This window comes from Epinephelus fuscoguttatus, linkage group LG9 (genome assembly GCF_011397635.1).
Source record: "Epinephelus fuscoguttatus linkage group LG9, E.fuscoguttatus.final_Chr_v1".
Lineage (NCBI taxonomy): Eukaryota > Metazoa > Chordata > Actinopteri > Perciformes > Serranidae > Epinephelus > Epinephelus fuscoguttatus.
This window is the reverse complement of record NC_064760.1, coordinates 40,237,344-40,309,432: the sequence shown is the minus strand read 5'-3', so window position 1 is coordinate 40,309,432 and position 72,089 is coordinate 40,237,344. Positions and strand designations below refer to the sequence as shown.

The window sequence follows — 72,089 nt, the reverse complement described above, 5'->3', positions numbered from 1 at the left end:
GTGTAAAGCATTCATGTTTTCACAGACATGGATGTAAACTGGAGGTGCAACTTGAATGGTTCATGAAAGCATAATTCTAGTTTTAATGAATTTTGGATTTTCTCCTCATTTTTGTATTCATCCTCTTTTGTTGTTGTCGATTTCTTTGTTTGTCTGCCCTCATTCCTTTTCTGTATATGAATCTCTTCAGTAATTATTGGAAATTAGATTCTTTGTTGTCTTCTTCCAAATCCAAATGCAGCTATTTTAAAGATTTTTATAGAATAATGTCCTTGATACTTTAAGCTGATCTGATCATATTTTAGTAACTTGTGAAAGGAATGTGCTTTGCAACTTAACATGGGGGAATTTTATAAAGGTTACACTGCCTGTTTTTTTTCCCTGCATAAAGAGTAATTATCCAAGTAAAATCTGCCCTTTCTTTAAAACATCTAAGGTGATGAGGCCGAGTAATTTATGTTCAGGTTTTGATCCAAAAACAACCTGCTTTAAAACCATCACAGACAGCATTTACTGTTGCAGACATATGAGGTGTAAAATACCCAATTTTAATTTCTCTAAAAACTGTGAACATTGATCAACAGAATGATATTAAGTGAAATGAACATTGGCTATGCAAGTCATTTATTTTCTCCACCCATCTTATTACTTTTCAGCTGTGTTAAACACATCCCATTAGTTTTATTCTTTAAACAGCAATGGGAACAGCACATTTGTGTCATGAGGGGGAGAGCAGAGAAGCTGAATTTACTCATTCTTGTCCTTAAAAGAAGATGAACAATCTGGCTGAAGGAACTTATGTACTTTTACTGTAACAACTCCCACTCAGTCAGTCAGACACCACCAACTGCAAAAAGTCAGAAAACACATTAGATTACAGCCTGTAAATTACAGTGTAACTATTTTTTACATATGGGGTACCAATGATAAACTTACTGTGTACCACCTGGTAGGTACAAGGGACATCAGGTACAGGGAAGTGGGTAACAAATTATGCTACAGAAAATGATACTGTGTGTATTTTATTTTATTTTATTTTATTTTTTTCCCATGAAATAAATACTTACAGGGTACAGAAATGGTGGAGGGCTTAGAATATGCTGGATATCTTTCAATAATCATTATAACATGAAAAACAATATATTAAAAAAAAAAACTGGGAAAAGGTCAACAATCTTTTTTTATTGACTACTATTTCTGGTATGTGATGAGGTCGGAGTGAGAATGTGTTGATATAGTCTGAATTTTGCTCTTTTTTAAGGCATGCATCAGGAAAAATTAAAATCGACATCTCATTTGTTGTATTTATGGATAGCACACTATTCTATACACTATAAATTGTCCAGTAAATCTTAATTTAAATAAAAACTATTAGCCATAGCTAAAGGCACACTTTCCCAGGCCTATCCTTATGTGTTACTCCCCAGCGACAGCCATAATGCACTATTATAATAATAAGTGCACCATATTTGGAAAGCTACTTCTTTTGTAAGTATATCAGAATTTTAAATGCATCAAACAATACCATAAATAATCTAATTCATTTATCAACTCCGTCAATTTTTTCTGCCTTGTTATCCAGTAATTTATTAAAGAGGTTTGTAATGCCATAATGACTTACAGTGTTATTTATAAGACTCTCAAAGGTGTCACCCCCCTTTTCCAACATTTTGTCTTCTTCCATTCTACTTACATTACCTTATAAAGTATTTATTTTTACCCCATATATTCCACATAATGACACTGTCATCTGTGGGGTGTAATCTTATGAATATATAATAAAATCACAATTTTAAGAGCAGAACAAGGTACAGCCTTTAAAATGACCATAAAGGTGAATTAACACCTTACTAAAACACTTTCAATACAACTTCCATGAAGGGAAGATTTACTGCAGGGGTGTTGTATTAGACTGTTGCACCTAATAAACTGGAGACTGACCAAAAAAACCTACATGTTTTGTTCTTGCAAAAGGTTTCACTCTATTAATTATTTAATAATTAATTCCAGGATCTGTCATAACAGACATTAAATATTTGTCTGTGTTTGTCGGACCCACTTAGCACACCTCCCTCCCAACCAACACGGTCTTTCGCCGCATGTACTTTTGTTGTTACTGCGTTTCCCCTGATGGCAACGAGTGCTGTTTAACTATAATGGTGACCATCCACATATCACCTTTTTAAATATGCAGACCTTACTTTCTTGAACTGGATTTGAAATTAGTATGCTAAATTTATCATATTAAAAGTTTATGTGTAAATTTAGTTGAAGTAGGGATCACAGGAATTGTTTCAAATAAAATGATCAAACCAGTGGACATCAGGATCAGAGTTATAACAAGGTTGCTGATGGCATCATTAATCTAAATGTTTAGCACTCAAGTCATGAAACATGTTTGTTTTACAACATAGTCATTTTGGATGATGTGCTAATATTAATGTCATCCAGTTAATTCTGAGATATATCACTTCTAAAGGCCATTAAACCATTATAGCCTACTAGGAAAGGCTGACAGACTTTTAATGTGAAAACACCTGTTGAAGAGTTTTTAGACATTAACATAGACTAGTCCATACCCATTGGTAGCTTTGTGACCGTCTACCTATGCCAATCCTCAATGCCTATGTGCAGTTTCACATAGATTGACCACGTCAGTGAGTAGAAAAACGTGGGACAGACAGAATGACTGACTGACAGAATGACACACTGACAGTTTCCATGATTATGTACAGTATACCATACCATGACTTAGTCATACCAAAAATTAGAAAAGAACAACAACATTCGGCCACAGGGGGAGCCACAGCGATCGGTTGCATTTTAGACATTTTTAAGCATTTTTGTGTTGTTATAGCGCCACCCAGTTGCCAATTAGAGTTAAATTTCTCCAGTCACCTTGAGGCGTCCTGTTCTACATATCTACCAAGTACAAGCAACAGAAAATAGCAACAGAAAATGGTTCCTGAATTAAAAGTACAACCTTTGTTGTTTTTTTGTTTCAGTATCATATGTCACAAAGTGCTTCACAATAATTGACCTAATGAGGACAGTCTCCCAATGGCAGGAAGTGAGGCAGAGGGACCATGGGGTGTGCTAGCTGGCTAATTCTTGTCTCATTTACTGTCTGATAAACAGTAAATTCATCAAATTCAGAGCCCCATGTATCTGTTTTTCAAGCTACTGTAGCTGTCATATTTCATGGGACCCATGTAAGTGCTACCTCCATAGGGCCTTCGTTATACAGGTACAGGCATGGTGCCACCTAAAGTAAGTTGGAAAAACTATAGACTCGAAGTGGGCTATTTGCATTGTTTTTTTTAAACGTTTAGCTTAACATCTGACCACCTCGCTTAGAGGTGTCAGATGAGTTAGATTTACATTTACGTTCAACATGTCGATACAGGTTCAATATTTAGATTTAGATTCAACTGTTAGATTCAGTAGTTAGATTTAATAATTGATACTTGGATTTAACAATTAGATTTACATCTAATATTTAGACAACATTAGGATTTAACATTATTTTTTAAAATTTTGATTTAAATGTCATATTAAGGTTAACATTTAAAATTAAGATATAAAGTCTGACTTAAAATTAAACATTTAAATTTCAAATTAATATTTAATTTACAAAAAAAATATAGATTTAGATTCAATATTTAAATTTACATTTACATTTGACCCTTTTTTTTTTCCTTTTTTTTTTTTTTTACATATAAACATATTGTCAAAACTTACATGTAACATGTTCTCTTACATGAGTTTCTGGCTTAAATGTGAGGAAAATGACCTAAATGTGAGAAAAGTGAGTGTAATATTGGCTAGAAAATTGTTCCCGAACTTTTACATTCGGTGGCACATATGGGATGACTCCGTTGTTGTATTGTATAATTAAGTGAATTTCTTAGGACAGGAAAAGAGGAAAATAATCAAAGTACTGTTGAGTTTGTATTCATCAAGGAAGAGGGAGAACTTAAAATAAAGGGCTATCTCTATAATGGGTTATAACACATTGAGTTAAATGTGTCACTGACATAAAAAAAACTAATTACCATGCAATCACAAATCTTGGCGAAATGCTTTTGCAAAAATGTAGCTGTACTGCATAAACCCTTCACAATTTATCTCCTACACATAACCATTCTCTGGAAGTCAGTGCCTTTTAAATGAGGAATGTAAAGAAACAGAGATGAATTTTGCTAGCTACAGCGTAAACCCTACAATAACACAGCACACCAGGTTGAGACCTGCCTAATTTGCAGTAACAGTAAATGGATCTTGTTAACATCCAGGCTCCATAAAAACCCAATGTGTTCCTCTCTACGGTGTAAGGTTGAGTGTTTTTTTTAGCTGCTTATTTCCACACCATTTCTTCCTGCAGCAGCAACCCCCCCCCACCCACCCCCCCCACACACACACACACCCTCCCCACACACACACACACACACTGCCTTCAACTCTGGCCAAATGCTTTCCCAACTGTTGAACCATATGGCGGTCAGTCCTGAGGAATGACTGTGAATATGTGTGTGTGTGTGCGCATGTAAGAATTGTTTGTTTGCAAAGGCCTACTGACAAACTTGTTAGCAATTAGATGCTGTTTCTTCGCAGGCATGTAACTGCATGCATGCCTGCATGTGTGTATGCATAGGGGGGTCTGTGTTTGTGTTGAGCTGAGGAGGAGAGCACACTGTGACTGATGACAACTCATCAGATCGTCTGTTATCAGAGAAAGAACGGAGGGAGGCAGTAACGGCTGATGGAAGCCAGACTCTATGGCATGAAATGAAGAAAGACAGCGAGATGGGAATGAGATGGAGTTACAGATGGAGAGGACAGAGTGTTCTCAGGTGAAGGACACCTTGCTGAGCTGTGAATCGTTGCTGAGATTTTTCTCGTGGAAAAGTCTTCTGCAACTTTAAAGATAATATAATGACATTAAACAGTTTTTTTTGCCACAGTGTGCTTTAAAAACCCTCTGCTGTATGCAAATGCTGCACGACACAGATTGCTGACACACTGAATATACCTTTTACACACACGCACCTTATTATGTCATTCACTTTCACTAAAAGTCAAGAAGGTCAGACCTTTGACATTTGTCTAACATGTCAATCCTCAATCAGATGCCATCAGAATAACAGGCCCACAGCTCGTTCGATAAAAAACAACCAGCTTTTGCTAGAGCTTTCAGCGGTACAGTACATGATGCATTTGTAAAGCGCTTTTAACCAAAGTGCTTTACAATTTTTGTCTCTCATTCACCCCATCACACACACACACACTCACACAAACCAGTGGCAGCACAGCAATGGTAGCAGGCTACCATGCAAGGTCACTGGCTAACCAGCTAACCATCAGAAAGAAATCGGGGTTCAGTGCTTTGCCCAAGGACACTTAGACTTGTGCGATGGTCAGCCCACAGACCTTATAAAATAATGGATGAAGCCACCGTAACATCACCCTCTGGCTTGTGGTCTCCCTCTCTGAAGCTTTAAGTTTGGCATTTTAGGTAGGTTACCAAGGAGGAAGTAGCTATATTTTCCTATATATTCCTATAATGGCTTTTTGGGTGATAGGTGGGTATAAAGTAAACAACTAGAAAGAGAGCTGGGTATACCTATAAACTTGCGTATATCCTCCACTACACCACCAGGTGGAACTAACCCTAATGCTTACTGCTACCTTAGTTAGCATGGTGCATTTACAACTGTGGGTAATTGCAATAATGCTAATGTCAATGCTCATTTTCGCTAGCAAAATATAGGCTTTAAACCACTGAAACAAAATGGCCTTACCAGAAAAACTGAATATCCCATTCCGATAGCTTTCATGAACTGAAAACACACTGAAATAGTAACAGGTACAGCTATGCCTACATTTTATGGATCTGGGGTTACACCATAGCAGGCTGATATTATGCGCCATTCATGCATATCTACAAAAAGTAATGCACCACAATTTGATATAATCAACTTAACCACAAGCCAGTAATTCCTATATAACCCACGCAATTGAGAAGGCTGCATTCACGTGACCAATGTGCTGATGGGAGTAAAGAAGGAAGAAATATGAAGACAGCCTCCACAATGCATCACACCACCATCTCCAGGTAAGTATCATGTAGCTAATTCCTCCTTTTAACTTTGTGAATCAGCCATTCCTCATCCACTGCAGCACTTTCAACACAAGCAAAGAATAAAAACAGAGATGGAGTGTCTGACAAAAGTTCAGCTCAAAACAGCATGCCATGTCACTCACAAGCAGTTAGGACAGCAGGAGAAAACAATGTAATCAAACTGATTTAGTCGCTAATGCTCGCTAGCATCACATCCAGTTAGGACAGGGTGTAAGCTTTAATATAATGTAAATGAGTGGGTTGTATAAACATTCAGCTACGGTACAGTTGTTGTGAATGTTGAAATTGACTACAGAACTCCAGTATTTTGTGCCAGGCTGCAATCATGCTTATTTCTGTGTAAAGGTGGGCAAGGTGGTCTAAGGGGACTGGCTCGCTCTTGGAGCCAGCCTCAAGTGGCCATTAGAGGAACTGCAGTTTTTGGCACTTCCACATTGACTTTTATGTGTTTATGTTTTTAGACCTGCGGGCTGGCGTTTCACTCTACCCCCTGATCAACAGCTGACTATGTAAGTTCCTCCTTTGAAGATGGAGGTTGGATTGTAGAGGAGACATTGTGTGGAAGTCCTATCAGCTTCAGCCCACAACTACCAATACATAAAACATACCAGACCATGAAAGGCAATCAAAACCTCTGGGAGAAAATATTAAGTAGTTCTTGAATTATAACTTTTGTGTCAAACTGCTGAAAGTGAATAGTAAGTCATACTAAGTTAATAAGTCATGAGAAACTGTTTATGGGCCAAATTATATTTGCTGAGAAAATTCATGTCAGATGAGTCTGTAAAATATGTTTTTGTGTGTTTAATTCCCTCACACTGTGGAGCAAGGGAGCAGAAAACCTAAAAAAAAATACTAGAATCACAAGCTCTTAACTTTCACGCATTATGACTGTGCAATATGAATGAAGCAAAAATAAGTAACATACACAATATGAGCAAAAAGGAGTTAAATGAATTACAACCTAATACCTTGTCATGTTTAACCCTTACATGAGTTCAGTTTTTAATGTACTCTGTTTTTCTTTTTTGTATTTACGTAGTTTTGAATGCAATTAAATCTACCTACTCAATTGTGTTCATTTATTTATTGGAAGGGGGGAGGCACCAACCCCCAGGGGCTTTCTGCTCTCCAGCTTCAGAGTGTGTGAACAGTATGAGCAAGTCAAACACAGGTTAACTGTGTTTATTGTGTGGTGCCAAACACAGGCTTGTGTGTGAAAGTTGTATAAGAGTGATCTCTTGCACCCAAAGAGCTGATTTCTTGGCAAACTGCGGTTATCCTGCAGCAATTTGTGAACACATAAAAAAAGATAATTATAATGCTGTCAAATGAAAATGTAGCTTATCTAAGTTTGATCATTTTCAGAAAAAAAACCCTTCCTTTTCAGATCCCCATTAGATAGTCTCAAAAATGCATTGTCATGAAGCTTATGATCATCAAGATTGGTTTTCTTTAGCCCTTTTTAGATAGGAATTGCGCACATTTCCAGGAAAGCCCAATCAGTCTTTTTTCAGCATTGGCAGTATAAAAATAAAATCGGGGAGTGCAGCAAAATGCTGCCTATCTACTTTTGTTTATAGAGAATGTGCCTTTTTCGGGGCAATGGGGGGCATGAGTAACTAACAAAACGTGTAGCTCAACGTGTGAGGTAACCAGTGACGTGGGAGGGAAACCGCGGGTAGTCAGGCGGCGATTCACTCGTAAGTAAGCCCGTTCTCCACCATCCCTGTCATCTGATGGTTAATGGCCTCTTCGTTTGCGAGGGCAAGGAGGGCGCGCAATTCCTTGTCTCCCCAGTTGCTCATCTTTACAGTGTCTGTCAGGTTTGTGTTTCCCTCTTGCTACTAGCTGCTCGCTAATTCCTGCTATCAGCTGTTTCCTGTTTATCCACCGCCAGTGGCTCGCGCGTGCAGCGTCATCAACAGCTCCTCCCACAAGTCATCAACAGCCCACCTTTTAGCCCTAATTTAATATAAATAGGTGAGTTATACAAAAATTCACCCCCTGTGCAGTTATCATGAAGATTAGCTACAGAGACCAAAACAGTTTTTTGTCCCAGGCTGGAAACATGTTTATTTCTGCTGTAAAGTTGGACATTTTAACATGAGGGTATATGGGGGATTGACTGGCTTCTGAAGGCAGCCTCAAGTGGATATTAGAGGAACTGCAGTTTTTGATACTGAAGCCCTGGCTTCATTTTTCAGCCCTGAAGGTTGCCACTTGGTAGACATGGGTCGTAGACTCCAAATGTATGCCCTGCATGTGATGAGATGCAGGTTCAATGTGGAACAATGGAATTAAGCTGGACATGTAAACATACACATCATACACATATCCATGCAAAATTAAAAGAATACATCACAGGAACAGCATATTATTGTAAACATGGGGCTTTTAGGGGCCGTGGCACATGGGGGTCTGTCCATTCTAACCAAGGACTCTAAACTGAGGTAAAGGGTCCTCTTTCACCTTGAAAGTATCTGGATCTGGTGAGAATCTTTAAGAAATTAAAAATGAACCTACAATTAAGAATAAAGTAATAAGTAATAACTGCTAATAAAATCAGGTAGAAAGTTCAAGACAGAATATCCAAATGACTTTTTGTTGACTGTTGAATTGTCTTCTAGGGACTCACTGTAGTTCATCCATGAATACACACAGTCTGAAACTCTTATCTGTATAAAACAGAATATAAAAATAAACCCTGCTAAAGCCCAAACTGAACAAACTCAGTTGAAACTCAACAATATAAAGTTGCCCTCTGACTGATGTATTTGTCTCTGTATAAATGTGTGTGTCTGTGTGTCTGTGTGTTATCACTGTGACACTAAGCAGTCTCCATCCTTGGTGGCTCTGCTCCCCCGACCCCCTGCCCTCCCACCACACTCTCCTCCCTGAGGGCAAGTTGGCTGGAGCCAGTGCAGACCGTGCAAGTCGGGGCAGCAGAGAACACATGGGGTCAGTGGAGAGAGTGTGTGGAAGTGTGTGTGTGTTTTCTTTTAAGTTGGTTGGGGGGTAGGGGGTAGGGTGGTGGTGGGAATGATCCACAGATAATATCAGCGCCTCGGGCTACAACTGCTGTGGTCATCTGTTACTGATTGGTGTGTGTGTGTGTGTGTGTGTGTGTGGCACAAGCATTGGCAGTTTCACAGCCCCTCCTTTGTAACTATTTTAAGTGTTTTTTAGATGGCAGTGGATAAATTATATATATATATATATATATATATATATATATATATATATATATATATATATATTTCACAGCTTTCTCAAAACTTTTCATTGAACACTCAATTCAATTAAAGTTTGTCATCCCCGAGGGAAACTTTGCACAATGATGCATAAAAAACAGCACAATAAGGCATATAATAAAAAATCACCACTGTACAAACAGTATGTATGGAGGAAAAAATATGCCAATAAGACTTTTTCAGATGTTAATTCTAGTTGATTATTTAATTTATTAAGTTGAAAAAAAAATCACAGGAATTATACCAATTGAAACAACATAAAACACATTTGTGAAACATTAGTTCACATAAAGATATGATTATATGTGATGTAATTTACATATATTTGCCACATATTGGGAAAATGTTTATGTTAATATTGTCATGTTTATTTATAAAGCCACAAAGACCTTAGATAAATGGTTGATTATATTCTAATTGAATTCATGTAAAATAAAAAATAATATAGTTAGTGTATGTGCACAGAAAAAATATATATCCACAACAAATACAAGAGTACTGATATTATATTCAGTATTATGATATTATAGTATTTATAAAACAAAACATAAAATGATGAATAAAATAATCAAAAATTGATTTCAAAATAATGAATTTATCCATCACTTTGAACCTGACCAAAAACGAGTAATTGTGCTGTGTTTTCATTATAAGTAGTAAAAAGTGTTTGTAATGTAATGCTAATTGTTAATAATGATAACCTAATTAATTATTGCAGTGGCACAAGCCAGCCTCCATGCAAAAAGACAGCAAAAACACCAAAGTCATAACTTTTAATTGCTTCAGCTCACTGAATGTGATTAATAATTTATTTCTCCTATAGTGGAACAATACAGACTCAATACTGACTACATCATCAGTGGGCATCATTAACACTCAGAAAGGTGTTATTGCCTTTTAACACAGGTTTAACACACTGACGACTGTGACTGTCGGCTGATTTGCTGTGAACAAACACACCTGCACTAGAGCTTAACAAAGAGCTGCAACACAAATCTGGCAGCATTTTCTGGATCTGTCATATTAGTCAAGTGCTTGAGTATAAAAGAACAATTTCAAGACACATGGCAAAAAACAAAAAGTGCTCACCAGAGGTTAGGGGGTAGAGGACAACTCATTAACATTACACTGTCAGTAAAATGAATAGTTTCTTCAGCCTGCTGTGTCACAGTGTATTAGGTTGCCATGGGCAGCAAACATATTTATCATGAACCTACCAACTCTTCTATATTTTACCAACTAGTCCATACCCATTGGTAGCTTTGTCACCTTCTACCTATGCCAATCCTCAATGCCTATGTGCAGTTTCACATAAATTAACCACGTCAGTGAGTAGAACAGACAGAATGACTGACTGACAGAATGACACACTGACAGTTTCCGTGATTATGTACAGCACACCATACCATGACTTAGTCATACCAAAAATTAGAAAAGAACAACAACATTGGGCCACAGGGGGAGCCACAGTGATCAGTCACATTTTAGCCATTTTGAAGCATTTTTCTGTTGTTATAGTGCCACCCAGTTGCCAATTAGAGTTAAATTTCTCCAGTCACCTTGAGGCATCCTGTTCTACATATCTACCAAGTTTAGTAAAAATCGATATGGCAGTTAGGCCTAGATAAGAAATTAGCTCTCTAGCGCCCCCATTTTGTTTGATGGGGTCAATAATGGAGGGGTCTCCTCAGATTATGTGTGGTCATATGCCTACAAAGTTGCGTGGTGATCGGTGAAACCCTTGAGATGTTATACACCTTTATGTGATGAGCCACGCCCTCCACAATATTCATTGCCTTATAGAAGCTCAGTTTTAGTAAGTTTTCCAACTTTTGCCAAGAGGGAACTTTAGATATTGGTCCCTAGATTATGTTCACCGAGTTTCATGCAGATTGGTCAAACTTCCTAGGAAGAGATCGATTTTAACTGTTTCAAAAAATTCAAAATGGCGGAAAATCAATATAACCGAAAGTTATGGGTTCTTGAGGCAAATTTGTTCCTCATGAGGAGAGGCATCTCTGTGCAAAGTTTCATGTCTCTATGACATACGGGGCATGAGATATGCCCATTCAAAGTTTGCAAATTCAGTCAGTTGCTATAGCGCCCCCCTTTGGCAAATAGATATAATACTGCTTCATTTGCATCCTCCCATGACCCTCTACCACTGTGCCAAATTTCACATGGATTGACCAAGTCAGTGAGGAGAAAAACGTGGAACAGAGACACACACACACACACACCTACAGACAGAAAGAGTTTTCGTCATTATATAGTAAGATACAAAACTTCACTGAAGCTCCCCTCAGACATGCATCCCTTAATGTTAATGTGATTTTAACATGGCAGTCTCATGTCTGAATAGTGACTCTGATCTCTACTATTAAAAAAATAAAAAACTTGTGCAACCACAGTAATGATTTGACCACAGCTCTCTCCCATATATTTTCTATGTCCCTTCATGCCGACGACATGGATGAATCAACTGAATATCTTGGGCAATGCTTTACATATAGCATGAGAGCTAAAAAAGAATATGCAAGACGTCATGGCACATTGCATTCTGGGAGGTAGCATTCATACTTTAGGACAAACCTCCTAAACAGAGACACAAAACAAGAATGGATCGGTTATTTGAGCTGAAGAAGGAAGCAAAGGAGCGCTACTTTGCAAAATCAAAGGAAATAAACTGCCCTGTAAGAACAAGTGATGTGGTCGGAGTGGTTTGTGTAAGCTTGTTAGAAAATATCTCAGTTTTCAGGCAGATAGGTCCTCAAGTCATAGAGCAGTGTTCTGCGTAAGATATCAATAATTTGAGAGCTGTGCAATAATCCAACTTCGACCTTCTCTTCCCCTCTTTGGTCTCTCACACAGCAAGCAGCTTTTTTCATCAGTGTTGCTGTGCTCATGTTTTCCATTATTCATCTTTTGACCAGGAAAATCTGTAAAAATCTGACATATTCAAATCTCTCTGGTTCTAATGTCCAGTATAAATATTTCCCTCTGCTAATATGTTGGCCTAATGCTGTGTCTTAACAGTGAGCAAGTGCCTCTCTGTCCACAGTGAATCTGTTAAATATGCACTTCTGTAACACCATGTAAAGAAACCACTGTACCGATCAGCTGAGCACCCATGGGTGAGTACTTGCTGTCTTCCTACATTTGTCCTTTTCAATTAGGAAACACATTTAATATTGTGATATTTATTAGAAATTACATACAACATAACCATCAGCAAGAGGTTGTTATTAGCGATGGTCATTACTTTCAGCTCCAGTTTGCAGATTTGGTTTGGGTTCAGGTCATTGATGAATGCATATGTTTACGGGGCGGGTGGAGAGTGGTTATGACAGTTGATGTTCCAGCAAACATTAAACATTCCACCCTGTTTTCAAGCTGAATAAAGGCAGATTTATCATTGTGCATCAGCTCTATGCAGAGCTATACTCTATGCACACTGTAGCCTCTGCACATGGCCTACAATGTTGTGACCTCTTATACTGTGACCCACGGCGGTGGGGATGATTCAAAATGAATCTAAAACACACAGTAAAAGTGGCTTAAAATAGCAACAGTAATAAACACGAGTACACAAATTGCCTTCATTATAACTCGCAAGAGTCACAGACAAAACACTTGTCTTTAGCTGGACACAACAAATACAACATGCTATAAATTAGCCTAGCGGCAAACAGAATAGACCCCTAATAATATGAAGCCAGGGACAACAGCAGCATTTAACAAAAGTAGCGTTGAAAAATTCCGCCTCAAAAACAATTTACAAGGTTCACCCCAAAACAACTGTCTTGACCTAGGTGTGTTTTCCCCACACATACAACATGCTAATATTATTAGCCTATGACATTTTAGATTGTATAAATTAAGCTAGTGACCAGCAGAGTCTTCCTCTATGAACCCAGGTTAAATCACATAAGGAACATAAAATGCCATTGTGTGGGGGCTTTATTGTCTTCACAATTTATTGTTTCTGATCTGTGAAATACAAGTAAATGAAAAGCTTCATTTCCACTGTGGGAAATTGTTTCAGCTTACAAAAAACAAACAGGAGGTCTGCGTCATCGTGGCGGGCAGGCACATTTCTGGGGAGGTGCAGGTCAGGTACAGCGTCAATTCTAAGCAGACGCATCCCCCTTAAAGGGATAGTGCACCCAAAAATTAAAATTCAGCCATTATCTACTCACCCAAATGCCGAGGGAGGCTTAAGTGAAGTTTTATAGTCCTCACATCCCTTGCAGAGATCCAAGGGGGGAGCGGGTAACAGCCCAACTCCACCTAATGGAGACTTACGGCGCCCCAGATTCAAACGTCCAAAAACACATAATTGAAACCACAAAATATCTCCATGCTGTTCGTCCGTAGTGATCCAAGTGTCCTGAAGCCCCGACATAAAAAGTTGAAGTCATTTGAACTCTGTTTTTAGCCTCATTGTAGCCTGCAGCTCTAACTGCTTCTCTGTGCACCGCCCTCAAGTGTGCACATTTGCATGAGACCGTGAGACATGGGCACCACGTTCATGTGTGTTCACATGCTTTGACTGGTCTCGCGCACAAGTAAGTGGCTGAATTTTCATTTTTGGGTGCACTGTCCCTTTAAGATACTTGGTCTCTACCATAGGTTTTGTGTCCTAAAGTCCCACAATGCTTTGTGTTGCTCACTAATGTTCATGTCATGATCCTATTCTCTATTGGAATTAAACAGGAGCTCCACTCTAACACGCTGTCATTCGATGTTTGTGCACAGTCTCAAATTAAAAAACAGGCAGCATAATCTTAAACAAACATTAAATAACTAAAACAAGGTGAAAATTACAGCAAAAAAGGTTGAAAATCCATCTGCAGCCAGTGAGAGGGCTGAAAACCTCATTATCCTACTCGTCAATGCTTGATCTGTCTCTGCTGCACCAGGTGAAAAATATCAAGCAAACAATGACCTGTCATGTCTGAATGAAGCCAAAAGGACCATTAACGTAGAATACACCTACTGTAAGTCTGAGTGACATAAAGCCAATACTGTAACAGAAAGATAAAGCCAGCAATGTTACATATTCTGTGTCTGAAATGAAGTCTTTAGGAACTGTTAGTTCTGAGCCAGAAATAACTGCCAGCTGCTACATGTTTCTCACTAATGACATGACCGTCCAAGCTGTAAAATATTTGTGCTGAGGATCATTACAAATCTGCAACACATTAAGCAATATAAATAAAGAACGATGAGGAAAGTAGAACACATTTTTCACTCTGGCCCCACCATGTAACATCTCTTTCATTCTGCTTTTATTTTAGGCTCATCTGTTTATAAATGCCACTGACACTGTCTCTCTCTCTCACACACACACATACACACTCACACTGAGGAGCACAGTAGTGTCTAGAGGCCTAAAGCTGAACACGTCCTCAGAGACATGTTCGACAGCTCCCCCGAGCAGCACCATCCCACCCCTCCCTGATCCCAGCGCTGGAAGGGGGGGGCAGAGGGAGAGCTGTCCTGTGCAGCGTCACCCTCCTCTTGCAACCCAGGTGATAAGAGCCCAGCCGACAGCAGGACATGAAGGAGAGAGGAGAGTATGTGAGGATGGGTCTGGGAGAATGTGTCATGAGAAAGACTTCAATTTTGTGAATTCTTTTTTATCTTTTATAGGCCACATAATTCTTTTGGAAGGGATATAGAAGCTGTTTCACATTATTTTGAAAGAAAAAAAAAGGTTTTGTTAAAGGCCTGTCTGTCATAAAATTGTTTGACTGCTCCAACATTTTATATATTTTAAAATACACATGAAGGGAAAGAGCAAACACAGGTAATGACACCACTTTTTTCACTTTTGGTCATGTGGGGTGATCACAGATGTGGGTGATGACCTGTAAAGAGGGTGTAGTGGGCAGGTAGGATGGGGCTGGGCTATAGGGCACTGGGTCCTCTGGTGAGCACGTGGTAGGATTCACTTGGTGCTTTCATTTCTCTGGAAGATGCTCTTTTTCCTTATTCTGTTCGACAAATGTTGCATTAGGATCATTTTCTTTTGCACTTCTGAACATCCTGCTTATGCCTCTGCAAAATTAAAAAAAAGAATATTACCATGGTAATAGTGTCTGTGTGTGTGTGTGTGTGTGTTTAACCTTAGCATAGAAGTGACAATGGAGAGTAGCAGGTGGTTTCTACTGTGTTTAGTAAAGTCCTGTCTCTCTTAACCTGTGTAGAGAAGCTGTCTGCTAAGCTCTGTTTCACATACTTGCTGTAAACTTTAGCTGGCACTAAAGACACTGTAATTATGGAGAGCTACAAAAATGAATGTGTGAATCTTGGTATACCATGAAGCAGCAATCAGAGTTTAAGTTTGCACGTAATTAAAAAAAATTGAAAATAATTTAAGTCAGCACCATTTTTCTGATACCTATTTTCAACCAAAATTAGCGCATGTTACTGGATTACAGAGAATAGGCCATTGAGTGCTTTTCATTGCCAGTAGACTAGTAGACCTTTCTGTTTTTCACTGGTGTGTGATATCTGCCATCAAGGAAAAACCAGCTAGTGGCTAACAGCTAACAGGGCCAACTCCATAAACAGCACTAAATAGCGGCGACAGTGCTGACAAAGTTAACAGTGTTTACCAGAGGGGAACCAGTACGCAAAATGCCGTCTCGCTATCAGCAGTAATCGCTGCATGAGTGCATTGCAGAGCAGCAGTGATGAGCTAGCCACCTAGTCATTTGCACGTGCACTAACATGCACCCACAGCCAGACCGGCTTACCACAACAAACCACAAAGAAGCTGGGATTACAACACACACTGAGGTAGCATGACTCAACGTTACGCCACTAGATCTTCACCAAGGTTGAAAATGGTTAACCGTCAATTAAGAGTATTTTTAATGGTTATCAATGTTGGTCTGTGCATTAATTCTGACACCGCATACTACTCAGGCGTGGTGGCAGCTAACGTTAGCTAGCAACATCGCGCATTTGACGATTACTGCTTGTAACACGTTCCTGACCTAACAGTGTTGCTATCGAAATGTTGGGCTCTCCTGGTGTTCCCCCCAGGTCACCCCAGTGAATAACCCCCTTTAGCATTAATGATTACTGTTAGGTCTGTTAGTGCTGTTAGCACTGTCAGCACTGTAATTGGTGCTAACATAGTTAACAATGCTAACAAGGTTTTATAGCTCAAGATTAAGCTGCTTACTCACTTAGGTGACCTATGGAGATCAGAGGGTGGTCAACATGTACTGCAACAATTCCTTTCCATCACGGGACGGTGTTACTAGCAATAACCACCGAATGAGTGGCAAGCTATGAGCGAGCTAACTTCCACCCAACCCTGACGGTGCGCAGTGCAAAGGCTAATGTTAACTTACCAGTGGAGAATGGAGTGTGGGCCATGGGTGCTGTGTTTCTGAATGCTAATGCGACTAGCAGCTGTCTGTCAACAAAGCCAACAGCAAACTCTCTAAATGTACAGTGCTTTGAAATGTGATACTGAAGCTCACTGAGTCAATGGAGCACTGGACTAAAATAAATGGCCTCTTGTATAGTACATCATTTTACTTTTTTTTTTCTTAGAAATTAACTAGTTAGTTACTGGTTAATGGGTGACACTGACATCACTAATCTTCATATAGCAAAAAGGGATTTGCTACATTAATGTTCTAAATGTCGCATACAGAACTTTTAAGAAACCCAAAATGGCAGCATAAGACAGTTTGCTCTATAAGTTTCCTGTCCTGTCTCTCTTTCTGAGATTTGTTCAAAGTCCATCACTCAGTCATCCACATCTGAAGGGCCCATAATCAACCTTCACACACACCATCCACACCCGCCTGCGGCTTTATTTCCCCCCGCACTGACCAGCGGGGAATTCAAGCACCAATTCACCGTGATGACGCTTTTTTTGTGTGTCTGGTGGCATCTGCAAAAGAGGAGCGCTCTGACATGAAAAGTTCAGCCTCCTATAATCCGCTTTGCCTTTGTGAAGTGAGTGACTTTGAAACTCGCTATCACAATTACCCCCACCACACCCCTCCTCCTCCTCCGCTCTCCCTCCACCAGCTCACCGGAAATAGAAAGAGAGACGTTGCTCTCTCTATTTCACCGTCCGTCTCTCTTCAAATCCTCCCATTTGTTTGGGGAATTGTAAGTCTCTCCTTTTTTTTGTTCTTAAATTATCTTTCATTATACTCTATTGGTTTTTCTCATTTGGAGCCTGGTGTGCATAAACGCACATGGAAATTAAAACTTTTTGGTTTGTGACAGAGATTAGCGTCGAGTGGAGGTCAAACATAATAGCTTCCATTTAACAAGAAAATAGATATGATTATACTGCGCTTGCTCCCCGTTCAACTTTTGTCCTCAATCTAAACGGTGCTGCTCCGATAGCTCTGCCCTCATTACGCAGCGACAAAAGGGCCCGGGCCGATGGTTCACACCGCCGCTCCTTGCTATTTGTCATCCTATATTTAACATCAGAATGGGATTCTGAAGCCAGAAAAGAGAAAGACGGAGACATTTCATCTGTGCTTTTTTACCCCTCCTCTCTGTTTGCTTGTAATATTTATAGTGCACACCAACAAAAGGCTTTTGTTGGCATCAGATGAACAAATCGATGAATATTCAGGGTGTACCGGAAGATTGAGCAGGACTACAGATGATTTAGGATGTGTATCTGAACTCTACCGCATTATTGGTTCATCACCATCTGCAGATACCATAATCTACCTCGGATTACAGCCGCAACATCTACTTCAGACAGATAAAAACACACAACAAGATCTCCTAAATCTACATGGCTGGTGTAAAAAGGAATGAGTGGATTACAGAATGTGTGTTGCCTCGTCAGAGGAGACGGCAAAGGGCGATAAAAGATTATTTTTTCTTCTTGATTTGTAACTCAACATACGGAACATATTGAGGTCATGTTCGCCTATTATCACATGTTTTGGGGAAGTAATCACAAGTGTTCATTTCATGCTCAGATTAGTGTGCTGCAAGGCTTTAATCACTCAGCTCAATCAATACACTGTGGTAGCACTGATAGAAAGAATCAAGTGTTTTTATTTTTGCTACCTTGTACGGAAAGCCAAAAAGCTCTTAAACCTGCTGCTTGACTGGAAGGCTCCAAATAAAATATCAATTTGTACAAGGTTTACAGCATTGAAAACCTCCGCCGTATAACCCAAACGACAAGTCTGGGCCTGTAATAAAAGTGCCATATGTCTGTCTCTCTGGTGTGGTAAATGTTGCAGAGCACTGCGATATCATCTGCCAAAGAGCCAGCGCTTCACCCAGCACCAAAACTGATTTGTCTTGCACATATGTCACCTCATATCTACCAAACTGTACTTATTCATTTCATATCGAGACTGCACCAGCTTGGTGACAGGAATTAAAAACATGACCTCATGGGTTCAAAAAATACATTTTTCAAATTAGAAGATTGTTTCTCGTTATGCTGAGGTGCTGAGACTTTTCAGACATGAATCAAATCTAACCAGGCACGGTAAATATTAATTAAGTGCCCTTGAGCAGCCGCAGCTTTAAAATGCTGCTTACATGCAACGCACACCTCTCATAACACGTATGTACTTTGGCTTTTGTCACATATTGAAATCAGAACTTTTACTTGAATATGTCTGCGTACATCTTCCACCACTACTACTGTTTTAACAATGCATTATGTTTTATAAGCTCATATGCTTTGTTTGTATAATCTGGATTTAAGATGGTAGAAAAATACAAAGTACGATAGAATGGAAATAAACAAGTGAAGTAAGCATTGCACAGAAACTAGTAAGTAAATACTTGCGCTCAATATCTATATCCAATATCCACTATTTATGGATGCACTTTTGAAGTCTGTCCTCACAACCAGCCCGAATTCAATTTTTGAAAACTGTAAACTGTATTGAACCTAAAAATAGCCCACAACATGACCATATGTTTCAAATCTCTTCATTTGGTCATGTGCAAAGAGTATAATATAACAATAACTTTTGCCATATTTGCTGAAACTGTCACTAGATCTACATAGTAGTACATGGGACGGATAATCTTTGGGAAAAAGTGGTCCTCTGCCCTTCTAATAGCCCTTCTAATGGTATTTTCTAGAATCCACCACAACTTACAGAAAACAACCAATCAGAGCTGAGGAGTCTCTAACACAGCTGTCCATTATGTCAGTCTCTGCTCATGAACTGCAGTCAAGCTGTCAAAATAGGCAGCGCTTTTCTCTCCCCTCAAATGTTTTCAAAAACATATTTTAGTGTACGGTTTGAGGAAGTTTGAGGCCTATGTTGAAAACAGCAAGCCAAAACGAAGCTCAGCACACCGGCCCGTGAAAGACATTCTCATTTTACAGCTTAACAGTACACTTTGAAAGCAGAGGTGCCACAACAAAGCAAATGGAAGGATACAATTAATAAGATCTAAGATCTAAATGGAGATGATACACCACAGCATTAGGAAGCTATTTGATGCAAGATGGAAGAGAATGTAAAAAACAGGTATATTACAAAAGTGATAAGGTAGGGGGGAATGAAGGGAGGACGATGTAAGAATGTATGTATGTATGCAATATTATTAATATTACAGACATTTCTACTATATTATTAATTTTGTTTGTTTGTTTTGTTTGTTTTTGTTATTTGAGATGTGGGGATCGTGGGGTGGGAGGGATATACAGTAGCTATGTAAAGACTGACACTTCCTTTTTTCTTTTGTTTCTATGAAGATGATCCCAACTGCTGAAAAGGACTAAAATTTTGATAAGTAAAGAGTATAAAAAAACCAGTACACTGAAATATGTTTCCTTAAACATCTGAGGGGAGAATAGGCAATGCAGTAACATAATCTTGATCATATTTGATCAGCGCTGCCCAGTTTTACAGTTTGACTACAGTTCACGAGCAGTGATTGACAGCTGTGTTAAAGACTCCTCAGCTCTGATTGGTTGTTTTCCAACAGCCTCTGTAGATTCTAATGAGTGCCATTAGAGACATTACAAGGTGGAGGTGGGACTTCTTTTTTTTATCTATCTGTCTCATGTAATACTGTCCGTATATAGTGACAGTTTCAACATATATGACACAAAGTAATTTTCATAAACCAAACCAGATTTAGCTTTATATTCCTGTTGAACACAGTGCACACAGTGGAATTCAACTTCAAGTTTTGCCCAGAGACCCAGAAAACAACCAGTGCTCCTATAAATGAATCATGCTGCTGTCTTTGTGTGTTAGTTTGTGGTCATTTGATTAAACACAGCTTTACACACACACACATGCACACACACACACACACACACACACACACACACACACACGCATCAGGTTGTAAAGCAGGACCTGTCTTGATCGATATTAAATCATGCAACTTCCCTGACCACTTGGCGGTTAATCAAATGACTAAGGAACAATTGTCACACAGTGTAGCAGATGCGTTTGGGTCCTGGAGGACTGGGGCCCCAGGGTAGTTTCCCAGTTTGCTCTGGGGTATAAAGCCATGACTGTGGAAACTGTGTCTCAATTTGCATTCTTCCGCACTTACACTTGCTATTCTGAGTGCATAAGTGCGTTCACACTGACAAGTAGGCCTATGGCAAAATGCAGTGCACTATGAGTGCCCGGTGTACTCATTAGAGGATGAAACAGAAATAGATTTTCACTCCTTTTACACCCACTCCCACAATCCTGGAAAAATAACTTGTGTCCTACCGCTGTCGTGTTTTTGAATAATAAATAAAATGGCATTTAATCATAGTAAATTTATTTACATTTATATATAGAAAGTCAAGCATACTGAGTAAACTATAAAGTATAGCATAAAGCTGCAACAACTCCATAGCTAGCATAACTGCTGCAAAAAAAGATAACTAGTCTGTTAGCCTGATGGTAACACACAATGGAAATAACCATTAACACACTAACAGAAATTAGCACCTTGATCGCGATAATATTACCTTAACAAACAATCCATTTTACTTCACAGGCTTAATATATGCCATATGCTGCATGTATGCTCTGTGGAAACAAACTAATGAACGAAAGTCCTTGGCGATGCTGATTGCTGATTGGCTGTCGCATTGCGAATCGGTCACTGCTCACATTTTCCAACCCTCACAAATTAGCATATGGCGTGAAATCACGCTACTCACTTCATTTGCACAGCTTAATTCACAAATTTAGCTTTGCATCCATCGCACCCCCCAGTGTCGAATTCACGTCTGATCGCGTCTTTACATTGACTTTACATGTTATTCACATAGGAGCTGCTGACTGATTTCACCTTGTTGGCTCAGTACTGTTACTATGATTCCTGGCCTGTCTGGGCCCATTAACTTTGTTTCCTGTCCAGTGCCAGTCATGTTATGAAAGGTGAAATTGACTCATCCCGTGGGAGTCCAACAGGAATCCCACAAGAATCCCAAAAAATGGTCAGCCTCTAGTAATCATAATTATCCAAAAGCTGATTGTGGAACACTGGACACCCTGAATGGTCACCATCTTGGCTACGTAGATGAAGGGGAAGGTCCACCAAACCTTTGATAATGGTTGCCAAGGAAGCTGCAGTGGTTGTGATTGCTTTGATGAACAAGCAGACAAGCTGGCAGATATTTTGGTGAACGACAGTTGCAATTTGCCATTTAAAAGGAGAACTAGAAGAAGTGGTCAAATGTTGTGATTGTCATTTCTGGTAGGTGCACAGCAGCCATGTTAGATTTGCGTCAACACTACCCTGTTGCAATTCATGCACCATGCTACCAAGTACACTGTGTACACAGTGCACTACATGGACGTGTACTAATAGAAGTATGTGAATTGAGACCCAGCAGAATTCTTTAAATCAGGCCACCTCCAGTCTTACTCTTTCTTGACCAGGTTAAACATCAAAATAAAAGCACATAAGACCTTCCGTTTCACCATTTTTCAGTTTATTGTTGGCATATTGGTGTGTTTGTGTTTGTAAATGTGTGAGAAAGAAATGTGTGTATACTCGATTCCTCTGCATTGTGTACAACACCTCTTGCTTTTGGCCATGTTCTGTTTCTTTATAAATGGACCCTTAAAGTTTTGGTTACAATGACACAGAATTACCATGGATTTCAATCTAAATTATTACCTCCTTTTTATTTATAGACATGATCTTTATCAATATCCAAAAGTGGAAGAAAACAAAAAAAAAGAATGAAATGTCAAACAATGAGAACTTGAGTTTTACATCTGCTAAGGCTGTTCTGTCTCTCTTTATGTCTCCCACTGTGGGGAAAAACAAAACAAAAAAAGCCTTTTTCAGGGGCACTTAAACAAGAGTCGGACCTCTGAATCAGAATGTGGAACCCAGCAAACGGATAGCACGCCTTCAGAACAAGTAGATATAGATAGATTTATATATAGAGTTTTATATTCAGCTTGAAACTTTAAAAGATTACAGTAAACACTTCTCACACATGATAGAAACTACTTGACGTCTCAGAATCAGAAAAGTGTAGGTCAAACATTGTCCAAGCCTACAATGTGATGAACCAACCAAACCCAAAGCTGAAAAGAACAAAACATGAAAAGAACCCAGAATAAAAAATAAAACATAAATAAAAAAATATCCTGCCCACAATCTTTTCTTACAAAGTTTGAAGTAGATCGGAATAGAGACACCTGACCACACGAACAGAATAGAAAAATCTAAAACAGTGGTATTGCATTTTGAAATGCACAAAGATTCTCCTGTACAATTTGGCGTCTCTCTGCGAGTACAAACGCCTAAAGGGCTCAGTGGCGGTTTTATCGGGGTGGCTCTCGTTTTCGATATCCGTACACATATGTAGTCTTCGTCTGGTTTTGTTTTTCCTCAGAGATGTATACATCAGTGCTGTAAACAGGCACACGCAGATTGGAAAAAGAACGGAGAGATCAATGTCCGCTTTCATCTCTCCGTCGCCGCTGTCCTTCCTCCTCTGTTAGTTTCTCAGTCCTGCTGAGACAATGGGCTCCTCCCGGTAAGGCTATCCATCTACCTGCCCACACCCATCCTCCCCCCACCCCCCCAACCCCCCACCCGCCCCCCCGTGTTCGACTGTCTCCTAATCCCCAGAGTGGGTTGCCTCCAAAGCCCGGCAGTGCTCCAAGGAATTCCAGAAAGGGGGTCGTTCCTCATTTAGTGTGTAGTCAAGTGTGTTTTTATTTTCAAATTTTCGCTGGGTGAGGAGGGATGAGGGCAAAAATGGGTTGAAAACTTGATGCTTTTTCTTTATTTTTATAGCCTCGGACGTCGGGGAGTGATTGTGCAAAGTCACGCGGTCTCCGGTATGTCCACGCGAAAGGAGCTAGCAAACCCTTTTCCTCGCTGCAAGAAGCAGAGAAAAACACAAAGTCTGGTTAGCTGTGTGTGTGTGTCTGTGAGTGTGTGTGTGTGTGTGTGTGTGTGTGTGTGTGGGGAGTCAAGTTTGTCTGAGAGGGATGACAGAAAACAAAAAAGAAAGAAAAACAGCATTTAAATGGCCTCATTCACACAGAATTTGAGGGTTCACACATGCACAACAAGGGGGTAGGAAGTGTCACATCCCTCAGCTGGGCCGTTCCAATTCACCCTTGTGAAATGGCTCATGGATAATGTGTGTGTGACTATGTATGTGAAGTGGGGTAGGGTTGGAGGGGGGCTGTTATGGGAATAGTGACATTGGAGAGGAGGGGGTGAGCTGGTGAATATTGCATGGCCAATTTTTTTAGGACAACAACAAAAGAAGGAGGCTCAGCTTTAACAGGCGATGTCTCATTCATGCCCCCTCCTCTTCTCTGCCCCCCCCCTGCATCCATGTTGTCTGATGATGGTAATCACTGAGCTCTGGCTATCATCCCCCGTCTCTCTCCTCCCCTCTGCACCCCACCCTGACCCGACCCTAAGCCCAGGCCCAGGCCCAGGCCTGCACCTCTGGGACAAAAGCGTCTCTGTGTATCACTGGCTGACTTGATCAGATTAGGGAGCTTCAGCCTCTTGGCATCATCATTCTATCCCTTCCTCCACTCCCCTCCTTTCCCCTCTCCATCTCTCTGACTGTTGTTCCCGCTTTGCTATTATCCACCCCCCGTCACCACCCCCGCACTCATTAGCATAATGGCCACAGTGATCTACTTTGAGAGAGGAGTGAGTGGCGGTGTTCGTGGGAAACGCAGCGATATTGGGAGCCCTTCACTTGGAGTGCTGCATCATAAGCGCATAATAAGCACATCCATGGTAACTATTAGAAGCCGAACGGCACACAGCAAACACAATGTGCATCAAATTGAAGGCTGAAAAACGCGAGGGGAGAAAACACAGAAATGAGAATCATTTGAAACTTGTTTAATGGTTGTTGCTTGATGTTTGGTTGCAGGAGAAGTTTTTAACAGCATGTCTATTACTGGAATATCAAACAGTAATATTAAAGCCTGAATGGTTTGTGCTGCGTGTAAATCTCCTGTTTTGTTGGTGCTTAAGTATTTTAAGATTGGGTTTGCTTGCCATTTAGATAAATAAACCCTTGACAGTAATGTGTATATGTTTTCATAATTATGTCATTAGGGTTAGGGCATTTGACATGTTTCTCTTCTTATGCTGATATGTGGTATTGTACTTTGTCTTGCTTTATATTACTGCAACTAGGAATGTTCCAAAAAAGGTTTCTTGCCCCCAGTCCAGGTCTGAGTCATTCAATATTGAGTGCCCCAGACCTTTTAACTTATTAAAATCAATCCAGTGTACATGCTTGACAACTGAATAGCTCTGCAGTCAATTATGAAAAAATCCCTGCATCTAAGTTGTTCCTTTTTATATATAAAATAAAGTATAAAATGACAAAACCTGATCTTTTTGGCCTTGTCGCTGTCTCGAGGATATTTCTCTCCCTCTAAGAGAAAATTCTCCAGTGTTTGTTGCTTCGGTGTATTCTGTAGACTGTTTATTTTTCATCCGTACATCTTTTGCTGTGATTACATTAACAAATGACTCTTATTGCCGTCTCCAGCGCTGCCTGTCCTCCTCCGAGCAGAGCGGTGAAACATCATGACCATAGACAAGAGCAAAATGCAAGAGACTGTCACACTAAGCTGAAATTAAACATGCTGGCCTTACTTTTGGTAAACAACAAATAAAAAGTCTTACTCTGCATTTTGCTGTTGTTTATGGTGTGTGGTGTTTCAAGGCAAGAGAGTTGCATAGTTGATGATGGCTGTACCCATTGTGTTCATTCTGTTCTCATGCACTGTGCATACGTTTTGCCACAAGAAGTACTTCACCAAAATTCATACATATCCCTCACACCAAATTTTGGGCCCCATGGATAAGCAGTCTCTGTGGACCTCCCACCCTTCCTCTCTTGATCCATCTCTCTCTCACATTCTTTTTGATTTTTTTTTAATTGTTTGCCATCTTTCTGTTTCCTGTCTTTTTTCTTTTCTTTTTTGCAACTGTGATTTCCCTTTCTCTGGGAGAAACATGACAGTTGATGTTGGTGATCCAGCAGCACCAGTAGTCACTCACTCAGCTCTAGCAGCGTTTAGACAAATCCTAGCACAGGCACGGACTAGTTTGGATTTCTTCATCCATGGAGTTTCCATGTACTACATTTCCATGTAGTTACAGCTGCTGTGACAGGCAGTGAAACATCATTTAATTTTATAGTTATTGTTTACTAATGTATGTAAGACTTGCCACAATATGAACAGTGATTATATGAGTCTCAACATGTTTCTAGCTCCATCCTTTAGTACCGGATGTGTGTGCTAGGTACCCCAACAGAGAGGTGACCAAAAATATGTATGGTTAGGAACAGTTCTATTGGTACCATCCACAACTTTTCACAGTGGAAATGGAAAAAAATGCATCCTAATCTAAACTGAACTATACTGGACTGCTTGGTGGAAACAGGCTTTCTGAGAACATCCATAACGACAACTGTTATACTTGGTTGATTTTTGTATTTAACAGTTATAATCACTGATTCCTTATGTTCTATTTCCTCGAGACAGAGTGCACTATTAGATTACTGCTGTAATAACCTCAATCCTCACAACAATCAATATAATGTTATTATAACCTGCTTGGAATGTAGTTCATTTCATTGTCAAAATGTATTATTACTGTATTTTTTATACCATTAGTTTATTCAATATATTCTGTTAATTTTATGTTCATTTCGATGATACTTTCATGATTCTTATTCAGCAGCATCTACTACTACTACTACATATATATTTTTTTTTACAGTTTTAATCACTTGTTCTTTATTCTATATGTATCCTATACTTCTAAAATACATTATCACTGTAATTCTTCGTTGTTATCAATACAATCTAACAATAACCTGCATGGAAAGTTCACACAGTGAGTTACAAGACTGCCTTTTGTAAAGAGCAGTTCTAATGAGAGCAATTGGTAGCCTGCTCGACATAACTTTTTGATCCAGGATTAAACAAAAAATAAAAAGCATAGCAAATGAATAAAACATTAATTAAAGGGGGAAAAAAACATTTTTCCTGCTGTTCCTAACAGCACGCTGTGGTTTTAAATGATGGCGCTGGGGAAGCAGCGGTGCTCTGACAGTTTGATAATTCCAGCTAGCTGTGTCGGATGATGAGAGAGGGGGCCTCTTCAGGCGCTGCTTGACAAAATTATAATTAAGCATTATCACCAAATTGCAGTGATTGAGGATGTATCTCTTTGTGGCCTTTGAATGAGAGTTTAGAAACAGTAATTCCTTGGGAGAGGAATTTTCCTTCCTTTTTTTTGTCCTCCTCAAATATCTAAAACTGTTTTTTGATCTGCGGCTCACAACGCATTGACGTCTGAGAAGAGATGTTAAGCTCACTGCCTGCCGTTTTTCTTCTTCACTGATTGAAAACGGCCATTTTTTCATTGCGGGGCTTCGTGAGAGAGGGCCAGTGCCGCTTATATTCCTGCAGCCACTTTTCCATAATGAGACAGAACTTCCTTAATGCTAACATCTCCACCCACATCAAAGCAACCTTATAGATCATAATTGCTTTTGGCATGTTTAATTTGGAAAGGCCCACAGGCCAATCAGTGCTGGAGGTTTCTAAGTGTGTGTGTGTGTGTGTGTGTGTGTGTGTGTTTGGGTGTAGGAATGAATTGAAACGGTAGGTGAGGGCAGATAAGATCATCACAGTCGGGAGATAATGGAGATGCCTGAGAAAGAGGGAAGAGTTAGTTAAACACTCTGACAGGAGGGCTGGGAGAACAGGGGTCAGACCTGAAATGAATTTCACGCTTCCTTCCGCCAGCCAATCCAGGGAGAAAATTGAATTTGGAATCTTTTTCTTTTTCACCTAATTCGATCACCAGATCAGAGAGCGGGGCGGGCACTTAGGCCGGAGCAAAACACAATACTCACTTAAATAAGCTGGGTTATAAGGTGCTCTGGAGCTAGGCAGAAATGCTTCCAACTCTTTCCTCTCTAGGGAGCCCTGCTGGTGGCTGAGGTGATGGTTTTTGAGAAGGTGGTGGTGGTTTTGGTGGTGGTGGAGGTGACTGAGAGGCGTCTCTTTGCCAAAGGTGGAGAATGACTTATCGGCCGTTTGCTCAGGGCTTTCAAATACCTCTGTGTCCGGGACTGAGTCCATGCCGGGCACGTGGAGGTTGCTGCGGTAGTCTGGGCCCTGGCGCCCGTCAGAGGGCACGAAGCTGGGCATCCAGCAGCGATCGGAGTGGCCCAGGGCCTTACACTCCTCCGTGCAGTTAGAGAAAAGATCGGCGCCTGGAGAGGAGGGGGGAGAAGGAAAGAGAGGGGAGGGAGGGAGGAGAAAAACACAAGCGAGGTATTTAAGTCTTTACCATTTCTTGAACAAGCAAGACAATCAGGAAACATGATACCTGCGCGCACACACACACACACACACACACACACACACACACACAGAGCAGGATCTGACGTATTTCTGCAAGACTTTAACAATATGTATTTATGCAACCTGCTCTTTGATTCATCACATCAGGGCTTTCTGTTTCACCATAGTTAAGATCAAAGCCGCCTGCACAATGGATAGAGAAACCCCTCAGCTAACACACACAAACATATACACACACACAGAGACACACTTACAGTAAAAGGCTGTGGAAGAAAGCGACTCATGGGACTGCTGGTTCTACTTTGTAAAAGCATAAATCCTTGTAAAAAAAAAAAAAAAAAACCCAATATACAGTATCTGCTTAATTTTGAGGTACATGAACTTAACTTGAATATTTTCATTTGATGCTATTTAATACTTCGACATCACTACATTTCAGAGGGAACTACAGTGCTTTTTACTACACTGCATTTATCTCACAGCTACAGTTACTAATTACTGACTAACTTAAGCACAGAGAATGGGGAGTGACCATCAAAGCAATTAAATATAGCCAAAGCTGCGTCGTGGCCACTCCCGTTTAGTTGATTCAAACAATTGGCTCTATATGATAGCTGTTCTTTATCTGATTATTTTCAACTGATGCTACTTTAAACTTGTAGTGTACTCTATTCTACTACATTTATCTCACAGCTACTAATTACTGACTCACTGGCTTACTTAGAGGAGAATAGGGGGTGACAATTAAAACAATTAAATATAGCCAAAGTTGTGTTGTGGCCATTCCTCTTTAGTTACCTCAGATAATTAGCACTGTATGATACTTTTCTTAATTTGTTTATTTCATTTGATGCTACTTTCAACTTGTAATCCACTCTACGTACTACATTTATCTCACAGCTACAGTTACTAATTACTTATTTCCTTACGTACAGTAAGAGCATAAGAGAATGGGGAGTGACAGTTAAATATAGTCAAAGCTCTGTTGTGGCCATTTCTCTACAGGAAGCTCAGACAATTCGCACTATATGATAGACTCCACTAATACTTGTGCGTCAGCTCTATGCAGAGCCTGTGCTGTAGCCTACCCATGTTCCCACAGCTACAGTTACAACTTGCTTACTTTTATATGTATGAACAGAGGAGAATGGGGAGGGGTAATGAAAACAATAAAATATAGCTTAAGACATGTTTTGGCCATTGGTTGGGACTATAGATCCTTTTTTATTTGATTATTTCCATATTATTGCCACTTTAAACTTGTAATCCACTCGAGTACATTTATCTAACAGTTTCACTTTGCAGACTCACATGTTAAATACAAAACATGATCAGTTTATATTATTAGCAACCCTCTGTTTCACTCAGCAAAACCCCCGAAACACATTTATTGTTATGCAACACTGGTATTACAGCAGTGTGACAGTCATTTGGTATGCACCGTCTATTCTCACACGTCAGGCTGAGCTACAGCAGAGCTCTTTTTGCTCTTTTTTAGTTGTTTTAAACTTTTCAAAGCGATAAAAGCATAAATTTTACATGAGTAGCATTACATTTTAGTAAATGCATCGGAAGCAAAGGGGTTTAGAACGGCTTCACTGCTGGGGAAAAAAATCTTTCTCAACAAGTCATTTAGACTCATTCAGCATTCAAGACCTAATTTAATCCAAAGCAGGAGTCCTTCAGCCGGTGAGTGAGAGCCTCGACTTGTTTATGGAATGTTCGGGAAAGTGTCGAAACAGAACAGTGCAAAGCCTATTGCAACAGAATCAAGACAATTAATTAATTAGCATTAAAAACAGGCAGATTTGTTACACTTGTTTAAGAAACAGATATTTGTTGTTGAATAATGGACTACGTGACTAGTTAAGAAGAAGATCTGTTGCCTTGAAACTGTTGAAAAACCTTTTTTTCCTCCTCAAACTGTTTCAAGGCTCGACTGTTACAGACGTGCTCAAGCACACATTGTGAAGTCTTTGTTGAGGAAAGGGGCAGAGGAGTGTAAGGGCTTGTCATTCCTTTTTGTTTCTTGGTGAAATTTTTCAGTGCACTTTGCAAAAATATTTTTGGGTTTTTGAGAAGTGATTCAATTTCAAACAACTCAAAGAATCCCAGTTTGTGATGCTAATGAAGTCAACAACCAGAAATACTTTATCAACTTGGGACACGCACACACAGTCAAGTAAAGACGATTGTATTTATAGCACCCAAAATTGCAAAGCACAAATTTGCTTTGTATCTGGAGAGCGTGACACAATTAACCCTTAGACCCTCTGTTCAGATCAGGAAAAACTCCCCAAAAAACCCTTAAATGGGGAAAAAAGGAAGAAACTTCAGAGAGCAAGAGAGAGAGCAGGGACCAGGATTTACAGACCTACAGAAAAATGATTTCAATGAATACCATTAGTGGTACTTAGATCCTTCACTTGAGTTGAAGTATTAATACAACAATGTGAAAAATGTTACACATAGGAGTCCTGCATTACTTGCTGAAGTATTAAAATGTCCTCTGTGACTGTTATACTATTATATCATTACACTTTTATTACGCATGCATAAACATGAGAGCAGAATTGTGTTGTTTTACTTAATTGAGGTGAAGCTGTTTTCATTATGGATTAAACTGCTGATTGATCAACTCAGTGTTTTGTGAATTAACAAAACAGTGAGAAATGCTGTCTAACCGACAGTCTAAACCTCAATATTATTACTAATACATTGCAATTATTGCAATTATTTAAAGGCTAATCTTCACACTAGGAAACTGAAAAGCTTTTACATGAAAACAGTAACATTTTGAGTGCAAATCTGTAAAGTCACCAACAACTGAAGCTGTAAAATAACTGTAGTAAAGTTAAAAGTACATTTCCCTCTGAGATGTAGTAGAGTAAAACTAGAAATTGGTGTGCGAGGAAAATACGTGAGCAAAGTTCAAGTGCCTTAAAACTGTGTAAAAGTAAAGTACTTGATTGAATGTACTTAGTATGTACTTTAGTTGCAGAATTTAAACTCCCCCAAGGTTGCTGCTAAAATTCCAAGGAAAAAAAAAAAAGGCCCTGGAGCCAAGCAGCAAACAAAGCGCTGAATCCGTCTTCAGTGTTTGGGTCTCCAGACAGATAGCCCCTGGCTATGACCTCACACATATCTACAATCAGATACAAAGCATCACAGGTCACTGGCTGTTTGTGTGTGAGCTGCAGGCATTTACGCGCACCAACATGCATCTGTAAAAAAAAAAAAAAAGTTCCCGTGGAATGGGTGGGTGGAATTAATATGACAAAGTGAGAGCGTGTGTGTGTGTGTGTGTGTTTGAAGGGGTTGAGAGGTGGGTGCAGTCTTCAAAGCCCTTGCCAACACACTGCCCGTGCTCCCTTTAGCCCTGCCATTAGATTAACCAAACCACAAACTCAATAGTATTGGATTACCAAGCTCTGCCCCCGTCCCGGGCCCTCAGTCTCACCCCATTTACTAAACCTATTGTCCTCCATGAAAGGTTGGCTGCAGGTACGACCAAAAACTACTTTGACAGGCTTGCTTTCATGTGGAGTAATTATTTGTGAGGCTTTTTAATGGCTGGAATTCTCCATGAGAAAATCACCTTTTGTCAGAGAGCAAAGGGGAGCCGAGTTAACAGCAGCGCTGGCTGTTCAGCACAGCTATTTAGGCCGAGTGTAAGCCTTAAGCCAAATTGTGTTTTCATTGCCCCATATGTTTTTTGCAGTAGGGTCTAGATCCCGCGTTTGCATGTATTTTGAAACCTAAATCCGCTTGTTGTGTATATGTGTGTCTGAGTCGCTGTTTGGGGCTACAATCTGAACTGTCCAGCTAGGGCTATCTGCTACTAATCCCTCTGAATACAGACTGATTAGACAAAGGTCTGCTGCCGTCCCAGTAAGTAGAGTGTGTGTGTGTGTATGTGTGCACGTTTTGTTGTGTGTGTCTGTCGCGGTCAGCAAAGGGGGAATTTGCTTTGTTACAAAGCGGATTAATTTGGCTTGCCGTCACTAACAGCTTGGAAAAGTGCCCAGTCTCCTAACGAGAGGGTTTCTTATTAAATATTAACCAACATGCCATAAATACACCATCACATTACATTTTAATATGGCCTCTTACATGGGAGGAAAACGACTCACTGTACAGCTTGATGGGGGGGGGGGGGGACCAGAACGCACGCTGGGTGCTGACATACTGTATCAGTGCACCTGGACTAGCGGGGAGCACTGCATTGTGGGCAGCACAAAAAAAAAAAAAAAAAAAAAAAAAAAGTGGAAGGAGGACACAGAGCTCTGCTTCCATTACAAAATGGATGCTGAGTTAATTCTCAAAATGGGAACGGGAAATGTGGCATTTAGACTCTGTCAGAGAGATAAGACTCTCTCACTCACACACACACACACACACAGAGAGAGAGAGAGAGAGAGAGAGAAGGAAGAAAGGAAAGACAGAAGGAGAGGGCGAGTAATTTCAGCCACAAAGCCAGATTAAGACATCTTGATATTTCTTGACATTTTGGCAAAATTAGATGTTCCCCTGGCACATTAGACAGTCTCTATCAAATCAGGACGATAAAAACATTTCAGCTGTAAAATTGAACCCATCACCACACACACACACACACACATACACACACATACACACACATACACGCACATACACGCACACAGAGCCTGAGCCATGCTTAAAATGTGAATAAAGGTTGTGGGTAATGCCCTTATCTCTCCACTACGTGGTCCTCCAACAATTTTCTCAGAGCAAACAGTCGGCGTGAGTTATGAGGCTTCGCCCGGCAGCAGAGTACAGTATCTGCCCTCCACTTCAACGCCGGATGAAACAGAAGTGTGTCAACATGTCTCGCACTAAGCCAAAAACAAGCAGAGAGACTGGCGAGGAGACCGAGGGAGGGGAGTGTAATGCCATCCAGAAGCGCGCTGACCCTCGTTACTTTGAGCGCCTCATCTCATCTTAGCATTCTGCACGGCGCTCGCGCAGGGCAAACGCAAAGTCTCGATAATAACCTTCATTTGGTAATTGGTATGCAGAGGTCTGAAAAATGAATTACTGATCAGCGAGCTGTTACCACGGTGATAACATGAACCACAGGCCTAAGGAGGAATTCATCATGGCAGCGGGGAGAGATGGGAGTGGAGTGGGGGTGGATGGTGGAGGGGTTGGGGATGGGGGTTGGGGTGGGGGGGGGGATAGAAAAGTGGATAAGCGCCTTGACTCAATCTTCTCCAAGTGCGTGACATTGGCTATACTGATAATATGTACTTTACACATGTAGCACGACAGAAAATGGGGTCTTTGAGGGGACTCCCCGGGCCGCAGAAGTGGTCCTGGAGGGTCCAGCAGTAAATGAGGAGCACTTTAATTCCACAAGAAAACGTGCCCATCACAGCATGTATAGAGTGACCTTTAGCTCAGAATGCAGTCTCAGAATTGTCAACTTGTTACACTCTGTTTCCATCTTTAGTCTTACACTGCCTCCACTCTGACTGATCTCCTTGCCGGAGGGGGATTCAGTTTTCCCTAACTAATCACTAGACACTAGGGCTGAGTGTTGGTACTCGATACCTTTAAACTGAGAAAAGCTAGGCCAAAGCAATCCAGTACCAAGAAGTATTGATACTTCTCCAGTCAAGCGACACTTGCATACAATCTGAAAAATCACTATTTGTATGGTTTTGCTTGCAGCCAGTCACTCCAAGTGTTCTTCAGTTTGAGGCGACATACGCTTGGCCCACTCACACATCTGCTTCATCCCTACAGTCCGTGATGTAGTGAAGTTGAACGCAGTGTATTTTACAGAGTTGGCAGTTCGGCATGTTGAGGTGCTACCAAAGTGTTTGAAAGTATGGTTATACCAATCGCCCATAGTGTCATTTTATGCAACTGGTTGCTTCCATGCACATAATGGGTATCGGATGAAGCACGAAACAAGGTATCAAATAAAGTACTCTACTGGTGCCTGTATCACTTTAAGGGTACTGGTATTGTGATTTTTTTTAACAATACCCAGCCCTACTAGCGATCAACGTATCCACCTAAATCTAACGTCATATGAAATCCACACTGGAGCCCATACTGGTTTTGCTGGGATTTTCAGAGTGGAGCAAGGAAAAACAAAAATGACGATGTCGAGCAATATTAAGAAGACATGTCAGTTTAGAGCAGCCTCGATAGCAGTGCCTATCTTGTCTAAAGTGTCACCATTGTTGTTATTACTCCTTATTGGTTTGCTTGACAACAGCTTGACAACGCCATTGGTCCTACCCATGGCACTGATTTATTCATTTAATGTTTATTTGAATGAGAATAAGTATGTACCATAAAACGATGCCACACACTACAGCATTTATGGCGTAAGATAAATTGCAATACCCGTCCCCCGATTGGCTAATCATTAACTGGCTACCCTTGAAGTTCTAACTGAATTGCTGCATTGTAAACCAAGAAACCACTGTTTAATGTCACAATGCCTGATGAATCAGTTGGATTCAAAGGTATAGACCCAGTGGGGCGTCGGTGGCTTAGTGGTAGAGCAGGCGCCCCATGTACAAGGCTGTTGCCGCAGCGGCCCGGGTTCAACTCCAGCCTGTGGCCCTTTGCTGCATGTCACTCCCTCTCTCTCTCTCTCCCTTCACGCTTACATGTCCTATCAAAAAAAAAGGCTAAAAATGCCCCAAAAAATATCTTAAAAAAAAAAAAGGTATGGACCCAGGCAACTCTCAGAGAACACTAACCCAACAACAAAAATACTTCAGTTGAAAGTGCCAGAACAGTGTTTAAGCAGACCTCGAGTTAAGATTTGTTTTTACTTATTAAACAAACCTTCAAGGTCAAGAAGTTTCACACTCAAAAGTCAACCCAAAAGGGCTTCTAGCACTGAATATGATAAATAAGGATCCCATTATTTAGAACTGAATTTAGCCAGTTTTTCAATAATCAGATAATGAACCTGTGACAGTTTTTAGAACTGATTCATCATTGAAGTCATTCAGTTAAATTAGCTGGCTGCAGTCTCTGCTCGGTGAAGATCTGTACAGTACTTGAGAATAATTTTGAGCCACTTTAATTGAGTATTTCAATCTAGTTGTACTTTTGTTCTCTAGTTGTACCACTCCCACTACAGTAAGTATTGTACTTTTTACTTAAATACTCTTATTTGACAGTTTTTTGTCATTAGTTACACTGAACACGGAGATTTTACATACTGTTTTAAACATATGATGGTTCTGTAAAGCATGATACATTGTTAAACCGTTAATTCAAATATGTTCCACTTTGACCTGCTACAGCATTAAAGTGATTAGGGAGGCACGATAATCTTGGTAAGTCATCGGCATTATAAAACATATATATGATACATATAAAATGATATATTGGAATCGGTCAACAGGCTTTTTCTTATTTTGCACAATAAACATTACATACATTATAAAGCATTCTAATTCATGTCTCCATCTGCTGGTGGGCCATCACGATCATCAAGAGTATGCATGCATAATATGATGTTTATTCCACTACAGCAGAGACTTGACAATCACTTAAAATTATGTATGTTTGCTTATATGTTATGCTCATCACATGATATATTTGTCAGTGATAATTCAATATACTGTACATGTGGTGTAATCACTGCACAGTAACCTCTCGCTGCTTGTAAATGACCTATCATGTGTTTCCTCTCACAAAATAATTAATTATTTTCTTACATATGGTACATGTAGGCACATCTATAAAAAGACATACACATGCATAAAAGTGCTATACATGACATGGAACATATGTTCAAAGTTAAGATTCTGTAAAAATATGTGCACTGCACATAAGAGTGAAATATCTTAAAAAAGGAAAATATATGCATGTGAGGGTACAATACATATATGCAATACTTTCTTTTATATTGTATTCAAACATACATGCATTTCCATCTATATCCATATATTCTCTATAATATTAAATGAGTGTGTCAGCGAAAATACATGGAGGTAAAAATCAAGGTCTGTAAGGAGAGCAGTGACACAATAATGATATATAGACGTGAAAGAACAATTAACATATGTGAGAGGCCCTGAATTAATCATGGCCTGCGCAGCCACTAATAGTTCTGACCAGCGAGTGACAATGCAGGAATTTTACATATAGTGGAGTAATTTTTTTAAACAATATGATATTTCTATTTTACTTAAGTAAAGGATCTGAGTTTTTCCACCGCTGCCATTCATTAAAGAATCCCTCTGGGTCTTTTGACTGTTGATCAGACAGAATCAGCACCTTGTGAGACACATTTGTCATCACTATGGACATTTCATAGACTAAACAGTTGTATTATTAAGTACTCAGGAAAATAAAATTAAAAAATCAGCTCTTCTAGAATGTTTTCTTATTGTTTTCTACAGTTGAACAGCATACAACGTTAGGTTTTCCAGCAACTTGGAAGATTTGACACTTTCTAAGGTAGCGCATTATGAATGTTTTACAGCAATATGTTAATATCAGCAGTAGCAGGTGTGATAGAAATAATAGCAGCAGTTAGTACGTAAAATGCTAAATTTATGTATTTCTCACGTCTTTCACCGCACTAAAACATGCATCCTCGATGAAATTATAGGGCCATCACATCATCACTGCCATAAATCCGCACACATCTGCACACTGCGGTGTGTAATGGCATATAATGTGCAGTATTTGTTCATTTGAATCCTGCTTTTGACCTTTAATGCAAATCCTCCGCGCTCTCTCCTCCACACACTGAAATGCCTTGAAAATAATCTCAGCACTGATCTGGCCAATATGGAGTTTGTTCCTCGTATTGGATTCCGACTGATCGGAATGGTTCTGAATTTAACAAGCAAATAAGACATATTTTGTAAAATATATAATATATTTGTATTTCATCCTGTTCCTGTGTCCTTTACAGGTGATTTCTGGACTCTTTGTGACTCTTTAAGTGTGTCCTTGATGAGGAAAAACGGAGCGGTTTTGATCAGGGAACAACAGAGCACACAGCCTGAAGCAGCAGAAAATGTTGGCACGACAACGCAGCCGGCAGCAGGAAAAGAAAGAACACAAATCACTATGTCAACAATCTCGTAGTGGTGGTTGTCAAAAAAAAACAGTGCTACGGTTAAAAAAAGAAGAAGAAAAAAAAAAGACAAGACAAGTGATGGGGCAAGGAGGGTAAACAGCCCCATTCTCCTCTGTAAGGCCTGTTTCCAGCATGTTCAACAACACATGAGCATTTATGTCAGTGTGTAATGTGCATGCTTTAATTCATGTAGTTCAACAAATTTAGCCCAACATTAAAAACCAATATGCTCCTATGAATCTGATTACATGGACAAAAACGTCTCCATGGAAAAGAAAAGAAAGCTGAGATTGAATTCCTCCCCCCTGACGTCCGCTGTCAAAGTCAAGAGACGAGGCTAACACGCCATTGTGATGGATGACATGGACACGTGTTTATTTAACATTAGCATTTATTAAACACTGATGCGCTTCGAGTCTACCCTCGCTGCTGACAAACTGAATTAGCACGCAGCGAGTAAAGCTTGTGCTCTTTTTTTTTTCAGCATTGTGGGAGCTGAATTGCGGGACACTAAGCCACGCTATCAATTATCCTAATCAAACAAAGACTTAATGCACGGCAAATAATCTGTTTAAAGGCACTAAAGCGGCTGATAACTCTCCAACAAAGTAACTGTATCCTATTTGCCACACCAAGGGTACTCAAAGTCAGCTGAAAAGTGCCACTGCATCACAACTGGACATACAGCACAGCGTACACTGGTACATGAGAGAGAACTGTGTGTGTGAACAAGCAGGCTGACGATGAAATGCTAACACACTGGAAATAGGACATAAAGCAGCTGGCTGGCTCAGGCCTGCCCGAGTGGGAATAAAAATGTCCCACAGCGGTGAAAAAGACAAAAAAAATATCAACTCAATACTTTTGTGAAATGTGTCCATAGCACCAAACTTCAAAACCCGTGTGAACGTTGGCGCTGAATGTGTGGTTAGATTTGTACTTCTGTCATCAGCATTATTGAAATCAATGATTTCAGCTATGTCTGATCAGATTCATACGCTTGTTAAAATATTCTTTGGTCCGACACTCCCTGACTTAAATATAAAATCATCCACAGCGGTGACAAAGAAAAACTGATGCACTTGTGCTGAACTTTAAGGCTTTTTTTTGGTAGCGATGGAGATGTGACAAATGTCTGGTCAGATTAAGAATCTTGTTTCAAGGATTGATTTCCAACCTGGCAAACTGGCAACCGTCCTGGAGCCTGAGACCCCCAGGGGCCACAACAGCTTCTGTGGCACTGAGCATGTGGTCATTTGATGAACTGATAAATATAACCTGAAATGAAACATGGATTTAAGGCAACTCCAGCATTATTAGCTAATATCAGCACTGTGTCAAAGTCTTTCTATCATGCTCACATGGTGGGTATTTACTCAAATAAATACTGCTGCTTTGTTAATACACTGTGTTATGTAATGCATTTTTGTCGTACCTAATTTCGCTTTTGTGGATGTGTTGGATTTTGTCATCCTGCAAGGGTGTACGTTTTGTTTCAACATTTCGGGGGGGTCACACATATGAAAAGGAGAATTTTCCGCCAGAAAATTTTAAGCATCAAACAATTATTTTCCTGCCTTATGTTTAATTTTTATGCATCAGTTTGTGTCTTTTCTGCATTCATTTATGGTTTATATGTCTGAAATTTTGTCAAAACAAAGTCTGCTACTTTAATGTTTTCATATGTGGGGACAAATGAACGTGTTCTAAATATAGAGAATCTACACCTGTGTCATCCTGTTTGTGCTGGACGCTGCTATTTGGCCCTGTCTTGAAGAGGGTTTCATCTCACTCTGACTACCTAGTTAAATAAAGGTTATTTATGGTGAGTATTCTTGAATAAATCTATATTCAATCCAATTGTAACCAAACTAAGGTGCAGAATATGACTTAATACGGGCCCACAGGGCATCTTAACATTGGAAACCTTTGCTTCTTTTGTCAATAGAGAATAAAGTGAATTCTCTACAGCTTTTTCCACACAAAATCAGGGTGTCTACATGTATCAGACACTTTAATTTGATGCTTTTTAAGACCTTTTCAAGAGAATTTAAACACATTTAAGGCTGCTTTTCAGACAAGTCAGATTATTCTTATTCAAGCACTGCAAGTCAGCGCAAGAGGTAGGATTTATGTTAGAAAACGATTATTAGATTGAGTTGGGTTAATCTACGTTTTCCCAACAGGTAAGTGCAAGTATAAAGTAAAAAGATGAGTATGAAGTTCAGGGTTAGGTTTAAAGATTTGTACCATCAGAAATATGAACTTTTATACTGAAGAGCTTGACTCATTTTGACAAAAAGAAATGAAAAAATAGATAAATGAAATTAGATAAAAAATGTTTGTGGCTATGAAGACCTCAGAAATTCACATATTGTGACTGAATTCAAGACTTTTTATGGACCCGCAGATGCCCTGACAATGCTGAAATAGGACAACTGCATCCACACACAGCAGCCGGCTGAGGTGCCACAGTGCTGAAAAAGACTTAACAGATGTTGGAACCTCGAAACTAGTGCTGACCAAAATGCATCCATTACACAGAGAATCAAAATGTTGGTGTCAGACATCTGCTCGGAGTCATGGTTCTGTTTAGTTTTCTTTTATCAGATTGATTGTCTTTAGGCAAAGCTCTTGTACAGCTGCTTATGTCTGGACAACATCTAACATTCGACTACTTTGGCTTATTTTGTTAAATGATAAAAAGGATTTATATTCCTGGGAGTAAGGCATCAAAAAGTGTCCCTTCGGTATAGATACAAAAACTCAGGTACACATTTCAAATGCTACTCAGCCCTACTTTTATAACACAGTGTGACTATTCATGACAGAATATGAACTCTGGCTGGCAGCGTTCACACGAAATGGTAATGCACTCAAAATAGGACAACTCCATCCACACAAAGCAGCTGGCTGCCTCAGTCCTGATTAGGAGTGAAAATCTTCCACGCTGGTGAAAAAGCAAAACCTGAAGCAGTTGTGAAGGTCTAACTCAGGGCTGTTTAGAGCTCAGACAGGGTTCAGCTCCTTGTCTTTCTGTTTACTGGGGTCTGTCTGACCCATCCAGGCCTACTGGAGTGACAGTGGAAGTGGCAGGCAAGCTCCATTTGGCACGGCGAGGAGGGCCCCCGCTGCGGCCGACCAGACACGATGACAGGCTCCGTCCACAGAGAGCCCGCACCGAAGAAAGCTCACCACTGAATGAAGACATAAAACCGGCATTCACAACTCAGTGGGGCCCTATTGTATGAGCACAGATAGGAAGGGAAGATTAAAAACGAAGAGAGGTGGTCAGGGAAGAAAAAAGAAGTGCAGTCAGAGAGTAGCTGCATGAATGAACGCGTTAATTAATTTAATGAACGGATGAATCGTCTGTTTTGTTTGCCGCGGCCGCAACCTATTTGGTCCGCTTCCCAGCACTCCAGAGCGAGCGCGGCCTCATTAAAAAGCCTGTCACGTCTCGTCGAGTGGTCTCCAGCACCAAGTGACCGAGCTCACAGGGAGCTGGCTCCTCATTAACACCGCCACATATTTACAAACAACAGTGCCGGGGCTCGCTTCCTGCCCGACAACATTAAATCATCATGTGTCAGGAAAGACATATTAAGAGACGTGCTCCCATTGAGGGCGAGCACTTGGAGGCAGCTCACAGGGACCGGATCTGATTCTGTTTTGAGCTATCCTAAGCTTTTTCTTTTTCTTTTCTTTTTTTTTTTTTTTTTTAGGTATAACAGGAAATCACAAGCCACAGTGTCACCAGAGAGAATGTCTCAGAGTACAACACCATCAGCATTAAAGCTGATTGCCGGACACAGTGCTGACTCTGGCCGTGTGCGATGCTAGCTCTAATTAAAATGAGCTTTCATTTTTTTCACCCAACACAACTGAGCAAGAAGATTTCCAGCACTGGAGAGACAGGCAGCAATCTGCTGCTGGACCCACACGGCATAGTAACCACATGCTAATCAGCAAAGCCTACTCCAGTTCTATAGGAGCCAGAGAGCCATCGATTGGCCCTTTGAACATGCAGCTTCAATCAAGTCAACCCGTAGCGAAGAAAAGAGGCAGGTCACTGTAGCAGTTCTTACCAGAGGAATGGCCTCGGTTGGTGGCGTCGTGGTCGCTGTCTCCCTGCTCGCTGTCGCCGTGGCCGCTGTCTTTAGAGCTGACCATGTCCGCCTCCTGGAATGCCGAACTAAAACCAAAGAGGACATGAAATCAACTTTTGATGTTTTCAGCTGACAGCGGTTTTTCCATCTCATCATCATCTAGAGCATCATCACAGTAATGAGAGATATTAATGAATGAAGTCATATAAGAGGTTTATGTGAGCAGCAGAGAGGCTGCGGCGAGAGTCTCGGTCCATATTTACCTGTTGACACGTCTCGGCCTGTCAACCAGGTAGCTGAGCTCAGCTCGCTGGTGTTTGGTCTGAAAGAAAAGGGGGGCAATTTTGAGTGTTTTGCTTGAGCAACTTGTGTAACATGATTAGCACAGAAAAAACACCACTTTCTAACCAGAAATGATGCAAACCCACACAGTTGATGTCAGTTATGAAATGAACCTGAGCTGTGATCAACACACATCACTCATATCTGGCGAGGAGTGTGTGTTTGAGGTGTGCTTTCTCTTCACACACACTCACAGATGCACCCACAGCAACCAGCAGCCTCTGAGCCACCATACACACTTCTCTTATTCTGATTTTTTAGATTTTCAAAGACTTGACATAAACATGCAGTCATTGCTGTTTCAGGGCCGACCTCCCTGAGGACTGCTGAAGGCAACATGTCAGCAACCGCTACTCTAATCATTGTGCTTGCTTTGATGCCTTTTCCTGAAATAAGTCAGAGGATGTTGCGGCATACTGTGTGTATTAGCACTCAATAACAGCCATTTGTAGACCTGGCATGCCACTGAACTGAGGAGGGGAAAATTAGGAGATGGAAATGGCTCCTGTATGAAACATTTTGTGTGTCATATATTCAGATAGTATCAAACAGGCAGGCTTCATGTGTCTAAATGGGGGGTCCAGGAATCAGGTGTTAGACATGCTGAGGGTCTTTGAATAAAAGGGGGGGGTGTTTATGCTGTAGGTATGAGAGGGACTCTTACCTCGTTTGATAAAATGCTGCCGTTTGATATGATGTCAGGCTGCTGGTCTGTGTACCCTGTCACTATGGCCCCGCACGGGTTGTGATCGGTGTCTGTGCTCCTAGACGGACTACACGGCTTTAGGAACATGAGGTCGGTTTTGGCAGACTCTGGAGTCAGACATACCTGGTAGCAATAGTTCTGGTTTTGATGGTGAGAGCCGAAGCTCCCTGACTCCTCCACGGGGACTTGAGCTGTACCGGCCCCACTGACGTTGCCAGCGCTTTGCACCAGCATGATATCCGACTTGCTGAGCTTTTTCTTACGGGCACGGCCCTGCCGTGAGCAGCAGGAGCTGCAGCCCAGGCAGCACTCACTGGTCAGGCAGGTGTAAATGTTAAGCTTTTTGTCCTTCTGGCAGCGCACGGCCAGCACGATCATGACCAGGAGGAAGATGAATGAGACAGAACCCAGGGCGATGATGAGGATGAGGGTGAGGTCCAAGGTGCCGTCTTTGGCCTTGGCTGTGCCTCCCCGCTCCCCACCGCCACGGCCTTCAGCCACGCTGTCCACCAGCATCACCAGCACGCTGGCACTGGAGGACAGCGGCGGCTGGCCGTGGTCTCTCACCTCAATCAGCAGGTCATACAGCTGGTGGGGGTCTCGCTTGGCCGACACCCGCCTCGCCGTCCGAAGTTCGCCCGTCCTCCAGTCCATCCTAAACATGCCGTTCTCGTTCCCCCTCTGGATACTGTAGGACAGCCGGGCGTTCTCACCATCATCAGCATCCATAGCAACGATGCGGGTCACCAGGTAGCCCGGCTCAGCTGATCGGGGCAGGGGCTCCTTGGCTGTGCCGTTCTTCCCCAAGGGAGCCAGCACCAGGGGGGCATTATCATTCTGATCCACAATTATGACTTTGACTGTGGCGTTGGAGGAGAGCTCCGGGGTGCCCGCGTCTTTGGCCTGGACCATGAATGTGAAATCCTTCAGCTGCTCATAATCAAAGGACCTGAGTGCATACAGATAGCCTGTCTCCTCATTGATGGACACATAGGTTTTGACTGACATGCCCTGGATGTCACACTCTAATATGGAGTAACTGATGAGCGCGTTCTGCCCGATGTCCGGGTCCAGAGCCGTCACAGCGTGTATGTACGCCCCTGGCACGTTATTCTCTGTCACATACACATCATATATGGGCTGCGTGAATGTGGGCGCGTTGTCGTTCTCATCTGACACCTGGACTCGGATTGACTTACTGGCAGCCAACGAGGGCGTCCCTTTATCCCGCGCGACCACAGTGACGGAGTAGGAGTCCGCCTGCTCCCGGTTCAACGGCCCGTCGGTCACTATGGTGAAATAATTCCTAAAGGACGATTTTAATTTGAAGGGGACATCTCCGAGGATTTCCACGTGTATCTGTCCGTTCTCCTCTGCGTCCCGGTCCGTCACACTCAGCAGCGCGATAACGGTGCCGGGAGCCGCCTTTTCGCTCACTGACTCGGTGACGGTGCTGAAGGTGATCTCCGGTGCGTTGTCGTTCACGTCGGTGACTTTGACCAGCACTTTGCAGTGCGCAGGCACGGCGTTTGGCCCCAGATCCTTGGCCTGAACGAAGATTTGATACAGGCTGCTCTCCTCGAAATCCACCTCTCCGCGCACCTCGATGCGCCCGGTGCGCGGGTCTATGCTGAACAGGTCCTTTACGCGGTTGGATATGTGGTTACTGAAGGAATAAACTATCTCCCCGTTTAGCCCCTCATCCATGTCGGTGGCGTTTAGTTGTATGACCAGCGTGCCCACCGGTGCGTTCTCTGAGAGGCTCACCGTGTACACAGGCTGGTCAAACACCGGCACGTTGTCATTAGAGTCCAGCACTTTGACCACCAGCAGCGCGGTGCCAGTCCGGGGAGGCTGACCGCCGTCCACCGCGGTCAGCACGTACCTGTGCGCCGCCTGCTGCTCCCGGTCCAGCGGCTTTTCCAGGACCAACTCCGCGAACTTGTTTCCGTCCGATTGGGTCTGCACATCCAGGTAAAAGTAGTTGTTAGTGGTGATATCGTACGTGCGTAAAGCGTTAGAGCCCACGTCCGGGTCGAACGCGCTCTCCAGAGGGAAACGGGTGCCCGGAGTGGCGCTTTCTGAGATCTCCACTGTGATGTCTGTCTCCGGAAAGCTGGGTGGGTTGTCGTTAATGTCCACCACTTCGATTTCGACCCGAAACAGCTCCAGTGGGTTCTCCAAGAACACCTCCATGTTGAGCTGGCAGCTGGCGCTCTGCTTGCAGATATGCTCCCGGTCGATTTTTTCGTTAACGAATAGGACGCCGTTCTCCAGGTTCACCTCAAGGTACGGTGTCCGAGAGCTGGGCACCACCTGGAAGCGGCGGGAGGCCAGTTTGGTAAGGTCCAGTCCCAGGTCCTCGGCGATATTCCCCACCAAGGTGCCATGGTCCGCCTCCTCCGGCACAGAGTAGCGTATCTGAGAGAGCACTCCATCCGTCATGCACAGGACAATCAAAAGCACAATCATCGCCGGAAAAACAAGTGCACTTGGGTAGAAAATATTATAAACCTTATTATCCTCTGTTAATGGACAAAATGTCCATTTCCATCACCCATATCAGTCGGAAGACAAAAGTCTCCAAAATGCGTAAAAGTCTCCAAAAATGCGTGAGGCGTCCGGAAAAATCTGCCCCATTAAAAGAGAGGCATTTTGATATTTTTAAAGGACTTTTTCTGACTGCAGAAGCTCTTTTCTATTCTATCTCCGTTGTCTTGTGTTTCAGACGTGTCCCGGAGAACCTACAGCGCACATTCCAATGAAGCGCAGTGCTGCTGGTGTGATGAAACCAGCCTGGAAAGGAGTTGGGGAAAACAGAAATCAGTATCCATATAAAAAAAAGAGATTCGTTTTCTCTTCTGTGATGCTCCCTAATCAGAAAATAAATGTCAGACTTGTCCTCCTGTTTTCTGGCTCTGTGTCTCCTCTTGGCACCCTGCTCCCTCACTGCGGTCCCCTCCACTCCACTCTCTACTGACGCTGTTCACTCAACTATTTGCTTTTTTTCCCCTGCATCGCGCCTCCCCCTCTCAGCCCCCGCGGCTGTAAGTCACGCTGAGAGCTCTCTCCTGATTGGATAGCGGGCTTGCCTGTCAACGTCTGCCCGGCCCACGTCTCCCTCACCGCTTCTCTATGTCGCTCTACCTCCCTCTGGGTTTCAACTGGCTTTAGAATACCTGATGCAAAAGAAAAAAGGGGACAGAGAGCGACATTTATGACTTTAACCCATAAGCTGCCAAACCCTAAATCACACTCTTCACCTGTCCGTCATGTAAAGCGCATCATCCACAGAGCCATCGAGTGACGAGAGTGAGTGGAGGACTTGTTGACTTGGTGGCAGGGCCTGTGTGAGCCTCAGGACAGGCTGGGCGAACCGGGTTAATGCATGCAAATGTTGTGATATGTATGCAGGGAATCATTCGCCATTCATGCGCTGTTCTTAAGGCTGTGCGCTATAATTACACCCAGTAGTTGTAACGTTATTAACTCTCCTCCAGCCACACAGCAGCGGGACAGAGAGGCAGGGAGAGCGGCACATACGCGGACCTCATACGACCCCTAGCGGTGTAAGCATAAACCAGAATCTGATTCATATCAGGGATCATATATATACATATAGTGGGTAAAGTGACTGTTACTGTGTGTGGGGACAAGTCAGTGATGGAGAGACTAGAGAGAGTTAGAGGGAAGGAAGATCGCTGGATGTTTTTTTTTTAAACAAACTCTGGCTTATAAATCTGCCTTATTCCTCTGTGCCATACAGCTCCTCTTCAGATCTCATGTTTTTTCCACTCATCTCACTCATCCCTTCCTCCACCTATAAACAGTGCTCAATGTTTATGTCAACTAGTGTCTCTATTGCATTTTTACATCTGACTGAGAAAGTATAAAATGGATTTTACCATCTCTGCTTGTTTTAACCATGTGCACACATGTGGTTAAAACAAGCAGAGAGAGCATCTATACACATGGGTCGAGCCACAAAGGATTAGTCACATATAGTCAGAGAGCTCTGGGAACTAAATGCAGCACTGATGGTGGTGTTATAAATGGCAGAGAATTTTAAATAATAGACTTATCGAGAATAAAAGAGCACTAAGCTTGAAAAAAGAAATATGCATATATCTGTATGCAGGGGCATCATAGTGGGGGTGATTACCCAGGGGCCCAATGTGAGGGGGGGGGGGGCAACAAAAAGTCTGAAATGAAAAGTTTGGTTTTGTTAGCAATGTTTAATTTCTAAGTAATTAGCTCAATAACTAAACTAAAATTGGCTGAATGAATTGAAATGGTCGAAAGACTGAGTTTTGTCTAAAAATAGTGTTAGCTCTTTGAGGCCCCTCTCACCCCTTAAAGGTGCAAAATGGTTTAGTCCACCCCTACACTCACATTTGTCTTTAAACGCAGCGAGAGCAGAGCGCCTGCTTATACCACTGGAGCACCAACATAGACTGCCGTGTTTTTCCCAGAGAAAAGGAAATCAAGGTTCCAAGAAAGATAAGAAAGAAAGGAAACTATTTAAAAAAAGGAAATAAAAATCAAAAGGTGCATGAGAGACATGGATCAAGAGAGGAAGGGCAGGGGGGCCACAGAGACTGCTTATGCATAGGCCCCAGAATTTGGTGCTGCGCCACTGCCCTGTTCATATGAGTATCATACATGTAGATTAGGTGAGAGGGGGCACATATGTCCCCCCGCTATAAACATGAACGTTTCAGATGACTTTAATTTTGACTGAAAGACATTTACACTATAACCTGATGCAGAAAATGCACAAATGAGTGCATACAAATTCATCAGAATGCAGGAAATTAAGTGTTTGATTGTGGATAACCCCCCCTTGCCCCCTGTGTCATATGTGCCCCTCCCCCCACCACTGTTGAAATGAAACATACCCTCTTGATGACAAGTTTGGAACTCTCTTTTGCAAAGAAAACTGGGCCAAAACTGCAGCATAATAAGTTGCAGAGAAAAAGACAAAAACAAAATGAGAGGATAGATAAAACAATAATAAAAACAGACAGTAACACTTAAAGTAGGCTGGGAACAGACACTGTTACAAAAAGAATAATATAACAATGGGTTTATAGTCTTGATTTCAGCCAGAGTCAGATTCAGCCATTTAAATTCAGTTTGCAGACTATTCCAAGTGGCTGGAGCAGTAAACACTACAGCTATCTTTCCCATCTCTGTCCCTACATTAGATTATTAGCACTGCACAAAGGAAGTCATTGCACAGTCATTTTTACCATTAACTGATTATTCATAATTAGTTTATTAAAAATGGAGAAACTGGCACTATTTGTGTAAGCTATCCCAGAGCTATATACCTAAAATTAATTCTTAATTTTGACACTCCTTATTCGTTAGTGTTTGCAATTGTTGCCCTTTGCTTCTCTTTTATTCCTTTCTAGTCTTTTGAGAGTCTAATGTTTTACAGATTTTGTTAAAGTTGCCTTCACCAAATGAACTGGATGGCAGTTTATAAATGTTTTCCATTCACCAGTTCATCTAAATGCTGTTGGATCGTTTCTCCAGCATCAGTGTTGAACTGTGATGCTGGTCCATAAACCTGATTGGTAGACCCAAGCCTTGTAAATAAATATATCAGCAGTCAGGCAGATTGCCTGCAGAAGATTTTTTCCATTTATTTTTCTTTATTGTTAATTGTCTCTGGTCTCCATGAATCATCTCCTCCTCTCGTCCCATTTCTGTGAACTGACACCTGACCTTGGTCGTAACAGGAGATCTGTGCCTTCCGTGTATCAGTGGGTGTGCGAGTACAGCTGAGTGAAGGAGAGCAGCAGACCAAGTGCTCCCCCTAGTGAACGACTACAGCACTACAGCATACACACTGCTGCGGCACCCTGTGCGGTGTGGTCTCCCCTCTCCGCCCTGACTCTGTCTGCTGTGCTGGAGTCCAGAATGCCCACAGATTCACATCCATGAGCTGCAGTGAGTAAAACACACACACACACACACACACACACACACACACACACACACACGGTGGCATAAGTGCATGATTCATGCTGTCTGCAAACTGTCAGAGCTACACAGAACAGGCCACTGGAGGAGAAACATGAATTGGCTCCAAGAAGAGATTTTCTAAATCAAGTTCCATCAAGCCAGTGGTGCAGTCAGACATGCATCACAGTCTGCTCAGATAGCCAGAGCGGAGAAGGTGGGGATATATCAGGGCTTTCTGCATGTGCAAATGCACACAGTAATCCAGGGTGAGCACTGACACAGAAACCATATTCACAGTCATGACTGATTTAACTACACAAATATGATTATGGTCCTCTCATCACTCCCCACGCACTTCACCACTCTCACACATAGACACACTAAAACAGCAGCAAACCGTCCTCTTATCCTGATTTACATGGCCATAACATTTTATTCTCAAGTCACTTTAAGGGCTAAAAATACAGCATAACGACCAGTAATTGCTGCCTTTTGGTTGGTAAAAATAATGTCCGTCTCGCACATCAAAAGTTTCCCACACATTGTAGCGGGCAGATAGGGGAGGGGGAAAAAAACTCAAGCGTCTAAAAAGGGTGCCCTAAAGCTATCCCACCCATAAGATAATTAGAGCAGGAGAAACAGCATGTAATCATCAAGTGTTATAAAGCTACAGGGACCAGAGAGCATCGTCTAATCGGAAGCCGAGCAGTGTCTCTCCTCCTGTTAGCTTTAACAAGCACACTATCAATTAACACACAAGTGGAGTCACTCCTGCGGTGTCACACTCAAGGTAAATTTAGACGTTAGGGAAGACAAACAACTTTTGGCCACATAAAGGACAACAAAGTCTGCAGTGTTCTGTGGGAAATGTACAAACTGCAAATTGTCATTCCTCTGTGTGTCTTCCACACTGCACAGAGGTTTCTTTTTTTTTTTTTTTTTTTTTTTGTAAAAGTCTGACATTTAAACAGCTCCTGGTACCAAAGACCAAACAGTGTTTTGGATGTGACAGGACTCTGACTCTATACTGACAGTACCTGTAAATCAGAGCTGTGGACTCAAATCTTGAGAGTTGAACTGGAGTCAGAGTGCAGTAAATAAACTCGACATTTTCTTGACAATGCATGTACTTAAATCAGTCTCACAGCAGCCAATCACACTGCACATGCAGGAGGTAAAAGTATGTTTGTCAGTGCAAACCAGCAGACTGACAACAGATAAACCTCTGATTATCACATTTGAGTGTAAAGACTGCTAAAAGAATTCAGCGAAGACATTAGAAATTATAATTCTTGAGAATTCTTTATGGCACAAAATACAGAGGTGTTGAGGACATAAAACTAACGTTCTGGTGTGGAATTTTAATTGCATGATATGCTTTGTTAACATTATCACTGTTGGCATGCTAAGGTTGCCATTTAGCTCTAGCGTGGCTGTAGAGTTGTTGATCCTCTCTATCACAAAGTTCTTCGAACAATCACATTTTAGCCATGCTCTTTTTTTTAACTACCAGTTATAACCATGGTGCATCTGATCATTTTGCTTTTACATGTGATGAAGTATTTACAAATAGTAAATCCTAATTTCAAAAAGCATGATTTCTGTAAATTTCTATAGCACTGGCCCTCCTTTTAGCATTTCTTATTGCATGAAATTTGGTGGGGTCATACAATGAGGTGTTTAGTACCAGAAAGACAAGGTTTAGAACTTGGACTCGATCTTGACTTGGAACTTGATTTGGGACTTGTTTTGGATTTTGGACTTGTTGTTCTTAACTTGGGACTTGTTGGACTTGATAGGTTGGCCAAGGACTTGATCTCGACTTGGATCTTGTTCTTTAATTCAGACCTGCTAGTCTTGATTTGAGACTTGTGCTTGATGTTGGAATTGCTCTTGACTTGAGATTTGTACTAGACTCGGGACCTGGACTTGATATCAACTTTGAGATTGTTGGTCTTGACTTGAGAATTGTTCTTCATCTGAGACTCATTCTTGACTGAAGACTTGTTCATGACTTGAGACTTGTTCTTGACTTGAGGCTTGTTGTACTAGACTCAGGACCTGTTGGTGTTGATTTTGGACGTGCTCCAAACCTGGAGCCTGTTGGTCTTGATTCAAGACTTGTTCTTGATTTGAGACTTGTTCTTGACCTGTGACTTGGTCTTGACTTGGGACTTGTTGGTTTTGACTTTGAACTTGATCTCAACTTGAGACTTGTAGGTCTTGATTCAGGACTTGTTCTTTAACTTGAGACTTGTAGGTCTTGATTTGGGACTTGTTCTTGGGTCAGAACTGTTTAGTCTTAACATGCTAATGTTAACATGCTAACATTAGCTTCAGCATGCTGGATTTGTTAGTCTGGCAGAGGTCACTATCATAAATACGACAAGGGTCTTTGAACAATCACATATTAGCCACACTAATTTATTTCTCCTATTAATGTTTCTCTACATTGACTTCAAAGATCACAAACTGATGAATAAACTCCACTAACTGACAGATCACACAGACCAGAGATTTTCATCAGAGCGGAATAAAGAGCACAGCGCAGTGTCTCATCAAGGCTCTGAGCGCTTCTTTGTATTATCACTTCACTGTCTTTCTATTTTCAAGGTATCTCTGCTTCCTCCCTAATGTGTGCGTGACCTCGAGTAATTTCTAGATAACCTGTTAACTTGAAGTGATGCTATTAGAACTCACAGCTGAGAAAACTGCTGTTTGTCAACCTTGAATTACTCCCCTCTCATTTGTTAAAGGCACACAGCGGACAACTTGTCAGAAAACTAATTGCATTTAAAAGGAGTGAGGGCTGAAGTAATTCACACTTCAGCAGGCTGAACTCCACCCTGGAAAACAAAACCAAGTGAATTTGCATATTCTTCAAACTCTGAGAGTTTAAACAGATACCAAGGGCAGCGTGTTGACACTTTGTGAATGGGTACATATTGAGGTACAAATGTACAAAAGTTTTTAGAAGAAGTGGAATTTGAGTTTATCCGGTTTTTGGAGCTGGGACACAGTGCCACAGGCCGACAGCATTGTCTGAGTGCTGTTAAGGCTTGTCTACTCCCCCATATTTTCCCTGTCACCTTGACTCATTTAGCCCCGCTCTCAATCCTGCTTCACAGACTGCATGTGACACCTCAAAGACACACGCTTCCAGGTGCTTTAATTTTTAATAAAACCAGCACAGAGGCTGCTTTTCTATGACAACAATAGCCACTGTCAAAGACTCTTCTGCTGCTCCAGCCACATATGTGCTAACTTTGCAGAAAAACTTCCCTGCATGCCTGCACACACACACAGATACACACACACACAGTGTCCAGAATGGTGCTGTCATGGTGGCATCACTCAAGCAGTGGGAGCTTCAGTCAGTCAGTCAGCTGGCGAGAGGCAGACGGTGTGAAGCCAACACGAGCCTCCCCACAGCGAGAGAGAGAGAGAGAGGGATGAGAAGACAGACAGAGGCGAGTGGAGGAGAGACAGACAGAGAGGAGTGGACAGATGGAGAGAGAAGCGTGGAAGGATAGAGAAGGAGCAACATGGACGTCAGACAGCAGAATCAGAGCGGCCAAGCCAGCCTGTCTCACATCAAACACTGTAAACTTCAGAAAGTTTGAACTGCAAAGTGGTGCTCAGACATCAGTTCACACAATTAACCCCATTTCAAACAGGTGATCAGTATGGATCTGGATCTGGATTTACACCTGCTATTAATGTGTTCTTGTTATTTCAGTTCTGCTGCATTGTGAAGGTCAAAACTTAAACTGGTTCAGGTCACTGATTTTATTTGGCCTTGGCCTATACTACTTGTTTTAAATAGGATTTTTAAAGTAGTTTCCACAAATGACTGCCCAGAGCCTTGGGTACAGTGGCTGACAAGGACAAACACGCTACAATGGTACAAAACATTTCCATTAGGAGAAATGTGCTGCAGCTTCAGAAATGAAGACAATTCAAAGTCATATACAAAAACTTCAAAACAAATATAACTGTGCTGCAAAAGACAACTAGAATTACCACCTCATGGTGGTATATCTCTAGGAGCAAGTCAAGTTACAGTTAAAGTTTACATCCATGTCTTTGAAAACATGGATGCTTCACGCACATCTTCAAACCAGCAGCACAGAAGATCTATACAATCGGCACAGTTTCAAGGTGGACACCCAAAATTAGTGTCACCAATTCAGTATCTGACCAAATGTCTCCCCTTCTCTTCCTGAGATATGGCACTGAGTCATGGCCAAGAAAGTGTTTTTGTAGAACATTTTGATGTAGCAGTGAAGGTGACCTTTGACTTTTGAGGTAAAATATCATCACTTCATCATTTTGACCTATTAGACATTTGTGTTAAAGTTTGTCATAATTGGAGCAGGAAGTCTTGAGTTATGGCCAAAAACTTGTTTTGTGAGGTCACAGTGACCTTGACCTTTGACCTTCAGCCACCAAATTCTAATCAGTTCATTATTGAATCTATGTGGATGTTTGTGCCAAATTTGAGGTAATTCCCTCCAGGCCTACTTGAGATATTGCATTCACGAGAATGCGATGGACACAAGGTCACAGTGACCTTGATCCTGGACCACCAAATTCTAATCAGTTTATTCTTGAACATTTGTGCCAAATTTCAAAGGATTTTGCTCAGAGCGTTCTTGACACATCATGTTCATGATAACGGGATGTATGGAAGGACGTATGGACGAACAACCCGAAAACATAATGCCTCCAGCTTGGCTATAGCTGGTGCAGAGGCAGAGAAACTGCAGAGAGACAAACAAATACATTAATTGCAAACACACTGCAAATACAGAAACAATGCAAAGGCAAAAACACACAAGTTCACACAACAAAGATTCTCCAGGCCTCTTGGGGGGGACACCACATGGAAGAGCTTGATTTTCAACCTTAGAGAGACCTGATTAGAGAGCATTTTATTTTTAATTTTTTTTAATTTAATAATTTTTTTTAAAGAAGCAAAGTACAGAGGCAACATAAAAAGGTATTTATTCTTGTTTACATTTGTAAAAGACAAAGCTCAAATATTAAAAAAAATTACGTATCTTTTTGTGTCACCTCTTTGGGCACCCTGAGAGCCCCATGACTGTTGCCTGCATTACCTGGTTGGTCATCCAGCCTTGGTGGTGAGCAACAGTTTTCCGGTAATTTGACCCCATATTTTTTTTTTCATAATCATGGATTAAAAAAACGCGATGAGTGCTCCCAAAGAATGTGGGTTTAAACTTTAAAGAATGAATAAAACTGAAAAGATAATTCGGGGTCTAACAAATGGGGTCTTATTTTGTCAATTTTACCATATCAGTAGGCCTATAGTAACTGGGGATAAGGCAGTACACCATTGTATATCATATCAGTGCTACCCACTGAGTTAAGACTGATCGGTATTTGAAGGGGGCGGGATTTAAACTGGAAGGGGGTGGAGTTTAACCATAAGTAGATGGACTCGAAGTGGTAGTTGATATTTAAGCCTGAAATTCATATGGGTTGATCAGAAGTTGATACATTTACTGTTTAATAGAAACTACTTACAGAATAGAGTTTGAAATTATATTAGATCACAACAGATAGAGATTAAACGCAGCTACGCACATGAGGATTTTCATTCATCACCAGTGCAGATATAAACATGTTATCCAGATGATACTCATACTCGTAAGCAGTACACCATCCATATCAAATTGAGTATTTGGCGCAACCATTATAATTACATTGTACTAACTATGTTAATTGCTGAAATCTGAGAGCACAGTAACATCACCATAATGGCATTTAATGGGGCAGCAAACAGGAAGTACACTGACCAGACAAGGTTGTAAAGAAACCAACAAGTTAACAGTTAAGCAGATTCAGTGTGTGTGGTTAGCCTGTGTTTTTAGGCTTATGGCATCATCATCTTAACTTTTGCAATTATGCAATCATGTGGCACACTTAGATTTAATTAGCTGTTTCCTGACACCTCTATCAAGCTCTCAGGAACAGCAAGGGGCTCTGAAGCCAATTTCATTTGGAGGCCAAAATGTGGAATCACAACTTCAACCGGGCCCAAAAATAATTTTCCCCACAGACTTACATTGTGAAAGAGACGTCTGTAAATCAGTGGATACTTTTTTTTGAGCATCACAACCCCTGCATTGTTTCACCATCAGAATTGTATCCATTTAGTATGATAACATTTTAAAAGTCTAAAAGAGCCACACCATTAAATTAAAAAAAATTAAAAATTATATGATTATTATATGAAATACAATAATTAATAAATGAATATTATATGAAAATTATATGATTTAAGTAGATTAATGACTTCTACCTGCACCTGAGAAAATTTTTAAACTGAAAGCTTGAATGCCACCTTCAGTTCAATTTAATTTTATTTATAAAGCCCAATATCACAAATCACAATTTGCCTCAGGGCTTTACAGCATACGACATCCCTCTGTCCTTTGGACCCTCACAGTGGATAAGGAAAAACTCCCCAAAAAAACCCTTTAACGGGGGAAAAAACAGTAGAAACCTCAGGAAGAGCAACTGAGGAGGGATCCCTCTTCCAGGACGGACAGACGTGCAATAGATGTCGTACAGAACAGATCAGCATAATAAATTAACAGTAATCCGTATGACACAATGAAACAGAAAGAGAGAGACAGAGAGAGAGAGAGAGACAGAGACAGAGACAGAGAGAGATGCAGGACAGATGGCAATGACAGTAGCTTACAACAACATTAATGAAATTAATAATATTATAAGTATAGTTCTGGCTACTGTGATACAATATGTTGAAAGTATATATTAATATCTGATAGTATACATATGTGACAATAATCATATGTGTATAATAACAGTAGAAGTATGACTAATGATAACAGCAGCAGCAGGAGGCATCTGGCAGGACCACGGCAGCAGCACAACCACACACGTCACGCTGTCCAGGCACCGCTGCAATACGAGTTAACCTGAGAGACAGTGGAGCATGAAGGCTCCAGAGAAGAAGCCGAGTTAGTGACATGCAGAACGGCCGAGTTAGCAAGATGCAGTAATAGAATACGAGAGAGAGAGAGAGAGAGAGAAGGAGAGAAGGTACCCGGTGTATTATAGGGGGGTCCTCCGGCAGACTAGGCCTAAGTCAGCCTAACTAGGGGCTGGTACAGGGCAAGCCTGAGCCAGCCCTAACTATAAGCTTTATCAAAGAGGAAAGTCTTAAGTCTAGTCTTAAATGTGGAGACGGTGTCTGCCTCCCGGACCGTAACAGGAAGATGATTCCACAGGAGAGGAGCCTCATAGCTGAAGGCTCTGGCTCCTGGTTCACCTTTATTGCTATAACTTATTTATTTTTAGGTAAAACTGAAAAATCCTATTAAAAAGATATTAGTGGAAGGCATTTTTAAAAAGGTTTTTATCTGGTGAGATTTTACAATGAGGCTCATCGTCTTTTCTTAATGTTTATTTGTGCATTTTGTAATTGTTATTTTTATTTCACCATCTTTTAGACAGGGTTCAGCTAATGCAATTCCTGTAGGCATCACTGAGTTAATAAAATGCCATTTAGGCTATCAATATGTTAACCTCCAGACTTCTATTTAATTCCCAGATCTCAACAGGTAACTTGGTGTCCTGTACAACATTTTCACAACCAACAGGAATGATCAGTGAAGCTACCAAAATAAGTCCCACATTGCAATAAACTGGAATTATCCTTTAATGAATATGACTATGATTCTAAACGTTTTGGTGTAAAAATGCCATTATTTAAAAGAAGAGAATGACTCAGTACAAAACAAAAAATATTTAAACTAGATAGATAATCCATAATTCCATAGTCTCTAAGAGCAGACAGCGCTTCTGTGTGAAACACAATAGTTCTATGTGACTGTCTTTAGGCAGACAGAAAAGCCAGCCAGCTCACTGCTGTGCATTACAGTACACTGCAGCCATTATTTCTTTCTTTGTAAAAGTATGTGATTGCAGTGACGTCTGCACAGCATGGAGGGGCATTTAGATTGTTTGAAATTCCGTTTAAAACTTCAGCCAGGTATACACTCTAGTTAGAGCAGACAGGCATTCTGCAATAATCCTGAATGAGAGTAATGGTGTGAGTGAGTCACGGCTGGATTGGATTGGAACATAAATAGAATGGCCTGCTGAAAGGCTCCATCTGTGAGGCAGGACAGAGAAATTCATTCTTATTCGCTGGCTGAGATTTAAGTTTGCTGCATCATTATTTAGAGGAGAGAACGAGACAGAGGACAAAGGAGATGGGATGGATGGGATGTGTGCGTGTGTGTAAGTGTGTAGGTGTGTGTGTGTGTGTGTGTGTGTGTGTTAGGCTACCTGTGGGGACACATTTTAATTTTGGACTAAAGACAAATTAATTGGTGACGGTTTGTAATGGGGACAAAATATCCCCAAATGGAAAAATGTCAATTTTTGGGTCAGTGGTCAAGTTAAGGCAAGTATTACCCCGCCAGTCCCCATCCCCCTGACCAAAATCATGACATAATCAACTTGGGACTTTGTCTTGTTTGTCTGGAAAGCTCCCCACTTTGAAATCTGAACTTATTTTCTGCTGTTTTCAGAGTCCTTTACTGGTTCATAATGTTCACGTTGCTATGTATGTAGACATGCTGCATATCTTCTGTTTTCAAGGAAATCTCCTGGATAGGATTATGAGTTGCAGCATTTAAACATGTGGACAAACTGAAACCTACACTGCACATTTACACACGACCACTTTGTCGCTAATTTCTCCTCCGCTCCGATCGGTAACAGCTGTTTGCTCTGAGCACATGCACATCTCTCCATCTCTATCTTGCTCAACCACACACACATGCGCTATGCGCTGAGATCTGCGGGGTGGGGGTGAGGAAAGATAACGACAGTCACTCTGCATATCCCGTAGCATGGTTTGTACACTACTGGAAAGCACTGGTTGTTTTTCTTTCCATTCCTGTATAATATCTGTCCACTCTGCAAAGCTACAGACTATCTGTACATGAACACCATTGCTTTTGTGAAAGCATGTGTGTACTGATCCACCATGAGAATGATTCTGATGTCATTGGTTCTACCTTGCTTTTTCCACTGGTCGTCTCACAGTTTTAGGAATGCTGATTTAGGTTAAGGTTTAAAGATCCCAGGTTATGCTTCTTAGGTTCATACTTGTATTTTGGGCTTCTATCAGCACGTAATACCTGTGCACCCTCTGTCTGAAACACTCCATTTATCTGCCTTTACAGGCTGTGTCACTGGAAAGACATTGGTACACAAAAGCTTGGGTCCATGTTTACTCCCTGTCAGCTGCTGTTGTTCACATACACTGCAAAACATTCCAACTAGAAATTCAAAAGGACCATTTAGAATCTTTTTGTTTCAAAAGGTCTATATATTATACTTGTGACATCACAATTTCACAGAAACCAAGGCACCATTTCTGAATATAAACTGTTCACATTTCTCTGTGGACTGAGTGTTTTGATACTTTTACCGTATTTGTATAGCAACTACACCACCTTAATTTTTGAAAAGACAAGGGCATTTGACTTTTTAAAATGTGGGACCTTTAAGGTTGGGGTTAGGTCGAGATTAGGTTTAGGTAAATAGTTGCAAGGCTAAAGGTTGGAGGTTAACCCTCGAGGAGATACATATAAGTCTATCTAATTTCCCCAGAAATAACCTGAGTAAATGTGAGTGAGTGAGTCAGTGAGACGAATAGGTAAAAAGACAGAGAGACAGAGAGAGAGACACTGATGAAGGCATGAAATCCAAAACATGTTAAGATTTGTGAAATTTGCTTGAACTACATTAAATGAATTAGAACATTAATTCTAAATTGTATCTAATATCTTACATTATTTTAAATAAAACAGTAAATCCAAACACCAAAGTTTCCATAGGTGGCACCTACCTAAATTTAAAAAAAAAAAAAAAAAAAAGAAAACCTTCCTTTCAGTTGCATATGTACAGTATGTATATCATTTTAATGAAATCTAAAATATGGTTATAATCGGTCCACAGGGGAAGAATTGGTTCTATTTTATAAAGCCTATTCCAATACTCTGATGGCAAATACACTGTAGCCAGATGAAAGCCCATTAAAAAACAATTCATTCAACAATTAATTCTTTTTTTTTTCATCTGTCACTTCCATCACCTCAGTTTGGCTACTGTTAGTGACATGTTTTCACAACATGTGTGACCACATTTTGGCTGTGCAACCCAGAAAGTGTTAGCATTGTCTATTTCTGCAAACCACAGATTTTTCATTTTTTTATGTTATGCAGCAGATATGTAGAAACTCTACGTTTCTTTACGCTTCAACAATGCTGTGGTTAAAGAGGCAACAGATAGGATTCGTTTTTTTTTTTTTTAGCTTGGCGCCACCTAGTGTCAGTGGTGTTGAGTCGCACTGTCACAACAACCAAATTGACCGTGGGGATCAATCAATAATATGACTCTAATATGACTCTATTATACTGGTGGCTGTAAAGCCACCAGTATACCTCTATGTATATGTAGAATGAGAAGGTGTGTGGACACTCTACTAAATAAATAAGTAAAGAGACCGAGCAACAATTATCAGAGTTATCTGAAGAAAAAACAAACAGTAATGCAAATAATTATACCAGAATGCACTGTACCAGTACAAACAACTCACAGTAAATTATACCAATATGTACAGTATCAGTACAAACAACAGTAGACAGTGGAATTATACCAATATGCATGTAAACAGTCCCGATTCTAGAATAAAACGTACCGTATGGAAAGGATGCGGCCGGTTGGAGCTCAAATTGAATGGGAAACAAAGTTTAGTGTTCACTTAGCTGGGCGTAACTTAGCTGGGCGATGTCCGTCGATAGCTGCCTCCATGAGAAGAGACCAGAAGGAAGGGAGGGGGGTATCACTGTCCGAGGGCTGCCGTAGAATGGCAACGAGGATGTCAGCTGACCAACACTAGCTACCTGGTCCCTGGTTGCGGTGATTTGCGATGCTGGCCAGCTAGGAGTTAACTAGCAGCCAGTACAGTACAGTCCTCTCTCGTCTAGCTAACATTTAGCCGTGTTACTTACTGATCCATTAGAAAGAAAGCTAGCTGGACACCGGTTTTGAAGCCTCTTTGGTCACGGAGCTCCCTCCATCTCTTGAACGCCTGACTGAGGTTTACTCTTGTTTTTCCTCTTCTTTTATCGCTCTCCTTTTTGCTCTTCTTTGCCTGCTCAGACAGAGGAGCTCGTTTTCTTTTGCTAGGCCGTTTTTCACTGTCTCCAAACTTTGTCCGTCTGCCATTGTGCTCCTGACGTAACTGTCTCATGCCCAGCTCCTCATAAGGTACATGACGCGTTTCCTGCCGTAAAGCAGATTTTTTCTGCGAAATTTTGGCACCGGTGGCAGAAGCTTATTGTAAAGATTGCAAAGCCACTAAGTAACCTATGTAAACACTGATAGTCTGATTTTACTGTGGCCACTACCCTGTGCAACCCACATTATTTTCATAATGATATATTTAGGAAAAAATGCTATCTGTTGCCTCTTTAACATGTGGTTAGGTTAAGGAACAAAAAGGAAAGATCACATATGGGCTTAAAATACCTGCTTCCTTTAATGGCACTTACCTGGCAGGAAATGCAGCAACATCACGGTAAAAAAAAAAAAAACAATTGTGTTTTGTGGCAATTGTGTAGATTCCAGGCTGTCCAACATCCCTTGTCGTCCAGATGACAGCCCATACACTATGTTGCTTTAGAAATGTTGATATGATTCATAGATGTATTGTATTTGTGGTTTACAATAAAGGTGCAATCCAACATATTCTCCTGGCAGGCAGGTTGAAATTCCCTCAAATGAATACTTAAACAAAGAAAATGAAAATGCAGCCAGTGCTACATGTAAGACTAACACAGTTTTGTGTAACAGGGTTTACAAACTCAGCCATCTATCTCCAGTGTTTTGATTTTGTGAGCAATGAGGCTGCTGCCCCACCGCAGTCAGTTGACTCCCTCCTGCTCGAGTTGGGTTAAAATAACACAGTGAGTCCACCTCAATACAACAACAACATCTGTTATCAGCCAAATCAGCACCATAGTTATTAACTTGAGAAACACTGACATTAACTTTAGCTGCAAAGCAGCCTGTGGTCTTCCTGCCTGCTCATAAATGGGTGTCGTGCATTTTCCAAACGCTTCCTAACATCTAATGTGTTACCCGTTTTGAAGCAACTCACTACCTGTGCACATAATGGAAGCACTGCGTCTCTGACTGTGGCCACTGTGCCAATACCACCACAACAGTTTCTTGATTTAAGCAACCACCAAACGCTTTGATATTTCTGGTGGTGAATCCCTGACCTTTCCTCCATAAGGCCCACATTTCTGCGCCTACACAAAACTGTGATGTGTTTTTTGGATGGGAATAGAGCTCAATGACAGCAGAATAACTGATATCAGCCTATGACTAATAACCACTATTGGAGTTGTCTGTTTTCTCTCCCTTTAACTTATTCTTTTTGAAGTTGTTACTGTGGTTTTCTTTGTACAGCAGCACTTGATACTGTTCCAATCCCTGACATCCAACAAGATGATTTCATTTGTCAGAACACACAGGTTCTGCTGTACTTCTGTGTCCTCTCTCTTTAAATGTACAAGGCTTTTTTTCTGCCTCTGTGTTCCATTTGTCCTCTGACACCATTGTAAGTGGCTTCACTTGCTCTAGTTCTTTCAGGGCAAGAGGGGAGGGTGGAAATTGCCTCCCTTAATTGAGTTACCTTGCATATCTATTCCCTATTCCCACCCGATCTGATCACCCTCTCTCTCCCACTCTCTCTGTCTTTCTCACTCCATCACATTATCATTTGGCTTGTCAACAGATTTGGAGGTGAAGCTGCCTTCTGCTCTCCCAATTTCCAACTTGGAGTCTGCCTCATAGACAAACCTTCCATTTTCCATCCTCATAAACTTGAACATACAAGGGCAAAAATGAAGACAGTTTCCAACAGCACACATTTCAGACCAACCTCCCAATAAAAACGTTCATAAAGGCCATATGTTGACTTATGTTGACTCATAATTAACGAGTGTAATGTTTCACAATGTTTGCGAATTGGCATTGGCATGCCCAAACAATAAGTGAGAGATGGCGGTGGTAATACTTTGTACACTTCTCTTTATGAGGTCAAGATTGAACTTTGAGCCTTCATGTTTGAGCCAACATGCAGGCCTGAGAGTAGCAGTAGTAGAAATTTAGAGAGTAGAGTAGAAATACTATCTCCTCTACATGTAAGGTAGTGGTGCTATGATGTAGGGTTTAAATGCACTTTTTGAATTTGTAAATGGGGTGTGTCAATGCGAAAAACAACACGTTAAGTTGCTCTTTAAGGCCACATTTGGATTGACTTCAGGCATACCATGTAGGATTTTACTAAAAAACGGACATATCGCCCAAAAAAAATGCAAACACCAAGCGGGCATAGCTCATTTCTGAGGTTGGCTTTCACTTTCACTTTTTCTTGCAAGCATGTTTACAAAGATTAACTGACAATTCCTGCACAGTTTACCTTTAAGGCCTGTGTGGAAAAATGCAGCTCTCTCTTTTATTTGAATGAACAACCAACCAAAACAGGCAAATCAGTGTAAATGAGGTTGGGCATGTCCCCTTCACTAAACAACCAAGTGTCCCTCTCATGCTCCAGCACAAAAAATGCAGTCCAATGAATGTGTCCATAAAGTCATTTGGGGTTCAGTCAAAGTCAAAAAGGGAATCAGAGTGTATTGGGATGTATCTGTCCTCATTTACACTTAATTGAGAGTTTTGGTTAGTCGTTTCTGTGCAGCTTTAATGCTGATTGTGTAGGTTCAGCATTTTTTTTAGTTTTATCTAATGGTTGTGATGAAAACCAAGAAGAAAGGGAATTCATACTAATACAAGTAGTGTGTGGAAAGAAAGGGTTATTGAGAGTGATCCTAAGTATGATCTTGTATGGCCAAATTTTATGCTCCTACTCTACACACCCTACACCCTACACCCTGCACAATCACAGTCTCATGAGTCTTCGTTAAAAATTGTCATCACTGTATTACTACTCCTTATTTTATATTCAGACCTTCTGATCTTTCTGTCTAGCCCCTACAATAATGTTTAGATTTCCTACTTGCTAGTTGGTGATACAAACATTTCCAATTATTTTTGTTGAGCTAGCTAGGAATACAAGCATCTGCTGTCTGACACTATTTACATGTTACTTAACCTGGGTTAGCAGCATTTAGCATTTAGCAGCTAAGGAGACAGATCTATTTCTCAGGAGTTGGTAGAGACCAAAAACAGAGTTAAAAGAGAGTGAATGTTGGTCTTAAATTCATCAGGTTGACACAAACACAACCAATAAACACACCAATAAATACCTGTGACTACTGCAGAGTCATTCAACCCCTGTATGAATGCCAATTGTAACCTTTCCCATTGCATTCAAAACCCAAATATTAGTGAGAAAGGGGCTAAAGAGATGCACCATTACAAAGTCTGTATCCCTTTTTAGATAGGAATTGTGCAGATTTGCAGGAAAGTCCAATCAGTCTTCTTTCAGCATTGGCAGTATAAAAACAAAATCGGGGAGTGCAGCAAAATGCCGCCTACCTGCTTTTGTTTATACAGAATGTGCCTTTTTCGGGGCAATGGAGGGGCGTGAGCAAGTAACAAAACTTGTAGCTCAGTGTGTGACGTAACAAGTGACGTGGGAGGGAAGCCGCAGCTAGTCAGGCAGCGATAGTCAGGTAGCGATTCTCTTGTAAATCACCCTGTTCTTCACCGTCTCCATCATCTGATGGTTAATGGCCTCTTCGTTTGCGAGGGCAAGGAGGGTGCACAATTCCTCCGCAGTTGCTCATCTTTACGGCATCTGTCAGGTTTGTGTTTCCCTCTTGCTACTAGCTGTTCGCTAGTTCCTGCTATCAGCTGTTTCCTGTTTAACCACTGCCAGTGGCTCGCACGCGCGCCATCATCAACAGCCCCACCCACAAGTCTTCAACAGCCCCCTTTGTTGTGGAAGGCCGCCTCAGTCTGTTTAAACTTAAAGGGTTCCACCAATATGACTACCCTACGAGGCGGAAAATTGGGCGCCTTGGATCAACTCGCCTTTCCACCTCTGTGTGTATAAACGCTCGCAGCTGGCCAGCAAATCGGCCCAACATTCACAGAAAATCTGGCAGTGTAAAAGGGCCTTATGTGTCTTGCTCCTTGTAAGAGTGATCATGGGGCCCTTTGCACAACTGTGCCCAGGGGCCCATTGTCTCTTAATCTGCCCATGCGCCAGAGGCCAGATGAATCGGTTATTGCAGGTTTAGGGTGTTTTACTTGCATTTTGTGTATTGGAATATTTATACCCTCAGTGTTGTAGTTATGTGGTGTTTATGTCAGATGGACCAAAGGAAAACACATTCCACCCTTGTGGACAATAAAGTTGTACTGTGTTGTACTGTAGACATCTGAGGCTATAGCGCAGGTGTCCACATTCCCCAGCTGCTAATCCAGTCCAGCTTTAATTGGTGCAAAAGTGTGGGCTCAGGCTCATCAGATTTCTCGTGTCCTTGATGTAGAGAGGAGGCACGAGGTAAAGTCTTGTGTCTGCTCTCATTGTAATTATCAGCAGCAGCTTGTCTGTGTCTATCCAGCAGCAGTCCAGCGTTAACTAGTGATTCAGTGCTCTGATCAAAGAGGAGGTGAGCGAGGCTGGGAGAGGGGTTAGACCAATCAATAGGCACTCATTAGTAAGAACACTACGGAAACACTTTGCACAGTCCAAAGCTGATCAGTAAGAAGTCTCCGTGCCTCCTTCTCTTTCTTTTGCTGTCTATCTACCCGTCGTCCTCCATTTCTCAGCATGGTGATGAATTGAACAACCACATGACAGTCTGCTGCTCCTCTCCCCTGGCCTTCTGTCTTTACATCATTATCATCATCACCTCGCTCCAATCCTAACCTAATTACCAACACATTTAACATTTATCTTAATTACCCCCACACCCCCCTTACCCCCTCTGACTTAATTAATGTAATCAATAATTAATTTAAATATCACTTTTTAAATTAATTATTGTTGCATTGTGGCTAATTAGCCATGCTAATTAACTGAATGTGTCTGTATCCCCTCTGCGTGTGTCACAGATCAAATTCATAAAGTGTTTCATTGTTTACAGGCGAGTCCTCATTATCAGCTCCAACCAACTCTCCCTGAGACTGTCCTCGTCTTCTTCCCGTTTGTTTGTTTGTTTAGATAGAAACATCCAACCATCCTGTCGCTAAGCTACACATCAGTTAGGAGCTTTAATTGTCTTGTCTTATTCCTGATCCTTGTCCAACTTCTTTATTATTTATAGGTCACCGCTCTTCTCACTGGGCATTCTTCATCATTCCTCTCACTTTTCTGTTTCATTCCATCATTCATTCCCTTTTTCATCATCTCTCAGTCTTCTGTCTCTCTACCTGAGTAGCTGTCTCTGTTTCTCTCTGTCTTGACATTTAGCCATTCTACAGAGAGAGCTGATGTCGTGTTGTGTTCTATCTACAGCACTGCAAACAAGGAGATGGAATGATGACAAGAAAAGAGGAAAGTAGCTGTTTGATTAGAGGGTCTGCTTTGCATGGCAAACAGGGAGCCGATACACATACAGTATGCAAGTTGTTTCCTTTCTACTGCATGGTCAAGATCCCCTCTTGCCTTGGCAACAAATGTAACAGAATTGGCCAGATGATGGCACCATAACAATCAACTTGTATATCCTTAGAACAACTTCTGAACAGCTATGGTCAAAAAAATTATTCCTGTCTTAGCTTCACATGTCTGATGAGCCCTGTTATGGACTGACTCACCATGTGGGAGACAGATTGTCCCAGATGGTTCCCATTGAAAAGCTTAGAGAAGCGGCTGTGCGTGGCTCTCTGTTGGAGCTGGGGAAGCTGACCGAATGTACATTTATCAAGTTAGTCTTTATTCTTGATGTCTTGATGTCCAAAAAATAATGTTTGGAAACACTCTCAACAAGAAAAGTGCACTCAGAGTGCAGATCTCCGCCAGGTGGCCACCCGCGCTGGCCACAGACATTCTAGACTTTTCCTGCATATGCAGTGCATTTCAGAAGCTTTGCAAATACTAATGAAATATATGCCTCTTCTATTTTTGACACTGTGGCATGTTACACAGATCGAGTTCTCCTGCAAAGAGACACTGTATGTGTAATATAGATACAACATAACTATGAGGATAAATGTATTTTTAATGACTAAACACAGCCACAAATCTTTGATCCATGTCATTCATAAGTGGACTTTTAACAATATTAATTTTGTCTGTTGGCTACAGCACAATAACAACATGCACACCAACAAAAACAATTTCACTACACCATTTACTGTAAAACTTCAATTAATAGTCCGGACCACTGTCCCTTCACTAAATCCTACCCCTCGAACACAGGCTGGCCAGTCATAGCGTAGCATCTGCCAGCTCCAACAAGGATCCAACAACATCACGACTGTGCTCCATTGACTCTCATGCAATCATTTCCATTGTTTTCGGGCTGGATTTGTTGATTTTGAGTCAAACGCTGTGCCTGTAGCACATGTGTTAGTGACACCTGGAGAGGTTGTAAGGAAATATACATTTCTTCCTTGTTCCAAAACTAAACTCAAAACCTGGAAAGTGTAGCTTTGCTACCCTAGGTATAGCCTAATGGATGTATACACATGCTACTTTTCTTTGATGAATATAACAGTGAATAAAGACCTACACTGCTCTACGGGAACCAGTGAAGGAAAGCAGGAAACTTTGCCAATTTTCATTCAGGTGTGTGATCGCAGTGTGTGCACATGAATGTTGTTTGGCTTCGCCTAGACCTCCCCTCCGGCCAGCAGAGGTCCGGGTGCTGGCGGCAGCACAAGGGGAATCTAAACATCATTCATCTGCTAGACTCACAAGTCAGTCTTTAGATGCTTTGCTTAACTAAAGACTGATGTCTTTCTCCCTGATTTTGTGTTTAGATGGGCGGATACAATTTCAGAGTTTAAAAAAACTCCCTACGTTGCAGAACCAATAGTAAATCTGCAGGGCGGTCCTTCGGTGGCTCGCTGAACTCGTGCTCGTAAACATAGTCTGACTGGGTTAAAAGTTTTAAACAAAGTGGCTGTAAGTCCTTCATTTCCACAATCTTGTGGACTGAGCACACGTTTGATAAAACGGAGTTAAATCTCTCGGCATCCATTTTCAAGCTCTTTGTGTGTTTGTGGGGAGCGCACATTTCCGGGAGGGCTTGTCCTTTTAAAAAATGCATGAGGCGCTGCTTTGTTGCCGGCCGTTTTCTCCGGTGTGTTAAACACACTTTAGAAAGGAGTGTCCCCAGACTATCAGAAGTGGAGATCTCTGATTGTCTGGTGGCGAGACTATTCATCTGCACATACTGTGATGACACACAGCTGGTCAAATATCATCAAAGTTTCCCTTTATATTCATAGTCTTCTGTCTCGATCACCAGTGATGTGGTGGTTCACTTTTACACTGTGATCTATACGTTACTTTACGTTACTGGCATATATTTGGGACAGGCGTCTATATGGAAAGGGCTTTTAATTCCTTTCACACAAAACTCTTGCTGAGCAAAGATGGGAAATACTATCATATGAGAATTACCAGAATAAAAATCAGCCTATCAAACGAACCAATTACGAATTACTTATTTGGTCTATTTCCCACAGACAGCGTGTCAGAGACCACTTTAATCTATTAAAACAATATTCACAACTTGGATTAATCTATTTTGATTATTTTGAGTGATGGGCCATTATGGAAAAATAAGGAAATATTAAGGAATATAAATAAGTGAAGAATAGACATATTCGGACTTCACGACTGCTTCAGATAAAGGGAGTCACCTTTTTTCTGTCACTCTTGTTTCCTCTGCCTGTAAATCTGACTAATTCAGCCTTACTCTGGTGCTCATAGTTTCAATAAAAGAACTGAGAAATTGTGGAGAATCTAACTGAGCTACCAACGTAGTATCTCCATATTGACAAAAAAAATTTAAGATTTTGTATTTTCAATCTTAGCAATTCATCATGCCTTATTTTAGTGGATCATAACATCTTGGATATGGAATTAATCTGCAGATGCTCTGGTTTAAAACTTTTCAATAGATGTCAGTTTCTAAACCACGACGAAGGCCAAAGTGTGGCCAGCAACAGATGATAAAGTTTGTCAAAAGGTCTTTGAGCATTCAGTCATAAATATGCACACACTATTAGGCTGATTGGTCCAGTAGTGTGCAAGATTAGCTGCAGACAGACAGATACACACACTCACTCAAACTCACGCACAATGGCTTACACCTGGCGGAGGTAATAAAGAGAAATCTCATCTTTGTTTGGCTTGTTTAAGTGTGTTATCGAGCGTGGCTGGTTTGGGCTTACTGCTGCCATTTGATGAGGAAAAAGCATCCAGCTTAACAGTATTTCTGACTTATTGGGGTTGCAGTGAGTTGGTCCCCACACCCGCCCACCCACCCAGCCTCAGGCGGCAATGACGTGCCCGTTCCAGCTGAGCACACCAGAGGACGGGGAAGGATGGAGCGCTTTCCAAATCTCCAAAGCTGAGATTTATGCTTTAGTGGTTAAGGCTCCATGAATGATGACCAACTGGTTGGTCTGGCAAATGTTTGTGTGGTTAACTGTCCCACCTCTGATAAGCCGCTTCCCAAAACTTTTCCATGGGAAGCATCCAAGACCATCTTCCAAACAGTGGATGCGACAGTACCAAACATGGCCAATGCCAGAAGAACCTTGTAGTTTGACGTGCTACAATGCATTTCATCTGAGGCTGTGTTCAGACAGCTTCATGAAATCAGGGGCTCCTGATAACAGCTTCAGGATCCTATAACAGCAAATACCTTTAGTCTCTGCCATATTCCAGGGCCCCCACCAACCCCTGGGCCCCGTGAATCCTTCAGCATCACTGGCACAAATGTGTGTTATAAGAATGTGAAGCAGGCTGTTGGCAGAAAGAGCATTGAGCTCAGCTGACTCCTATCGGATTAGGAAGAGAACGGTTCGGATGCTTGTCAGATCTCCACAGGGGAGGCGACGGTTAAAAACAGGTCTGATCCCAGCAGCCTTCCCTGAGCAAATGCTGCTGGATGCTTCCATTTAAAAGGCCATTACTCCTCATCATGTCAGACACAGAAAGAGACCCGATATAGAAAAGAGGGCATTTGCATGTTGAATGAATTCACTAAAGCTAAACTCCCAACTGATAATGCGATTTTTTCAGCTATGCTTCTCACTTCAAGTGGGTGAAACAGCTGTTGCCTGTTACCAAAATAGGACTTTTTAAACATTTAAACGACACTACAGGTTTAATTTATGGCAATTAGTTTTTTTAATTTTTTTTAAATCTCTTTTCATCCATCTAATGCGCGCTTGTCAAAGCTTATCTTTCACTACGTTTAATGGATCTAACAAGGTAGACAACTAGTTATGTAGGAACAACAACTGTTAATAATTAAGCAATATCACACGAGAGGGAGTGATGTTGTACTGTGATATCGTCACGGCTGTGATTCGGTCATAGGCACGAGGTCGCAGACCGTCACAGCCGTGACGATATCACAGTACAACATCATGAGGTCGAGTGTGATATTGCTTTTATATAGCAGTTCAGCAGTTAAATAAGCAAGGCTGATTAAGAAATGTTGAAAAATGAGGACAAAATAGATAATTTAAGCATTTTATTTGTCTTCCGCCAACAAAAATAGTTCCTCCGCTGTCATCGTTGCTATGTAATGCAGACATGGTGCGCCAGGCACTTACTATTTATACACATTTATCTGCACGTTTCCATTAATTGTGCAGCCGGTGAAATAAGTCTCTGGTGACTGCATGGTGGACTGTCGCTTCACACGCACAGCCGACTCTGCCTTCTGATCTGACAGTATGTTGCTTTTCTCCAAGTCATTGAGCTCCGCTGATGAAACACTGACAAACCTGGATGTGTGCTCAGATGGATTCAGCTTCTCCTCTCCCTCATCTTCCTCTGATGATCATTCATAGTTCAATTCAAAACTTATTTTAGGAAATGAATCCATATTTTTGGCTGTTTGACAGTGGATGAATTAATTAGCCTACAACACAACTGCTGACCTAACTGACACTAACCGTCAGTTTTGATTTGATTGTTGATTGCAATCAGCTGTGAGGTGGAGTGATACATACACAGTGAAATAACCGTGATGTTGTACTACAATATCGTCACTGTTTTACTGTTTCTCGACCAATCATATTGCAGGGCCGGAACTAACTGTTGTATAATGGCAAGGAAAGGCAAGGCAAGTTTATTTGTAGAGCACAATTTGTACACAAAGCAATTCAAAGTGCTTTACAGAACAAGAAAATGCATTAAAATCACAATACAAAATAAAAACATAAATAATCATTATAAAATGAACTTTAAAAGAGAAGAGTGCAGATAAGATAAGATCCTTTCAGTCATATGCACAGTGAAATAGAGCTGTTTTGAGCCTAGATTTGAACATTGTCAGAGTAGAGGCCTGTCTCACATCTTCAGAAAGACTGTTCCAGATTTTAGCTGCATAAAACTGGAATCCTGATTCCCCATGTTTAGTCCTGACTCTGGGCACCAGCAGGAGGCCAGTCCCTGAGGTCCTCAGAGTCTGATAATAATAAAATAAATAAATAATACTAATTAAATAAATAATTACTAATCCTCAAAAATGCAAATTAAAAAAAATGGGGTCAGATTAGACAGTGGGAAAATACCTGGAGAACAGCTGCTTCTCTCATCAGATGGGTTATTTCAGGAAAAAATCACATAAATGAGACAAATGCAACACTTAAAGGGGATTTACAGTTGTGCGTAGACCCTACGCACGTTGTCTTCGCTGTTGTGAGCATTTTTACTTGTGCAGTGATGTGTCTGGTGTGTTTAGTTGATTCAAAACACACTTGAAACACACATTAAACACACATTAAATATGGCTTAATAGACACAATTTCAAACACAAGTACACAAATTGGCTTCACTATAACTCACAGCATTAACAGACAAACACTTGTCTTTATCTGGACACTTTCCCCACAAATATAACATGCTATATGTATGTATAAATTAGCCTAGCAACCAACGATCTTTTCCTCTTCTCATATAAAACCAGGGACAGCAGCAACATTTAACAAAGGTAACGATACGTAATTTGGCTCCATCACAACTCACAAGATTCACCAACAAAACAGTTGTCACACTAAGCACGTTTTCCAGACAAATATAACATGCTAACGTTATTAGCGCCAGCCTATGGCATTTTACATTGTATAAATTAGCCTAGCAGCAAGCGGTCTTTCCCTCTTCTCATATAACACAAGGAACAACAGTAGTGGCGGAGCCAGAAAATTTTCTGTGGGCTGGCCAGGATGGTTATGTGATCATTTTGGGGTGGCAATGTCTCACTAGAAAATATAGGGGTATTTAGGGCACCTAAACCACACACCTCCACAATACTTGGAATGCAGGTAATGGTGGAAAAGATCAAATAATATTCAGTGTAAAGTAACAAAGATGCTTACACTATACAAATGTAGCACAATATACAGACCAGAGGGTGACACAGGAGTGGATTTTCAGTCCTGTCCCATCCCACTCCCACAAAAATAATCTCATCCCGTCCCAATCGCATGAAAACGGAAAAAAAATCCCGTCCCGTGACTCCCGTCCCAATCCCACAAGAATGACTCCTGTCCCATCCCGCTCCCGTGTTGTGTTTCAGTTACAGTAAAAAAAATAGTAAAATACAGTACATGGATCACACAATGCCTACCTTAGTTGAATATAAACCCAAATATAACATCTAATGTTGTGTTTTGATGTTTATTGCCTAATTATTTTCACACTGACTCCACCTTGAAGCTGTTCAGAATGATAAACACATTTGATTTGTGATGTGGTCAGACAACACGTCATAAGAACCAGTTCTGAGAGAGAAAAATGTAGTTAAAGTATTGCAGTAGAAGTAGTGTTTGGTTCCTCTGACTGATATTATTATATATGACATCATTAGATTATTAATACTGAAGCATCAGTGTTAGAGCAGCATGTTACTGTTGTAGCTGCTGGAGGTGGAGCTAGTTTCAACTACTTTATAAAAACTTGACTATTGTTATTATGATAGGCCTGTCACGATAACAAATTTTGCTGGGCGATTAATTGCATCAGAAATTATTGCGATAAGCAATAATATTGTGTAATATTGTGCTTTTAAGACCATTTTTATTGTTGTTGTAATTATGCTCTTTTCAGACCATTTTTTAAACTTATATAATGATAATAAAGGCATATTGATGCAAGTACACCCCTTTAAAGAGAAATAAACATTTATTTAACAAGAATATTTACGACTGCAAAAAATAAAATTTAAATATCCGAAATAACACGTAAAAATATCGAAATAAACGAATACAAAGAAATAGACTCTCAGTCTCTCACTCTCAGGTGTGCAGTTAAGTTGGTCGTATTTGCTCTTTTTGTTGAGATGGTTTTTAGAACAAACCCGGCACACCGGCTCATCCAAATT

General features: G+C 41.1%; 1 protein-coding gene across 3 annotated transcripts; it reads right to left on the bottom strand.

The window, feature by feature from the left end:
- Positions 1-23,467: 23,467 nt before the first annotated feature.
- pcdh10b (protocadherin 10b) lies at positions 23,468-45,465 on the bottom strand. 3 transcript variants are annotated; one of them, XM_049585636.1, is made up of 5 exons: positions 42,445-45,465; positions 41,702-41,760; positions 41,418-41,524; positions 27,785-28,147; positions 23,468-23,742 (listed from the first exon to the last, which is right to left on the bottom strand). In XM_049585636.1, exons 1-5 carry the CDS (start codon positions 44,956-44,958, stop codon positions 23,723-23,725), a joined length of 3,063 nt encoding a protein of 1,020 aa, XP_049441593.1. In that variant the 5' UTR covers positions 44,959-45,465; the 3' UTR covers positions 23,468-23,722. The 3 variants fall into 3 exon arrangements, with proteins under 3 accessions (XP_049441593.1, XP_049441595.1, XP_049441594.1); XM_049585638.1 differs by having other exon boundaries at positions 27,990-28,147; XM_049585637.1 differs by having other exon boundaries at positions 42,610-45,465.
- Positions 45,466-72,089: the final 26,624 nt, after the last annotated feature.

Bases quoted from the DNA above. Each gene is read 5' to 3' on its own strand.
- pcdh10b (XM_049585636.1), bottom strand. From the start codon at position 44,958: ATGATTGTGCTTTTGATTGTCCTGTGCATGACGGATGGAGTGCTCTCT. The intron at 41,525-41,701 runs GTAAATATGGAC...CTTTGGTTTTAG, and splicing joins AGGCCGAGACGTGTCAACAG to TTCGGCATTCCAGGAGGCGG. The intron at 23,743-27,784 runs GTGAGTATTGTG...TGCTTCTTGCAG, and splicing joins TTATAACCCAGCTTATTTAA to CGAGGAAAAGGGTTTGCTAG.